This window comes from Apium graveolens, chromosome 10 (genome assembly GCF_009905375.1).
Source record: "Apium graveolens cultivar Ventura chromosome 10, ASM990537v1, whole genome shotgun sequence".
Lineage (NCBI taxonomy): Eukaryota > Viridiplantae > Streptophyta > Magnoliopsida > Apiales > Apiaceae > Apium > Apium graveolens.
The window spans coordinates 215,206,839-215,278,927 of NC_133656.1; the positions used below are offsets into that span (position 1 = coordinate 215,206,839).

At 35.5% G+C, this 72,089-nt stretch overlaps 3 protein-coding genes across 5 annotated transcripts; all 3 read left to right on the top strand.

The window, feature by feature from the left end:
• Positions 1–31,758: 31,758 nt before the first annotated feature.
• On the top strand, positions 31,759–47,197 carry LOC141689154 (uncharacterized). 3 transcript variants are annotated; one of them, XM_074493338.1, is made up of 28 exons: positions 31,759–32,072; positions 32,180–32,274; positions 33,107–33,206; positions 33,440–33,544; positions 33,804–33,966; positions 34,594–34,714; positions 34,803–34,865; positions 35,028–35,108; positions 35,193–35,287; positions 35,393–35,543; positions 37,025–37,111; positions 38,038–38,157; positions 38,240–38,368; positions 38,451–38,548; positions 38,641–38,764; positions 40,322–40,429; positions 40,639–40,783; positions 41,488–41,598; positions 42,026–42,086; positions 42,208–42,283; positions 42,660–42,845; positions 43,001–43,111; positions 43,346–43,507; positions 43,599–43,757; positions 44,018–44,251; positions 44,980–45,147; positions 46,147–46,265; positions 46,439–47,197. In XM_074493338.1, exons 1-28 carry the CDS (start codon positions 31,913–31,915, stop codon positions 46,983–46,985), a joined length of 3,879 nt encoding a protein of 1,292 aa, XP_074349439.1. In that variant the 5' UTR covers positions 31,759–31,912; the 3' UTR covers positions 46,986–47,197. The 3 variants fall into 3 exon arrangements, with proteins under 3 accessions (XP_074349439.1, XP_074349440.1, XP_074349441.1); XM_074493339.1 differs by having other exon boundaries at positions 31,760–32,072; positions 46,150–46,265; XM_074493340.1 differs by lacking the exon at positions 31,759–32,072 and adding an exon at positions 32,508–32,582 and having other exon boundaries at positions 32,192–32,274.
• Positions 47,198–49,484: 2,287 nt separating this feature from the next.
• Positions 49,485–51,064, top strand: LOC141691788 (protein FAR-RED IMPAIRED RESPONSE 1-like). The gene is made up of 5 exons (XM_074496543.1): positions 49,485–49,660; positions 49,863–49,980; positions 50,268–50,606; positions 50,718–50,831; positions 50,972–51,064. Exons 1-5 carry the CDS (start codon positions 49,485–49,487, stop codon positions 51,062–51,064), a joined length of 840 nt encoding a protein of 279 aa, XP_074352644.1.
• Positions 51,065–51,109: 45 nt separating this feature from the next.
• LOC141691789 (uncharacterized) lies at positions 51,110–51,562 on the top strand. The gene has a single exon (XM_074496544.1). The coding sequence runs from the start codon at positions 51,110–51,112 to the stop codon at positions 51,560–51,562; it is 453 nt and encodes a 150-aa protein (XP_074352645.1).
• The last annotated feature ends 20,527 nt before the right edge of the window (positions 51,563–72,089 follow it).

The window sequence follows — 72,089 nt, forward strand, 5'->3', positions numbered from 1 at the left end:
CTAGAGGTACAATTTTATTTCTAAGTGTCCTCTCTTTTTGGTCTAAGATTCGAACTGGTTGTTCCACATAAGACAAATCTGGTTGAATTTCCACTGGTTTCAATTCGATCACATGGCTCGCATCAGCATTATACTTCTTCAGAAGAGATACATGAAATATATTATGTAGATGTTGCATTTGCGGAGGTAGCGCTAATTCATATGACACCTTCCCAACTCGTCGCAGTACCTCGAATGGTACGATATACCTAGGACTCAACTTCCCTTTCTTTCCGAATCGGGTTAAACCTATCCAAGAAGATATCTTTAACAAGACTTTGTCTCCAGATTCGAATTGCACATCTTTTCGATCCCGATTTGCATACTTCATTTGTCGATCTTGAGCTGCAACTAATCTTTTCTGTATCATTTCTACCTTTTCCTTCGTTTATTGAACTAGCTCCGGGCCAATTAATTTGCGCTCGCCAACCTCGTCCCAATACGTAGGGGACCTATATTTTCTTCCATACAACGCTTCATAAGGCGACATGCCAATATTCGCGTGATAACTGTTATTGTAGGAAAACTCAATTAACGGCAAATGATCGTCCCAATTTCCTTTGAAATCTATTGCACAAGTTCTCAACATATCCTCAATTGTCTGAACTGTCCTTTCACTTTGTCCGTCCGTCTGCGGGTGATATGTCATACTCATTTTTAGCTTAGTTCCCAAATGATCATGGAATTGTTTCCAAAATCTCAAGTTAAACCTTGGATCTCTATCAGACACGATAGATACAGGAACTCCGTGACACATCACAATCTTATATAAATACAATTTGACCAACTTTTCCAACGAAAACCTTTCATTTATCGGCAAGAAATGTGCTGACTTCGTCAACCGATCGATTACTACCCAAATCGCATCATGATTAGACTTGGTTTTAGGTAACCCTACCACGAAATCCATCATAATATGTTCCCATTTCCATTCTGGTATGTCTAGTGGTTGAAGCAATCCACTTGGCCTTTGATGTTCCGCTTTGACTCTTTGACACATTTAACACTTACTTATCCATTCCGCAATTTCCTTTTTTATGATGGGCCACCAATAACTTTCTTTTAAATCCTGGTACATTTTCGTGCTTCCTGGGTGAATTGAAAATCTTGAGTTATGCTCTTCTTGCAAAATCTCGTGCTTTAGTTCCACAATATTAGGTATCCAAATAAGTGAATTGACGCGATATATCCCTTTCTCATCCTTTGAGCTTTAATTTCTTCTCCTGATAACTTATCCTTTTCGTGATTCATCACTTGCTCTTGACCACATCGAATCTTTTCCAAAATTTCGGGTTGAAATGACATCGCATATATAGCTTTACCTCCAAATTCTGGAGTCTGCACCTCTATTTCCATCTTTTCGAAATCCTTGATCAAATCTTCCGATGACGTTAACATATTCAACCTTTCCTTGCGACTTAGAGTGTGTGCTACCACATTTGCCTTTCCAGGATGATAGTTTATCGTACAATTATAATCTTTGATCAATTCTAACCATCTTCTTTGTCTCATATTCAACTCCTTTTGAGTGAAAATATACTTTAAACTCTTATGATCTGTATAAATCTCGCACTTTTCCCCGTATAAATAATGCCTCCAAATCTTAAGGGCAAACACAATTGCTGCCAATTCCAAATCATGCGTGGGATACTTTTGCTCGTGCGGCTTGAGTTGCCTAGACGCATATGCTATTACCTTTCCGTGTTGCATTAGCACCATCCAAGTCCTTTATATGAAGCATCACTAAATATTACAAATTCTCCTTTTTCATCAGGTAACACTAACACTGGGGCGGTTACCAACCTCTTCTTTAACTCTTGAAAGCTTTCTTCGCATTATTCCGTCCATACGAACTTCTCGTTCTTCCTTGTCAACTTCGTTAATGGAACAGCAATCTTAGAGAAGTCTTGCACAAACCTTCTATAGTATCCAGCCAATCCCAGAAAACTTCTGACTTCTGTAGGAGTCTTGGGTCTTTCCCAATTCATTACAGCTTCTATCTTGGCTGGGTCCACTTTGATTCTTTCTTTATTAACTACGTGACCAAGAAATTGCACTTTCTTTAGCCAAAATTCACACTTTGAAAACTTAGCGTACAGCCTTTCTTTTCTCAGAATTTCTAAAAAAAATCTCAAATGCTCCTTATGATCTTCTTCCGTCTTGGAATAAATTAGTATATCGTCAATAAACACAATAACGAACTTATCCAAATATTGCTTGAACACTTTGTTCATAAGATCCATAAATACGGCTGGCGCATTCGTCAAACCAAACGCCATTACCAAAAACTCGTAGTGTCCATATCTCGTTCGAAACACTGTCTTGGGTATATCTTCCGCTTTAATTTTTAATTGATGATACCCAGATCTTAAATCAATCTTGGAGAAACACGAAGCTCCTTTTAGTTGATCAAACAAGTCATCGATTCGCGGTAGATGGTACTTATTCTTAATCGTCAACTTGTTCAATTCGCGATAGTCAATGCACAACCTCAAACTTCCATCCTTTTTCTTTACAAACAATTCTTGCTACTGTGCTGCTTTATCCAACAATTCTTGCAATTGTGCTGCCAATTCCTTCATCTCTACTGACGCCATATGATAGGGAGCTTTCGATACTGGTTCCGTTCCAGGAGCCAAATAAATCGTAAACTCAATCTCTCTATCTGGAGGTAGTCCAGGTAATTCATCAGGAAATACATCAGGAAAATCTCTCACTATTGGAATATCTTCAATCCTTACGGATTCTTTTTCCATGTTTTTAAAATGAGCCAAATAAACTTCGCATCCTTGACGTATTAATCTTCTCGCCTCGACAGCCGTTAGGAATTTCTTCTCTTGCTTTTTCCCTTTAAATATCACTTCCTCACCATCCTTGGTTCTTAATTTCACCTTCTTACTTTTACATTTTATTCGCGCCTCATGGTTTGACAACCAATCCATTCCTAATATAACCTCAAATTCTCCTAACTTAAAGGGAATTAAGTTAGCAGAAAAGTGCCGACCTTCTATAATCACATCGCAATTGGGACACACTTTGTTAACAATAACTTTCTCTTGATTTGCTACCTTTATAATCAAATTAGGTTCCAGAGGATACACAACATAATTTAACTTATCAAGAATACTTTCAGAGATAAAAGATCTAGTTGCTCCAGAATCCATCAATACTTTTATTTCTACTGAGTTAATAACAAGCATACCTGCTACCACGTCCACATCTTGTACCGCATCTTTCATTGTCATATTAAAGGTCCTAGCTCTGGGTTGAGCTGATGGTGCTGGGAGAGACGACGGTCCAGCAATCCTAAGAACATTGGCCTTCTGAACAAGCTCCTTGCAATTTATGGCCATATGGCCCACCTTTCCACATTTGAAATAAGCCAAGTCAGGCTTTTTTGCTCCATTTGGACATTATGAAGAATAATGCCCTTTTTGGTTGCACTTGAAATAGGTCAAGTCTAACTTATTACACCTTCCCGGGTGTCTCTTTCCACAATTCTTACATTCTTGAATCCGAGGTCTATCATCCTTCCCCGGTTGTCCTGCTTTCTGGAAACGGTTCTTCTGAGCTCCGTTACCGGGTTTAAACTTCTGAAACTTTTGGTGTTGACCTCCACCATTCCTTCCAAACTTTCCTCTAAACTTTAAACTCCCTTGCTCTTGCTCCGAGCTTTCAAACTTTCTTTTCCTTCCTTCATTTTCTCTCTTCGCAGCTTCACGCTCTCCTTCTACTATCATTGCCTTCTGTACCAAGGCAGCATAATTCTTGATCTCCAATAATGCCACTTGACTCTGAATCCATGGCTTAAGTCCCAGTTGGAACCTCTTATCCTTCTTTGCCTCCGTATTTACATACTCAGGTACGAATCTAGACAGCTCCGAAAATTTCACTTCATACTCCGCTACCGACATATCTTCTTGTCTAAGGTCCAGAAATTTCATTTCCAACTGATCTTGCATATAACTCGGAAAATATTTCTCCAAAAACAATTTAGCAAACTTCTCCAATGTTAAGTCCTTTCCTTCCAACAATGCCTTTGAAGATTCCCACCAGACACTCGCTTCATCTTTAAGGTAATAACTCACATACTGGGCTTTCTTGTCGTCCTTAACTTCTGCCAATTCAAAGGCTTTTTCCATTTCTCTTAACCACGAATGTGCTTTTATCGAATCGAGTAATCCTAAGAATTCCGGGGGATGAACAGATTGAAAGTGTTTGAAGTTTCCAACTTTAGGGGCCACAGGTTGTTGCAAAAGCTGAGCAAGTTTGCTCATCATGGTGGTTTCTGGGTTTACTTCTGGGTCTTGGGTTGGAATTTCTTCTTCTTGGTGATCTGGTGAGTTGGCCATTTCTTACAAACCTGATTGAGCAATTATTTAGCAATACGATAGCATGGCATATATAACAATATTTTACTATAAAATCTCTTTTGTGGGTTTTAAGCTTTACCCAAATTTGCACATGCAATCCTATTACTACATAATTCTCATATCAGTGTTGTTTTCTCATGGCACAGGATATGGTATTACGAATTTTAAACATGGTTATACGAAAACAGTTTATGCAGATCTTTAGGGTGCATAATAGAAAACGAGATAATGGATTTATCAACACAGGGTTCATAAATAAAAGTTTGGTTACCAAAGTTCAGAAATAAGGTACAATAATATAGCAGGGTTAAACAGAGGAAAAACTGGAAAATATCCCCTATCTACCCCTAACTTCTAACAACTACCACTACCACAAAGTTCTGAAATACAATACAACAAATAAAAAAGGGATCCCGCCATCTGACCAAGTATCCCAAAGCCTACTGGCGCTGAAAAACAACAACTGCGGGTTCGATCAACAGTCCCGCCTAACAACTAATCATCCAAAATCTCTCTCAACAGAACCAACATCCAGCAAATGATCTTATGCAGCCTCCGGGCCTCAGCATCAGCATCACTAGTGGATGGTCCCTCATCCAATCTCCTCCGGGCAACCTGCTCCCCCAACTGAACCCTAGCTCTACACTCCTCATCCATAACTGAAGTGCTCTGCCTAGAGTCTCGAATCAACCTATACACCAAAGCTCCCAACTCAGGGATACGGGAGTAAATAAAGTCTCGGTCCTGGGCTAACTTGCCACCAACACTGACAGGTACAGTCTTAGGTATCTCAGACTCTGGCTCAGGGGCAGGGGTCTCTGAATCTGGCCTCAAGGGTGAAATCTGCATAGGGATCTCACTACTCTCAGAAGGATCCTCCTCTGGATCTGAACTAACATACACAGGCTCCTCTAGAGAGGGTTGAATGGGGTCCACTGGGGTACCAGTCAAACTAATCTCAGAATCTGAATCACTGCCACTACTGGGATCCTGAGAGAAAACATAAAATAGCAACCAAGAAACAGCGTTAGGGTTAAATAAAGCTTCCAGCTAACTCACACCCTAACTCTAATCACCATTTTAGCTTATACACACTTTCCTTAGACTATTCCTAATAGTCTAACTCAACTCTATATGAGTCGAACTCTCTCACGATATAAATATATACCAAAAATACCCTTTTTAATCCTAACTTGTCTCAGGGACTAGATCCTATAGCTCTGATACCAACTTGTGACGCCCTCAATCTCGGGGTTAGGAAATGAGGACCCACACACCTCTAATTTACTAATTAAATATGCATAAACCCCGATTAGCTACTGACAGGATCAAACAGGATAAAGTATGAGACAAGATTACAACTACCAATCATATATTATAACTTACAACCCCAAAATAAAATTTAATAATCATAATCGATCCCGGCATGGAACTGACAGATAACCCATTGTATCTTTACAACTCTCTGGCTAAGCGCTTGCTCACTCAAAAACTTTACTACCTGCTCTGGCAACCGGAAGCCCTCAACACGATAGGGACCACCAGGTACGCTCTTACGAGCAGTGCGCCTAAGCTTGGCCATCTTCTTGCTTAACTGCCATGGTTAGATTTAAACAAAACATATGAGTATAAAACTCAACAAGTAACTATAAAGCAGTTCTACGATATCAAAATCCATAATATACTTTACCAATCTCAGGGCATTCTACTTTATCAGATCTAGGTGGCAGATTTCTATCTTTCGGGTTAAGAAAGGGTTATGAAGGAAATATTTGGGGCTTTCAAGGAACAAGGCTCAAAGCAGGGTAAAAGCCGACATTCATCACAAATCATTAAGGGATCAAAACAGATCTTTCAAAAAGGAAAGCGACAATCTTTTCATTATATGGAATCAATTATATGATCAACAGAATAACAATCAGGGTTCACGAGTTATAAGCTTCACAATATCACAATCAACTCTTTTCAAAGCAATATAAACCATTTTCATTTTCAAAGAATCAATTACTGAGTAGGAAATTTCAATTCCTTTTAAAATAATCAATATGAAACCCTTGATTGGACCACTTTATCTTTCATTTCATTATAATACGGGTGATCAGCCCGTACCGATCTCCATCCGGTCTTTAAGGTACCAAATGGCATAATTTCAGCCTTAAACTAGACTAGCCCCGCTAGCCTCTTACTATGACTGGACTAGTCCCACTAGCCTCTTACGTCCCAATCCAATCCATCAGGAATTCGTTTGGAAAACCTTGAGTTGGAAAAAGTAGGTTTTCTAAATTCATTTTATCATTACCAAGAATATGAAATCATTCGAACTCTTTCAAGTCGAAATTCATTCTTAGATTCAATTTCAAGAAATCAAAGTTAAGGAAATGAATTAAGGATAGAAAGGTGCAATTCTAGGGATCTTGAATCAATGATAACAAAGTACTTAAGTTAGAAGAATCAAAATTGTTTCAAGGATCAATAGGGAATATGGTGATCTAGGATTGTAGCATCATTACAAGGGGTTCGTAAAGGTACTTATAGGGTTTATAACAGTTCATGGTATATCAAATAAGTAGAACAAGAAAAAGAGTTACCAAAGGGGGTTGGATCAATAAGCTTATCAATAACAGTTTTACAAGAGCAAAGACAGGGTATCTCAAATCAATAACAGGGGTTCATTATTTTAACAGTTCAATACTCTACATGGCATGAACAATATCCTCTTTATAACCATTTACACAAATAATTAGAGTTACTTGCCTGAATTCGCTTTCCTGAAGGTTGAACTACTGCCACCTAGTATACCCTTCCCTTTCCTAGCATGAATGCCCTCACGCTCCGAATCTACAATAAAAACCAAACCCTTAATCAGTTCTCAACTCTCGTTCCCGGAATGTTCACTCAATACGATAGCTCGGTTATACTCTTGACTCGAGCTATACGCGTATAGCTTATATACACACATGAACATAGCACATAACACATTCTTTTCTCGTAGCCTCTATATCTTTATATACTCAATAATCAACTTATACTCGCTTTAATCTCGACTATTCTTTAAATCAAATGATTATAACTCATACGAGTACACGATTCATACACAACTAAATCTTTACGATTATAACTATCACTTATAGCTTTTAAAATCAATCGTCTTAGTTCCCTTTTTCTTTTATTCCTTAATTCGAACCACATACTACAATCAAACAATCAAATCCATATACATTTACATATACGCACTCAATCATTCTTTCGATTATCAAAAACCAAGTTTCATTCTAAGTTTATATGGCCTATTTGGCCTTCTTGCAATTACCAATCACAAAATCAATCAAATACTCACTTAGTTCGTATAAACACATACTCATTCAAAAACCTTTAAAGAATCATTTTCCTTTCTTTCAATTTACAAAAATTCGAACCATAAATATATATATACAATCAAATTTCTCAAAAATTATACCATGCAACTTTAGTTCTAGCATAATCCAACATTTAAGCTATCACCCTTTTCTTTATTGATAAAAGTCGAACCAAATCATACATATATGCTCACATGCAAATCAAGTTCATCTCTTAATTAAATCAAACACTCATTTTTATCACAATTTTCAAATTACACATCAAAACATCACTTAGTGACTCAAGCTCTAATCAAATTTTCCAATTAAACATGCATGCATTCACTTAGCATTAAATCAATCTCTTTTGGACCCATTTTCCCATTCGGCTAAAATCATAAATCACAATTCGAGGACCAAACAATGACATGCATCACTAGTTCTTCTTTTAAACCAACATGCAATCATATTTCTCAATAATTAAGCTTAGTTTACACTAAGATCAAGTCAGAAAATCTAATTCCCCTTTTTATTAGTACAAATGCCGAACCAAAACCCCAACATGCAACCCTCAAATTTGATTTCTTAAGCATCCAATCAATTACACAATTCCAAATACTTTTAAAACAATTATAGCAATCACACTTATACAACTAACACATCATTTTTTAAAGTACCAAGACATGCAAAGGCTACATAAATTTTTTTAAGGGGCATAAAGCTCAAAAATCACACTAGTACAACTAACACATCATTTTCTTAAAATCCCACCGGCTCTCCTTGGATCATGGCCGGTGGTGGTCGAACTTAAGAGTGCCCATAACGGGTCTCCTCTTGAGTTTTAAACCACAAAATCTCTTGAATTCTCTCTTATGATCATATATCAAGAAATCGTATTTCCTTGAACACAACCATAGAGATGGAATCCCTGAAACTTACATAAACAATTACATGGAAGTGATGTTTGAGTAGTATATCGAAAATAGAAGCTATGGATGGTGAGACCTTTGAATTTGGGTGAGTATTTGGTGTTTCATGCAAGAGAGAGAAGAGAGATGGGGAGATAGCCGAGAGAGAGTGTTCGAGAGAGAGAGGAAGAAAGAAAGAGAGGGAGAAAGGGGTGCTCACAGAAAGAAAGAAGAAATAAGGGGGGTGAGTTTATATTTGTATTAGGGCCAAGGGTAGTTTAGTAATTTACTAATTTCCTTTTTGTTTGATTTATCCTTTCTTTTTACTCAAATAAGATAGAAATCTAATATTAAATATATCCCTCTCGGAAAGTCAAAAATTATTGCGAATTACAATTTTAAGACGTAGATCTCTAAATTAGCTTTCCAACCATTACTCATAATAAACTTTTGAGCGTACGGTTGATTTTATATGATTTTCACAAGTTTTTGCTAAATATAGCATTTTCTCACATAAAAATCAATTTAAAATGCAACGATCATCAAATAAATCCGTCCGTCATTTTTAGAAAGTCTCTAGGACTATTTCGAAGATAACAGAACAAATCTCATGCCTTTATCTGACTCAGATAATTTTATAAAAATGCGCGAAGGTTAAATAAACCTTATTTAAATCAAATAATTCCCTTAAATCCATAAAAATATTAAAAGATCATGTAATCATGCATACAGACAAGCAAGCACATATATGGACACATCACAACTCATGTCTGATCATAAAAATTTTTCTTCTTTAATATTATTCCTTTCTGCGGGTACCGGGTCACGTTCAGCCTGACGGCCCGACGCTTAGCGTTTCATTTACGCTTCACAATATCGTTATCGACCGACACGTCACTAGAACGCGTTACTTTACTCAAGCATTTCATTTCACATAATAACACATAATTCACACTTTAAATACTTTAATCCCCTTTTTAGGACGGGTTCCGTTCTTCCTGACGGCCCGACAACATAGCTTAACTCCTAAGCTGACTCTTTAAATTGGAACACTTCTAATTACGCTCCTAAATACTAATATACAATAAGGGCAATTAATCAACACTTAATCATATAATTCATATTTACAGCACATAAATCACACTTTATTGACTTAATTACGTCGCAAAATTCTCAGTCGTCGTAGTTGTAATAACAATGTCCTTTAGGTTGGACACTGTTAGGTCCTATATCCAAATACATAGGGGTGATTATATTTGTGTCTGTTTTTTATATAGCAAAATATTATAATTGAAAACTAAATCTAACATAATAAAGCATATAGCACGATATTCGAGGTAAATATATTTTATTGTAAACAAACTGGGTTGTTTATACCAAATAATATAAAAGATTCAATCCAACCTGCCACTCTAAAAAGCTATTTTTTTCAATTTATAATGAATACAAGCAACATATGCTATAATTATTGAGTGTTTACAAATATGTAAGATTTAATGTCGTGTAAAAAATTGAACATCACTTCTCCTTATAAACCTTAAAAGTTCGAACAATTGTCACTTAAAATAATTTCAGGAGAACTTAGTATATTATTCGAGAATAATTTCTCTTTCCAAATCAATCTGATGAATATATAGGATTGAATGTCTTATTTAAAAAGCTAAGGACATGGCTGATTGTAGTCCATGTAAAATAGATGTAATAGGCGATCTTTTATCCACTTGTAAGACTAAGACTCGACCAATTTTATTTCTTTTATTTTAAGGCTTGACCAAATAGTACTCGTAGCTTTGCTTGATCATTTAAGCAGGTATTAATCCAAAACTCGACTATACACATTATAGAAGGTCGGAGACTTGACTTTTGTGCATTGTCGAGCTAGGAGTCGACCATTCATTGCTATTATAGCCGTTTTGTAACTAGTTTGTTGACAAGCCATTCCAAAGCTCGACTTTTTCTGTAGAACAATTTTTTTAAAATATAAGGGATACACGTCTTCAGAATGCCTATCCGGTGATACACATTACATGAGTGCATATTTTTTATTAATTTTGGGGAAACAAATAACGTCGGATACACATTCTGGAAGTGATTATCACGAGATACGCATTTACAGAATGCGTGTCCTGTATAAATTTGGAGACTCCTTTCCCAAATGAATATTTAGTCGGTATTTTGAATCATGCACCCCGAATCTGGGTCTTTTGGGCGGTTGATGCTGAAATTTCGGTGTTTTTGACATTTTTTCTATTGCAAGGGGAGTATGAAGGACGAGGTTGGATTCAGGCGTAAGAAGAAACAATTTAAATAACATTGACTATGCTTATTTTGTCATGGACTACTACAAACAATATTGTCACTATCCGATTAGCATTGCAAAATGTATACATGTGTGTACTTTATCAGTTTAAAACATGTATATATTTATTGTGTTTATGTGTCTACTACTATAGCCTATATCCTATAAATATTTTTAATGATTTAATAAATATATCATTCCATTTTAGTTTATTGTAAAAATAGGTAATTTTGTCATACTCTTTTGAAAAATATTAGCTCAAGTATTTGTTCTGGACTTATTTATAACTAGCTCTATAGCCCGTGCGAGGCACGGGCATGATCTAATATAAACTATTATAAATTTTGTATACATGCTTGTGAAATGAAATATATTTCTTGTTACGAGAAGTTATTTTATATGTGTATAGTCTTTGTTGTAAGGATGAGCTTTTTCGACATGTATATTTATAGGCAAAACGAGACACACACAATTTCAAAACTCACATGTTAAAGAAATATGTACATGTTATATAATTGAAAAATATGGTATGGTGTGAATGTGAGATGCACTTTTTTTCAATATTGTATAAAATAATTAATAGATGATTTTTGTAAAATATGTACTTCAAAATGTTTAAAGTTTTGTTAAATTTCATAATTGTTCTTGTATAATATTGAAATTCATTATTTGACAAAATCATGTTATTCGATTACGAAAAAATTGAGTTCATTTGTGTTAGTTACCTCAATTTCTTATATCTTGTATGTATGTTTGTATGTGAATATGTATTGTATGTATGCATGCATGTATATATATGTATGTATGTATATATGTGTTAAGATATGTGTGAATAGTGTGTGTTACTGTAATTAGTAGGATATATTTAGTTTCCTTAATTATACCTGTAATATATTCTGTTTAGCTGTATCTGTTTAGATCCTGAATTATAGCCTTAATGTAGGCTATGTAGCTTGCATATATTCCATGGAATGAATGATAATCAGTGAGGAATTATTTCTATTATGGTATCAGAGCCTTAGGGCTATCTCACGATTCTTCTCCCCTTCTACAATTACCCTAGCAGTCATCTCTTCTTCTTCTCTGCTTTAATCTCTTCTTCTCACCAGTATGTCTACTATCTCTTCTTCTTCTTCTGATAACAAGAGCGCGTTTCATCCGGCTCTTGCAGTGTCGAATATACGCAATCATGTCTCCATAATCCTTGAAATGGAGAATGTTCAATACTCAACATGGGCAGAGCTTTTCAAGATTACCGCACGTTCTCACAAGGTCCTTCATCATATTATTCCTCCTGCCAAAGGCAAAGAGAAGGTTCCATCGACTGAGGATGAAAAGGAATTATGGTCGACGCTTGATGCTACGGTTCTTTCTTGGATTTATGCAACCATATCCAACGATCTCTTGCACACAATCATTGAACCAGATGCAACGGCCATGGAAGCGTGGGACAGGTTACGTGACATCTTCCAAGACAATAAGAATTCCCGTGTGGTAACTTTAGAGGCTGAATTCTCCAATACTAAAATGGAGAATTTTCCGAATGTTTCGGCTTATTGTCAGCGTCTCAAGTCTCTTGCTGATCAATTGAAGAATGTTGGGGCGCCTGTATCGAATAGTAGACTTGTTATTCAGTTGGTGTCGGGTCTCACAAGGGCATACCGTGGTGTTGGGACTTTGATCAGACAAAGTGATCCTCTCCCACAATTCTATCAAGCCCGATCCATGTTGACATTGGAAGAGGCTGGCTTGGCAAGGGAGGCTGCTACTGGGTCTGAATCTGCTATGATGGTTGCCTCGCAGATTGATTTTGAGGACTCAAGGTCGAATCAAAATTCTGCACCTCACCGTGGGAATAAGCAGAATGGAAACCGAAAAAACAACAAGAGGTCTGGGTCAGGTGGAGGTCGTGCTTTTGCTGGGGGACGTCAGGGCCAAGGTCGAGGCAGCAGTAGCCTTGGCGGACAGCAGCAGCAACAAAACCAGATGCAGTGGGGATCACAACAGTGGGCACCGAATTATTTTCCATCTTGGCCTTGGATGCCAACTTGCCCATATCCAACTCAAGGCTGGGCACAACAGCGTCCTATGGGTTTTAGGGGACAGCAGCCTGGAGTTCTTGGTCCAAGACCACAACAAGCCTTCACAAGTTCAACAGTTGGGCAGTCAGCTTCTTATACTCCAACGGATATCGAGTCTGTGATGCATACGATGACTCTTAATCCACCTGATCAGTCATGGTACATGGACACCGGAGCTACTTCTCAAATGACATCCTCAAATGGTAATTTCTCATCTTATTTTAATTTGAGCAATCATCATAATGGTATTGTTGTTGGTAATGGTCAAATTATTCCAATTAAGGGTTGCGGTCACACTTCATTTCCCTCTCCTAACCCTCCTCTATCTCTTAAAAATGTCCTCCATGCTCCAGAAATTGTTAAAAATTTAATTTCTGTTCGCAAATTTACTACTGATAATTCTGTGGCAGTAGAATTTGATCCTTTTGGGTTTTCTGTGAAGGATTTTCAGACGGGGGTGCCAATAATGAGGTGTGAGAGTCAGGGTGATCTTTATCCTCTTACCAACTCTATTAACAATCAAGCTCTTCATTCTACCTTTGCAGCCATATCTTCGTCACTTTGGCATGACCGGTTAGGCCATCCTGGTGCTCAAGTTTTGGATGCCCTTAGAATCAATAAAAGCATTGATTGTAATAAACTATCTACTTCTCGCATTTGTCGATCTTGTGTTTTTGGGAAACATATTAAGTTGCCATTTGTTTCTTCTAGTTCGAATACTCTAATGCCATTTGATATTATTCATAGTGATCTTTGGACATCTCCTATTTTAAGTACTATGGGACATAAGTATTATATGGTGTTATTGGATGATTTTTCTAATTTCCTATGGACTTTTCCAATTGCTAAGAAATCGGATGTTTTTGATACATTCTTGGTTTTTAAAGCTCATATTCTCACTCAATTCGAGCGTAACATTAAAAATGTGCAATGTGATAATGGGAGGGAGTTTGATAATAGTCTTTTCTGGGATTTTTGTAAGAAAAATGGCATGTCTTTTCGGTTGTCGTGTCCTTATACTTCACCTCAAAATGGGAAAGCCGAGAGAAAAATCCGAACTATTAATAATGTCATTAGAACTCTCTTAGCACATGCATCTCTCCCTCCGTCTTTTTGGCATCATGCATTACAAATGGCTACATATCTTCTAAATGTCCTTCCCAGCAAGATCTTAGGAGATCATTCTCCTCTTGAAATTCTATATCAACAGGTTCCCTCATATGCTCATATTCGGGTATTTGGTTGCTTGTGTTTTCCTCTCATTCCCTCTACCACAATTCATAAATTGCAACCTCGTTCCATACCTTGTGTATTTTTGGGATATCCCCCTAATAACCGTGGTTACAAATGTTATGATTTATCGTCAAATAAAATTATAATTTGTCGCCATGTGTTATTTGATGAGCTTGTGTTTCCTTTTGCTACGTTGAATACTCCATCTCCATCTACTTATGATTTTCTAGTTGATGGGTTGTCACCATATACAATGTATCATCTACAAAATCAAAGTACTCCTGTGTCTACTCAGCCACAAAATCACCAAACACAAAACTCATCTTCTGTCTCTGACACACATGGTCCAGATAATGGCAGTCCTTATCATTCCCCTCCAGCGAGTCCATTACTCTCAAGTCCAACCACCTCACCTTCTTCACTTGCGGATCAGTCCTCCACTACTGGATCTTCGCCTACTCCTAGCCCATCTCCCTCATCACCACCTATAGCTCCTATAGTCCAGACATCAACATCCGCTCCTTCTCTCATCAAACAGCCCACCATGATCACACGGAGTCAAATGGGTATTTTCAAACCGAATAAGAAATATTCTGATCATGCCTATACCACGAAAATTACTCGGTCCCCTTTGAATGTTAAGTGTGGGAAATTAAATTATACGATAATTGTAACGCCTCCGGGGTGTCAGAGTATTTGGTCGTCACGATGAAACCTCAATCCAGTTTAACCTGTTAAATCAATAATTAAATGCCAGCGGAAGATATTTATCATAAATGACCCCAAACTAATCCAAGATCTTTTAAGTTATAGTTCTAGAAATAAGAATCCAAATTCCATAAATAAATTTTCACTTTCTTTTAAAACTCTTTTCAACAAATACCAATCTCAAAGCTAAACCCCCTAGTATAACTTCGAAATGAAGTATACTAGGCCCAGATAAAATAACACAATTATAATATAATATAATATAAACAACATTACATAACAGAACTTACACTAGTTCGCAAACCCTGGACCAACCACCTTCCAAAAGCTTCTTCTTTGCTTCCTTGAATTACGCAGCTAAACATCAAGCTAATCCTCACTGGAGGTTAAATTTGAAAACAGGCAAGTATGAGTGAAATAAATGCTCAGCAAGATCATTATAGCGAATATAGGGTCGTTTTGATATAAAACCGACATCTGCATTAGAGCAGAACATTTTAAAATCATAATTGCTGAATCATAAAATTTTAGTTGAGGAACCCCAGAATTGATTCCTTGATTGTATTTAAAAACCATTTTGGTATTTTTGAGCGAAATGCTTCAGCAATACTTTGAATCTCAACGAGAATAAAACTCGTAAAACAGTGTTTACGGAAATATCGTAAACAACAACAACAAGAAGCAATGATTATGGAATGAATCATAAACTTTACTCAAAACCGAACTCTTGATATTAATACTTATTTTGTTGTCATATCAAATTAGATATCGATACGAACTTTGATGCTCACAACATTCCATATTGAAGTCAACATCAATCATCTATACTAATACCACCTTTGATATTTAACAACAAACTAAGTATCCACATGAATCATAACTAAATCAAAACCGTAATTCACTTTAATCCAAACAGAAACAGTTGATAAATCATTTATTCTATGATTATCAAAACAATTTAGAAAACCATATTTTAGATTGGCACCAATAACATTTCATGTTGTTCCCGATGATCAGTCGTGAAACAACACCGGTATCCCGCAGTCATACCGTAAATATAGGTACTACCCTTATCCCGCAGCCATACAGTACCTATAGGGCGCCAGAAAAGGCATAACTAGCCTTGAAAGATATTACAGCTGGACCGATATCTCGATCACCTACGCTGTAACCAGTAACCAGTAACCATTTCAATCTTAAAAACCTTTTTATTGAAAAAAGAGCCGAATCCTTCGACATCCTAAATAATTTTTATTCCCCCATTCACTTGGGCATAAATCCTCGCAACAAAATCATCTTTCTCAAATCCAAAACATTTATAAATCTGATAATTTGATAAGTAAAATCACTTAGCTATTCAGAACATAAAAAAATAGAAGAATACTTGCATAAACAGAAATATTTAATTCAGCGATATGTAAACATTTATCTATTTCGAACTGAATAGGGAAAACAATACTTGCATGATAAGATTTAAAATAAATATCACTTGAACAATAAGTGATGATAGGGATACTTGCATAATATGATTCAAAATAAACATCACTTGAACGATAAGTGAAGTCAGGGGTACTTGCCTTTGGGTTTCAGTAGTTAGTCACACTCGCAAAGACGCATCAATCCTGACATTCTGTCTTAAAATATCAACGTCTTTCTTTTCAACACTTCACCGATATGTTGCTCCTCCGATTGCTAGAAGATAGATATTCAATGTCATTCCATCTCATTCTTTATCCAACACCCTGTCCTGATCACTCGAACGATCCGTTTCGGAAAAAAAAGGGCCGAGAAACTGAAACCAACAGAGGAAGGCGGCGGGAACAGGAGGAGAGAGCGAGAGGTTTTAGAGAAATCGAAATAGAAGAGTAGGGAAGAGAATCGAGAGAGAGAGTAGGGATCGAAAGAGAGAGAGAGAGAACAGGGAGGAGAATGATAATTAGGGATTGAACTGAAACAGGAAGAAGAAAACGGGTTGAACCGATTAAATCTGGCCCCCCTTTTTCGTTTATTAATTAACAAATTACTGCGTAAACCCGAAACTAATGAACGTCTAACCCGCATTTTAATTTTTTTTAATGAACAACTCACGGGTAATTAAAACCCGGACATGAATAAAATATTTTGTAAAATATCACAAATAATTAAAAGTTAATAAAAATAGAATTTTCAAAATAATAAAAATAATTTTGAAACATAATTTATACCCGTTTTTAACGAATAACGAAACAACGCGCAGGTGAAATTTATCCCAAAAATTGCCAAAATAATTTTAAAATTCTCGAAATATTCCAAACTTAAATAAATGCGAGTTTCATAATTTTTGAAACTTTTCTGGATTTAATACGAATTTTACAAATAAATACAATCAAAAAAATTATTTAAGGGTAAATAATCAATAAAATATTGATTTCTCAATTTTAAAAACTCCGAAAAATAATTAATAAAATTATGAAGTCATAAAAATGATTTTAGAGATAATTCTCATATTTATGAAAATAAATCTTGAATAAAGTCACCTTTAAATACAAAAACAAAACAACCCAGCTTCACAACTAATTACACAATTATCCTCGAACACCAATAATCACATATGATTAGTGATAAAATAATATTCGGCTAATTGAACCCATACACATATTTTATTTAATAATTCAGAATCACATTTATACATTGGATCCGAAAATAGATTACTTAGCCGCTAAGTAACTATATAACGATACAATTTAAAACCCGATATGGATATTTATCAAAACTGGGCTTCCTATAAAATACTTTATACAGAACTAAAGTAATATTATCTCACCTTCCGAGAATTCGGATTTTATCGATCTATAAAATAATTAGCGTATCAAAAATTTTATGTCGGGATTCGTACAGGGCAAATCGTAATCCGGATCGAAAAAATTAAAATACGGAAAATGTCTGGAATTACCAGATTAGGTTAGAAAGGAGTTTTCGGAAGAGTTTCAGGTTGTAAAAATACAAAATAGTTGAAGTTGGGTGATTCCCGACTTTATAAAATAGTTTTGGTAATTATTCTAGAAAATACTTAATAATTCATAAATCATTAAAAAATCATATAACATTCCAAAAATTACCAGAAAAATATCACAATTATCTATATTTTATTCTGCACATATAAAATTAAAATACTCAAAGAATATCATATATAAATATTCAAAGCATCAACTCCACTTACCAGATAATTCACTAAAAATCACATAAAAATCACATAAACAAATACAAATAATAATAATAATAATATTTGAAAATATGGGATATTACAATAATTAATTTAACACAAGTACATGTGTATTTTAAACTTATAAGACAAGTGTTATACGTATCTAAATAGGAATACAATATTTATTTTTTCGTTTAAATTTAAGTTTTTTTACTGTAAATGAAATAATTAAAATGAGGCATACAACATTAAATGCGATAATAATAGATATATAAAATTATAATAATATTAGAATTTTAGTCTATACCTATAAAATACTTATGTAATTATAAGTATAAGTATAGGTTTTTATTATACAATAATGGAGTAGTAATAAATATATAAAATTATTAGTAATTAATGAGCTAGATGTAATTAATATATGTAATTATATTTGATATCTATTAGTACATATTTATGAGGGGTAACTGAGTAACTTGAGATGAATAAATTGTCTCAATAAACCCCCTAGTTGTTCTATTATATATATAATAGATTTGAGTTTATTTTACTATAAATGTAATCTTTATAACTGATAGGGAAGAAAACAAGGTCCGGGTATATAATTAATGTTGCATTAATCATATCAGGATTGGGCCAACAGCTAGCCCATTTCAGAAGGCCCAAAACCCTGAATATTAAATAATTTCGTAATTAATTAATAAGGGATAAGTCAACTGATAAGATTAGTCCTAGTGGAGAAATAAATCCTTATAGATTGGCCTCAAAGGAACATGGTGGGATAAGGAATCAGTTTCCTACCTCTGAGGACTCCAAAGTCCATTCTAATTCTGAGACTTGCCCACCAAGTCTCCTAACCCAAGTCCAATTCAAGGACTCCCAACATCTATATAAGGGGCCTCAACCCACAAATCAGAACTACATTGTTTGACTTCATCCTTGGAAATCAGCAAGGTACATAGGCATCTTGTTAAGGCAGGTCGAGTCACGAAATACAAGAGCAGTCAAATCAAGCCTCGAAGCTCACGTTCCCTAGTAATAAGCACAACAATTAATATACCTTAGTTTTTGATCCATAATATTTGGCGCCGTCTGTGGGAAAGCACAACAACTACAATGGCGAGAACACGGAGAACAAACAGCGTCCTTGAAAGAGGAACACCTGTGGGGACAACCCAAACGATTTCGTCAACCGTGGAGGTACCTCCGCATTCAACCTATGCCGTCACCCAAGGAGGAGCCCAGGTAGGGGCAACTGAACCTCAACCTCAAGGGACGATTCCCCCGGCTCCTCAAGGTACGAATCTCTAACTTCAACAACTACATATACCTGTGACTTCTCGACCCATTGGGTATGAGTATTCAACTGTTATGACCACTAACCCCCCTTATGTGATGCCCCTTTATCCCGAGGTTGGAGGAAGTGGACATGCTGGATGGAGTGAAGCATGGGGGCAAACACCCCCCTACATACAAGGTTTGTCTCCTATCCCGGAGGATCAGGAATTTTCCGGTCCTTATACTGAGAGAGACTCTGAATCTTCGGATGATGAAGTGGCCCCAAGAAGGAGACGTGCTGGAAAAGAGTCGATGGCTGATGGTAACCAACGTCCTAGGAGCACACGATGGGTGAATCTCCAAGAAGTACAAGAGAGAATCAAGGCCCATGAGGCTGAGATTCAAAGGCTGAAGCGTGACTTGGAGGCGCACTAGGTTCCCAGGCCCCCATTACCACCTAGAGAGAAAAATCCTCCTCCAATCATAGACCTGGATGGTCCGTTACAAAGAAGGGTTGTAGTCCCAAGAGCTTATCCAAGCAATCTTCTTCCCCTTGGAGATCCTGATGATCCTACTCCACCATTCACTAAATAGATAATGAATGCTCATATCTCAAGGAAGTTCAAGATGCCCACTATCAAAGCTTATGATGGACCGGGAGATCCCGCTAATTATGTCAGGACATTCTCCAATGCACTGTTGTTGCAGCCCGTGAATGACGCTATTAATTGTTGGGCCTTTCCTCAAACCCTGTCGGGTATGGCTCAAAGATGGTATAGTCATTTGCCCTCGAACTCTATTGGGTCCTTCAGAGAATTAAGTCAGGCTTTTATTAAGCAGTTCATCAGCGGGAGAGTGCATGAGAAAAGTTCAGCATCCCTCATGAGCATTGTGCAGGGAGTGAAGGAATCCTCGAGAGACTAGCTGAATCGTTTCACAAAGGAGGATTTAAAAGTCCCGGACCTTGATGACAAGGTAGCCATGATAGCACTGCAACAGGGAACTAGGGATGAATTCTTCATGATGTCCTTGGCCAAGCGCCCCCTTGAAAGCATGTTGCAGCTCCAAGATAGGGCCGAAAAGTACATAAAAGTGGAGGAGAGCATGAGGAAGACAATAGTGAGTAACGAGCCCACTGGGGGTAAGAAGCGAAAAACTGATCTGAAATATATTGCTAAGGACAAGTATCCTAGAACTGAGCAAAATCCTGATTCAATCCCTAAGAAGGGAGGGCCTGGGCAAAAGTTCGCTGAATACGCTAAGCTGAATGCCCCTAGAAGCCAGATTTTGATGGAAATCGAGAAAGATCAAGATATTTGTTGGCCTAAACCCTTGAAGGCTGATCCTGCCAAGCTAGATAAGAGCAAATATTATAGATTTCACAAAGATATTGGTCATAACACCGATGAGTGTAGGCAACTGAAAGATGAAATAGAGTTTCTCATTCGGAAGGGAAAATTGAACAAGTACACTAGGGAAGGAAGAGATAGGAATAACAATGGGAGAAAGAACTTTGAAGATCGTAGGAGGGACCAAGACGATCAGGGGCAAAATCCCCAGCCTAGGGGACCAGTCATAAATGCAATCTTTGGAGGACCACGACCCCGAGGACCTGTGATAAACACGATTTTTGGAGGACCAACTGCTGCTGGATTATCCAAGAACTCCAGGAAAGCATATGCCAGGGAGGTTATGCATATTATTGGAGAAGCCCCGGAGAGGGCCACGACAGGAGTAGCAATGGCTTTTGATGATTCTGACCTAGAGGATGTGAAATTTCCTCATGACGACCCGATGGTCATAACACCTATAATAGGAAACAACCCGATTAAGAGGGTCCTTCTGGATAATGGTGCTTTAGTGGATATCTTGCTCCATGACACCTTTTTAAGGATGAGTTATAATGACTCCCAATTGACCCCAACCGATATGCCGATATATGGATTTGCGGGAATGGAGTGCCCCGTGGAAGGGATAATCAAGTTGCCAACAACCATAGGACATGAACCAAGGCAAACAACACAGATGTTGGACTTTGTGGTGGTAAAGGCTAGTTCAACTTACAATGATATCATGGGGAGAAGATGGATACATGCCTTCAAGACAGTCCCTTCTTCTTACCATTCAGTTATGAAGTTTCCCACCCGGAATGGGATTGGAGAAGAGAGAGGGGATCAAAAAATGGCTAGAAGTTATTATGTAGCCTCTCTGAGGGCAGATAAAGTCGGGGGGCAGGTTCTGCCTATTGAAGATCTGGATATTCGAGAGAATGATGAGAAAAGAGGAAAGCCAGTAGAAGACTTGGTTTCGATTCCTCTAGCTCCCGAGGATCCTGAGAAGGTGACTTTTGTTGGAGCCACACTAGAGGAGCCCCTTAGAGGGAAATTGGTGAAATTCTTGCACGAAAATAGTGACATATTTGCATGGTCGGCAGCTGATATGCCAGGCATAAACCCGAAACTAATTACTCACAAGCTGAATGTGGATCCGAGTCGGAAGACGGTGAAGCAAAAGAAAAGAAGTTTTGCCCCAGAGAGGCAAGAAGCTATAAAATAAGAAGTAGAGAAGCTCTTAGAGGCTGGTTTCATTAAGGAGATACAATTTCCAGAATGGTTAGCAAACCCTGTAATGGTGAAGAAGGCCAATAGAAAATGGAGGATGTGTGTGGACTTCACTGATCTGAATGACGCATGCCCTAAGGACTATTTCCCGTTGCCAAGGATAGATACTTTGATAGATGTCACTACTGGACATGAGATGCCGAGCTTCATGGATGGATTTAGTGGATACAATCAGATCAAAATGTACAAGAACGACATCCCAAAGGTATCATTCATCACTGACTTTGGTGTTTATTGTTATCTTGTAATGATATTTGGTCTCAAGAATGCAGGAGCCACCTATCAAAGGTTGGTAAATAAATTTTTTAAGGATCTTATTGGCAAGACCATGGAAGTTTATGTTGATGACATGTTAGTCAAGAGTCTAGTGAAGACTGACCATATAACCCATTTCAGGGAAGCTTTCGAGGTCCTAAGGTACAACAAGATGATGTTAAATCCTACAAAGTGTGCTTTTGGAGTAGGATCTGGAAAGTTTTTGGGATTGATGGTCTCCAAGAGAGGAATCGAGGCCAATCCCGATAAAATAAAGGCAATCATGGACATGGAGCCCCCAAAAACTATCAAAGATGTTCAAAAGCTCACTGGAAGGGTTGCTGCATTGGGACAATTCATCTCAAAGTCTGGAGACAAGTGCTTGTCGTTCTTCAAGTCTTTAAATAAGGTTAAGGATTTTGTATGGAGTGGGGAAAGCCATAATGCATTCGAGGAATTAAAGAAATATATGGTTCAGGCACCGTTTTTGGCCAAGCCAGCTTTGAATGAAGTTTTGTACTTGTATTTGGCCGTTTCAGAGAGTGCCTTGAGCGCTGTATTGATTAAGGAGGAACTGAAAATCCAGAAACCCGTATACTATGTCAGCAAAATTCTGCATGGAGCTGAGTTGAATTATTCAACTATTGAGAAGTTCGCTTCAGCCTTGGTAATGGCTTCAAGAAAGTTGCGTCCTTACTTTCAGGCTCATAAAATTGAAGTACTAACAAATCAGCCCTTGAGAAATATTATTCATAATCCCAAGGCTAGTGGGAGGCTGATCAAGTGGGCAATAAAGTTGGAAGAATTTGACATTAAGTATAAGCCACGAACGGCAATAAAAGCCCAGTCATTGGCTGACTTCGTGGTGGAATGTACCATACCCAACCAAGAAGTCGGGGGGCAGGAAGATACCATACCTCAAGACAAGGAAGTTGATAAGGGGGACAAATAAATGGATGATAGGGAGAAGGAATATTGGATTCTCTATTTTGATGGAGCATCAAAATCAAATTCAAGTGGAGTAGGTTTAGTTTTACAAAGCCCCAGTGGGTTCTTAATTGAACATGCTATGAAGTTAGACTTCCCAACCACAAATAATGTGGCAGAATATGAAGCTTTGATAGCCGACCTTGGTTTAGCAGGGACACTTAGAGTCAAGAGCTTAAAGGTCTGTGGAGACTCGAAGCTAGTTATATCCCAGGTAAAGGGAGAGTTTGAGGCAAGGGATGATACGATGGCTAAGTATGTCCGCCTAGTAAGGGCTGCGATGGCCTAATTCGATGAATTCCATGTTGAGCACATTCCAAGGGAGGAAAATGCTAAGGCAGATGCATTATTAAAATTTGCTTCATCTGAGATAGAGAAAAGTTTAGGAAGTGTATACTTCTGCGTTCTGAAGACACGGAGCATTGATGTTAAGCTTGTAGCTCCTATAGGTCTGGAGATGTCATGGATAGATCTCATTAAGACCCATATTCAAACCGATTGATTGCCAAATGATGCTACTGAAGCACGGAAGTTGGCCGTTCGAGCACTAAGATACTCCTTGATAAAGGGGATTTTGTATAAAAGATCTTATGTAGTTCCTTACTTAAGATGTCTCAGGCCCGATGAGGCACGCTTGGCTCTTGAAGAAGTGCATGAAGGTATATGTGGGCAACACTTGGGGTCAGAACACTAGCTCATAAGATAACCCGTTTAGGTTTCTATTGGCCAGAAATTATGGCTGATGTCAAAGAGTATGTGAAGAAGTGTGATCGTTGTCAGAAGCATGCACCTGTTATTAGACAACCCCCCGAGATGCTGACCTCCATCAACTCACATATCCCCTTTGCTATGTGGGGAATGAATATACTTGGGTCTTTCCCCATGGCCACGACACAAAGGAAATTTCTGATTGTAGCCATTGATTATTTTACTAAGTGGATTGAAGCCAGGCCTTTGGCTAAAATCACAACTAAGCAGGTTGCACAATTTCTGTGGGAAAATATCATGTGCCGGTATGGAATTTCCCGCATCCTAGTCACTGACAACGGAACACAGTTCAACAATGAGGAATTCAAGAAGTATTGTGAGAATAATGAAATTGAATTATGATTCACCTCTGTGGCTCACCCACAAGCCAATGAGCAAGCAGAAGTGGCGAATCGAATAATCCTGGATGGACTAAAGAAGAGAATCGAGAAGTCGAGGAGTAACTGGGTGGATGAAATACTCCCAATACTATGGGCCTATAGGACTACCTGTAGAGTCACGACTGGAGAAACTCCCTTCATGTTAGCATATAGGGCAGAAGCGGTTGTTCCTGTAGAGATATCATATTCATCTCCCAGGATTCAAGCTTTCAATGTTGAGCAAAATGGGGAAGGGCAAAGATTAGCCCTGGATCTAATTGATGAAGTAAAAGATGAGGCACATGCGAAGATAGTGTAATATCAGAAAAAGGCTTCATTCTACTACAACCTAAGGGTTAAGGGAAAGTTTTTTAAGCAAGGTGACTTAGTCCTGAGGAAGGTGGAAGCTTCTGGTGTTGGGCAGAGAGGGACACTTGCCCCGAATTGGGAAGGGCCATATAAGGTCAAAAGTGTTCAAGGGAGAGGAACCTACAAGATGGAGACTATGAATGGTTTTAAAGTCCCAAGAACTTGGCATGCACAAAACCTGAAGATTTACTATGTGTAAAACAGTTAAAGCTCGATTCTCACTTGTCGGAATGATGAGTAGGTTTAAAAGCACCTTGAAGCTTTGTTTGCTTAGGATCTTTATATATTTGATAGAAGATATGTTTAGTTTTATCAGGGTTGAACCCATGTCGTGTAAGGTATCGAAAATACCAAGTTATAATGAAAAGCGTTCAACTTGATCTAGTCTATTAGATTGTTATATTGTGAAGGATAAAACCAAATTATAAACTTGAGTTTGGAAACTCGGAAAAACTACGATAATACTTAGATAAAACAAGTCAAAACATCCAAAGTCGATTACAAAGTTTAAGAATATCTGGAAAGAAGAAGAAGAGAGAAGTACATAATGTGAGAAAGTCTAGCCTTAGAAGGCTCGGATTCTTCACAACCGCTATCTGAAGTCTCCCCGGACGTCTCCTGAGTTGGCCCCTCGAAAGTTTCTTCAGAAGTCTCCGCAGAGGTCTCCTCGGAACTATCCTCGGGTGCCTTAGATGCCTTAGGGGATGCTGGTTTTGGAGGCTCTTCCACCCTCGCCTTCTTTGTAATAGGATCAGCCTCTTCCTCAGAAGAAGATTCCTCCTCTTCAGAGCTGGATTCGGGCTCCTTCCTTTTTTGGCCTTGGCCCTGGCTTCCTGATGGCGATCCGTCCGGGGACGCTGAAGTGCCTACCTTAATAAGATTAGTGAGCTTATCTGCAATGCCTCCAAGTGTTGGGACTTGCATAGGGAAAGGGAAGGAAGATTGTTCAAGAACCTCAGGAAACTCGTCCTGGATAGCCTCTACAGCAGTGTCCCAGCCTTCCTTATAGCTGACTGGATGAAGGAGGGCATCGTGCTCTACCATTAAGTCCTTGAATTCTTGAGTATCCATCCAGCCGTCAAAGGCCTTGGGGCCTTAAGAATAACAATCTCAGCCCGGTCCGTTTCAAGATCAGAAGTTGAGGAGGCAAGTTGGGCTTGGAGAGTCTCTATCCGCTGGTTAACCTCCTCCAGCTTCTTGTTTGTGTCTTCTAGGCCAACTTTCCAAGCCTTGGCTTGGTGAATTGCCCCTTGAAAATGGATATTCGCCTACAAGAGACAAAGAAAAAGTGAGAAACAAGAAAAAACACGATGTACAACTATAGATAACAAAAGAAAAAGACATACCGTCGCCAAGGCCTGAGCACAGAAAAGCTTGTTAGCCTCCAAGTCCTGTTGAAGGACGAGGTCATGATAGTCTACGGGGGAAATATATTGCATAGACCATTCTTTGGCAAGTGCTGTGTGGCCAACAATCGAATCATTTCCCCAGATTCCCAGGTAGGTTGGAAGAAAGCCCCTGGTTTCTGTTTTATACGCAAATGTTGGCTGGGGCCTTCCTCGTCTCCTTCCGTCTCCTGAAGAAGGAACTCCCAAGGTTCGGGTCCTTGAAGACCTTCCCGACGCGTTTCATCCTGATCGTTTCCAGGTCTTTAGGCTTGGTAGCCTCTTCAATTTTCTCAGCAACTACAATGAATAAGTGAAGTGGATTGAAAAAATAGTAAAGTAAAAAGTGGAAGCAACGAAGATAACTAGAAAAGTAAGAAAGCATACCTTTTTTAGGAACATAAAAAAGGCCTTGTTCCATAAGAACTGTCTCCTTGATAAGATCCCAAGAGTAGGAAGTCCCATTATCTTGGGTGAGGAGGTTGAAGACCCTAGTCTCCTCCTCGGTCAAAACTATGTCATTCGGGCTCCCATCCACAACTTGCCCAAAAGACGAGCGAAAGAGAGTCCCCCCAGTCGCCACCTTCCCAGAAGACGTAAAGAAACTCCTTTTTCCACCCCAAGTTGTTGCCGGGGATGGACTTCCCGTTCACTATGTTAGGAACAGTGGGGCGTTGGTTCGAAGAAACCCACCCCGGATTCTTGTCAGGGCTGTTCTTAAACTGAAATATTTTTCTGAACACGGCGACATAAGGAGTGACGTCGTGTTTGGCGCATTACGACAAGTAGAAAAGAATCAACCTCCAAGAGTTTGGAGGGAGTTGGCAAGGGCTGATGCCCACATCAGCTAGAAAAACAGGGATAAAAGGATGAAAGCTTTGAGACTCAAAAACTCCGACCTACAGTTATTTCTCCGAGATCTTTAAGAGAAGAAGAGAGAAAGAGTATTCAGAAAAGTGAGGAGTGATTGACTCTACTCACTCCTTTATATAAGGAAGGAAATGAAGATGAAGGGACAAAAAGCCCAGTAAGTTGGAAGCCCAAAGAAAAAAGCCCAGAATCTAGAACGTTCCGGAATATTCCTGGGCATTCTAAATAATTCTAAGGGATTTAGAAAAATAGAGGCCCAAATCAAGGCCCAAATCCAATTAGGATTTGGAAAAATAGAGGCCCAAATCAAGGCCCAAATCCAATTAGGATTCGAAAAAAAGAGAGGCCCAAATCAAAAGTCCAACTCCAAGTTGGATTAGGAAAAGCCCAGTAAAGCCAACCATCAAATAGACCAAGATCGAGATCGAGGTTGAGGTCGTAAATTCTGTTCGAAATCCTTCGAACATGAGCGAGGAAAACAACCATCAAATATACCAGGATCAAGATCGAGGTTGAGGTCGTGAATTCTGTTCGAAATCCTTCAAACAGGATCCAGAAAAACAACCATTAAATAGACCAGGATCAAGATCGAGGTTGAGATCGTGAATCCTAGTCGAAACATATCGAACTAGAGTCAAAAGGTGGCCAAAATTTCGACCAACATCCAGGTCGTAGATTCGACCAAAATTCAGGTCGTAGATTCGACTAGGATCCAGGTCGAAATCCTGGTCGTGAAACCTAGTCGAAATACATCGAACAGGAGTCAAAGGGTGGCCAAAATTTTGACCAAAATCCAGGTCGTAGATTCGACTAGGATCCGGGTTGAAATCCTGGTCGTGAATCCCAGTCGAAATATATCGAACAAGAGTCAAAAGATAATTCCTAAAAAATAGGGATAAAAGTAAATCATTGTAAATGTGTAGGTCGCTCCACACTTTACGCAAAAACTATACCCTGTAAGGGAACGAATGAACTTAACTTCTACGAAACCTAGTCACTGTTTCCCAAAAGTTGGGGGGCAAATGATAAAGAAGAAAATAAGGCCTAGGTATATAATTAATGTTGCATTAATCATATCAGGATTGGGCCAACAGCTAGGCTCATTTCAGAAGGCCCAAAACCCTGAATATTAATTAATTTTGTAATTAATTAATAAGGGATAAGTCAGCTGATAAGATGAGTCCTAGTGGAGAAATAAATCCTTGTAGATTGGCTTACAAGGAACCTGGTGGGATAATGAATCAGCTTCCTACCTCTTAGGACTCCAAAGTCCATTCTAATTCTGAGACTTGCCCACCAAGTCTCCTAACCCAAGTCCAATTCAAGGACTCCCAACATCTATATAAGGGGCCTCAACCCACAAATCAGAACTACGTTTTTTGACTTGATCCTTGGCAATCATCAAGGTACGTAGGCATCTTGTTAAGGAAGATCGAGTCACGAAACACAAGAGTAGTCAAATCGAGCCTCGAAGCTCACGTTCCCTAGTAATAAGCACAACAATTAATATACCTTAGTTTTTGATCCATAACAATAACACAGTTGCACATATATTAAATTAGATAATTATATTGTTGTAGATACGAGTATTCTTTAATGTGAACTATAATTGATATTTGAATTAATTTTAACGTGAACTATAATTTTCTCAGATGTATAATTGATAACTATATTCCTTATTGTGAACGATAATTTTCTCAAAAGTATAAATTAATAACTACATGATAGGTTAGTGACCTTATAAAACTGATATTTAAATATTTGAAAAACTCATTAAATTGATTCTTTTAGGAACAATTTTGGGAAAAAAATTTCGCATGAAATATTTTTATTGGGAAAATTTCTCTTGGAAAAAACTAATTGTGCAGGATTTCACCAAAAAATTTCTTAAAAACTTCATTTGAATAATTTTGTCAAGAAAAAATTACCGGGAAAAGTATATAAAAAAATCCCCGTTAAAAGTTTTATGAAGTTAGATATTAACCCCCTTAAAAATATTTTATTTTATTTTGCTTTTATTAAAAAATTATAAAAAACACATAAGCATTTATTTATTTTGGAAAATATTTTCGGGTTGAGGGGAAGTTATTTTCTAAATTAATCACTTTTCTCAAAGAGAATGTACTCTTTAAATAATATCATATTTAAGACCTAACACTTTTTTCTGATTAACATCAAGTTTTAACAGTAATATCAAAAAAATCTTAATTAAGAGCCAACATCCTAAATAACACCTTAATTAAGAAATAAACAACACGAAGAAATTGCAATATAACTTTTTCCCAAATAAACTACTATTAATTCATTCTAAAGTAATTGATACATGCCGGGATGACAATATCAGACAAGCCCCGAAACACGATACAAACCTAAACCTCAAAAGTACGAATTATGACTGGGTTTTTGACTTTCGGATATGGTTCATATTAAATAAAAATTTACCCGAAAAATGAATCATTTTCAGGTTGACCCGAAATACCCGAAACCAACTTGTTTAATTATATAGTTAACACACACACACACTCGAATTGGATAAAAATTTACTCGACAAAATCAGGTCATTTTCGTGTTAATTCGAAATACCCGAAACCGACATGTTTATATATTAGAATAGAAATTAGAAATCAAATATTTTATTTTAAATTACTTTAAAATTACACATATGATATGTAAATTGATCGTTGAGATATGGAAAAAAATACAGTGAAGTCGGATTAAAAAAAATAATTATCGTTTGACGGAAAAAATCAAATTAAAAACAAAGGGGAAAAGCTGAAATTATGTGTGGGAGGGTGTAAATTAATTGGGTATGGTGCTTGTAGGGGACCATTAGAGAGATTGATCTAATGACTTAGATTAATTTTTAGTTTCTATTTTAATTTTAGTTTATATTTGATTATTCCCCTATATACACACACATGGCTGGTTATTATATAATAAGAGTCAAGTTTTATGAAGACCACGTTTTTATTGGAGACCAAGGAGTCCACTTTTGTTCTGCATATAAAATCTTGTATAAAAACATTTCAAATGTATTATTTTGTGCATTATGTTCTACAATGATCATTATTTTATTCAAAATTTTGAATATCGTACATGTACTGCATGTAGAACATTACAAAATATTTTATTCTACGAAACATATTTAATTTGCAGAACATTTGTTCACATTGCAAAACATACACATTATACTTATTAAACTTATATGATGTTCAACATTTTTAATGAATTAGTGATATTCGTGAAACATACTTTACAAAATAATATACTTCATAGTATTTTGATTGCAGAACATATGTGGATTCCGAGGTCTCCGATAAAAATGTGGTCTACATAGAACTTTTATATATGTATATATATATATATTTGTAATATAGTATTTTATTACATTTCAATTTATTAAGTTAATTTAGTAACTATTTATTTTTATAATGTTACAAATTAAAACTTGTTAATTTTAATTTTATTGGCTTTTTCTAAATTTCGGGTCAAATGAGTTAGTTTTTGGTTACTCGAATATTTACCAGGTCAGATTTGTGTCATAATTTTTGAAATATTTCAGATCGGGTCTGTAACACCCCAATCCCACATCGAGGAGATTTGGGGTTTAGTTTATAAGGCAAAGTACTACTATTTTGTGCACCAACAAATCATGATCTTTTGGGGGCCTGTGGTGGGCTTGTCGTAACCCAGGTTGGCTGCACTCGGAACAGTATGCTTTGGCTTATTTCAGACTCGTAATCGGGACTTGACCCGGTTTTCGAAAAAGGCTCGGGATTTGACCCAGGTTGTCACATATGGTATCAGAGCTCTGCCTGGCCGGAAGTGCAGAGGCACTGTCCGAGTTCCGTATGTGTGTTTGTGAGATCGACGTTTGTAACATCCCACATCGATAAGAATAAGAGTGTTTGGGACCTTTATAGATACAAGTCAACAACTAATGTGTACCAAATTGCTAGTTTTTTCGGACTGACTTGTGGTGGGTTGTTGGGTCCGGTACACATTCGGTTGTGGGATTGGGTGTTATAAATGGTATCAGAGCTCTGCCCGGCCGGGAGTGCAGAGACACTACCCGGGTTCCGTATGTGTGTTTGTGAGATCGACGTTTGTAACATCCCACATCGATAAGAATAAGAGTGTTTAGGACATTTATAGATACAAGTCAACAACTAATGTGTACCAAATTGCTAACTTTTTCGGACTGACCTGTGGTGGGTTGTTGGGTCCGGTACACATTCGATTGCGGGCTTGGGTGTTATAAATGGTATCATAGCCGACTCTCAAAAGCTTGATGCGTCAAGTTGTCGGAGGTGGGAACACGAAGGCTGGTGGTATTATCCCACAATGACAGGAGGTCCGGAGGTGGGAACACGAAACCAGCTGGTAAGGCAAATTACTACTATTTTGTGTAACAACAAATCATGATCTTTTGGGGGCCTGTGGTGGACTTGTCGTAACCAGGTTGGCTGCACTCGGGACAGTATGCTTCAGCTTATTTCAGACTCGTAATCGGGACTTAATCCGGTTTTCAAAAAAGGCTCGAGATTTGATCCGGGTTGTCACAAGTCGAATTCGATTTAGACTAAAAAAAATTCAGATACATTTAAATCGACACAAGAACCCGAAATTGACACCGCGATGTACATGAATTAAAAAAGTAATTCATATATGATTAAACACGGCCCGACCCGTACCCTGATAAAAATTCAACCCGCATATATTTCACAGCTACACCTCTGCCTTTACAGCGCCCTTTCAATTGAAAGCATACCACAGATCTAACCACCGTATATCTGACGGGAACCGAGTTGACCCGTCCGAGTTAAACAACTCAGTGTCTCCGGCGAATCTGACCATAGAATGGATCCGGCGAACTCGCCACTTGGCCGAATGTTACTGGACGAGATAGCTCCAGTGCTGATGATTCTCACCACTCCACTCGTCGAAGAGATTTGTCAAAAGAATAGCCTCAATTTTCTCCAGATGCTCAGTCCTTTCTGTTCATTCAACAATATCGACGGTATCGTTTCTCACTCATCTACTTGTACATTTACTTCACATTATACGCAATTCATGTAGAGTTTTTTACTTTTATTTTTTAATTAGGATTGAATTTGTTTTTTGTAGTACCTGTGAGGACGGCGAGTGATCAGCCGTACAGATTGCGGAAGTTCAAGCTGAGGATTGTGTATGCATCGGACGTTCAACAACCTGATATAGAGGTGCTTGGTCTAGTAATTGTTTTTGTATTTATTCGAGATTGTAGAATTAGTGGAAATGTAGTTTAGTATTAAGGCTGTATAATTAGGAATTCTATTTTGAGCCGAGGCTGAAGCTAATCTACTTCAAATTGTTGGCGAAATTTGGAATGTTTACAGTAGAAATGTAATTTGATGATAACTTTTCGTAGATTAGCTGTGTATGTAATGCATCTAATTAACATTGAACTTGATAGGTTACGATGTATATAATGTGTGCAAATTGGTCACACCGGCGACTTCGAGCAAGTCATTGTTTGTGAATGAGCAAAGTAAGTAGTAGTAATGTAAGAACTACTTAAGAACCGGCAGGCAGTAGGTAAGTCAAGAAGATAGTTGTAATTCAAATAAGTAGAGAAGAATTTTGCCTTCACGAAGTTTATCGTAATCCTAATGTTATGGATGCTAGATTTTGTGACCTCTGGTTTATGTCTTTTTTAATTAGAGGTTTTATGACGACATGGAAGATATTCTGATATAATTTAGCAAAATAAACAACATAGTTTTGCTAATTGCTGTATCAAAAATGTTAACGCCAACCATTATTACTTATTGATCAATCCCCTATAGATACACATCTTTACATATCTGTTACGTGTTTTATTTCAATAATATGTCAATCTAAAGTATTGGCATGAAATTTCATCATGTTCTCATGAAGTTGAGGACATGGATGGATGCAAATAAAAGAGAAGTCAGATTATCTTCTCTTGTGTGTATATTAAGTCATTCTATATAGTTACTCACTCTAGAGCTACCAGTTGGTTTATCTAAGAGATTTTATTTACTTAACTAGGTTGCAAGGAAGCGGTTAAAACAAGTTATTACCTCTGCAGGGGAGGAGGAACAGTCAGACTTGTTCTCAGATCCGCCGTCTATTGAAAGTGTGCTAAATAGTGAGTTGTACTACCTTAAATAACTCTTAATTTGAATGGGTGATGTCATCTACACTTTCAGATACTTTAATTTCTCTCTTTACAGTGCAACATGATTTTAATGTTTGGTTAGGTTTGTTCTTTCAGATAGCAGGTTTTAATGTTTGGATGTTATGTTTGTTTGGTTCTTATGTTTAATTTCTGGAGTAAGCATTGACTTGTATTATGCTGATGCTTTTGTCTTTTCTTTGCAGCCTCTGAACCTGAATGTATGCCGACATGGTTTCAATATTTCAATAAAGAGCTTGTACGAACTGTTTCGTTTTCGGACCATGAAGCTTTTGACCACCCAGTTGCATGTGAGTCTGTTCTTATCTGTGATGATTGCAGCTTAATAGGACATGTTAATGTCTGACTACTTCATATAAACTTGAGAGCATACCTATAAACTTGAGAGCATACCTATAAACTTGAGAGCATACCTGCAAATATTTGAATCAAAATTAGTTTAACATGATTACATGATCTTGATGTTGAATATTTTAATACAAGGCTAAGAGTTAGTATGCGAAACATAACTTTAAAGAGTATAACTGAATGATGTATCTTGTTCTGCAGGTCTTCTGGTTGTTTCGTCAAGAGATGAAGAACCTCTGAACAAATTTGTTGAGATGTATAACACCAACCAATTGCCCCCGATGTTTAATGACGGGACTATGGACCCTAAGATTTTGAAGCATTTTTTGTTACTCCATGATAACCAAGATGGACCGGCGGGGAAGTATGCTTGGATTTAAAATTACACACACACACACACACATATATATAAATTCAATGTCAGATCTCACAATGAGAAAAAAACTTAGCAAATTTATATTCATTATTCAACTACCGTCAAGTGTTGGCATGTCTCTTTCACAACCGTTTCTATTATTTATTTGTGATTTTTTTATAATTAAAGACGCGGCACAATAAAATTCACCAAGGAGTCCATGATTCCCTGTGAAATTTGAGTAGAGAAAAACTTGGTTGGAAAGTTCAAAGAGTATGGACAAAAAGAAGAATAGAAGTTAGTTTAGAGAGAGAAATAGAACTCTACAAATGTTTATCATTTTATTTGAAATTAGTTAATAAAGCTAAGGAAGATAATGACTGACTTATTGCTCTTAACCGGACTGAATAGTGACAATATATTACTAATGCCCAATAATTAAAAGAATAAACCAACCTATAACAAGATGCCCTACTGTAGTCATGTAGTGCCAGAAGTCGCGCGTCCATTAGATCTTAATCCATCGTAAAATGTTATTTTTTTGCTCTCTGTTCTGTTATATGACCATCTCTGGCAGGTGCAAATGGTTATTGAAGTTTAGCTGATCCTTGTTATTCATGTTTGTTTAATTTCCAGAGCAACTAAAGTGCTAACAGAAATGAGGAGTACGTTTGGATTGCATGATTGTCGATTGCTGTGCATTAACTCCTCTCAAGATGGGTTAGCGAATCATCAAGAAAACTTATGGGCACCATATGTAAGCAAATTTATTTCTTGGGTTCTAGCTCAATTAAGCAAATTTTTTATTTAAGTATCTAATTTTTTTTTGCTATGTCGTCTGACAGAAATCTGATGCTTCATCGAGCCAGCATCTTGGTGGCTTTCTCAGCATTGATGATCTGGATGAGGTATAAAGCTTCTGCTACTTTTTCCTTTTCTCAGCATGCAAATGTTCATGTGTTTATTAATTGAAGTATTATGTGGTGTTTGTGTGTGTGTATCAACTAACTTATAATGATCATTGGTTATACCTTTCTGACAAGTAAAACTTTCTTTTTACATCGGAACAGTTAAGAAATGCTATGCAAGATTTGTCATCCAATTTTATCATACCTCAAATGGAGCAAAGAATACGTGTTTTAAATCAGCAGGTATTATTTTAGTTTCAGATTCATAATTTTACTACATAGTTGGTTCGCTTTTTTTTTTTTTTCCTTATCATTTATGTGATTTAGGTTTCTGCTACAAGGAAAGGTTTTAGGAACCAAATAAAAAATTTATGGTGGAGAAAAGGAAAAGATGATGCAACGGATAGCTCCAGTGGTTCTATGTAATTTCTGCACCTCCATTGTAACTATATTCAGTAAAATTGTTTATATCTAATTATGTTGTTTTTTATGCGACATGCTAACATTACCATTTTCAACCTTTGGAGGTATACTTTTAACTCCATTGAATCACAAATAAGAGTTTTGGGGGACTTTGCTTTTATGTTAAGAGATTATGAGCTGGCTTTGTCAAATTATAGACTACTTTCTACCGACTACAAGCTTGACAAAGCTTGGAAACAGTATGCTGGTGTACAGGTACCTCTTTTTATGTCTTCACACCATCTTTGCTAATGTTGTATGCACGCATAGCAAGCCTTACGCAAAAGGTCTTTTACTAGTATAACAAGGTTAAACCAGTTTTTACCTTCAACCTTGCAATTTAAGTGCTTGATGAGATACGGTCCTTGCATGATTATCAGTAACTTTGTTGCTAAGTGCAGTGTATTCCTCTCATTTTCCATATTTGGTACTCAATAGGTATCAAGAAGATACTTTAATTTTAAACACTCATTTGTGGATTCTCGTAAAGCGCGCAAGGATACTTATATGATTCTTTTAATGCTCTATGATCATGTGTTATACAAGTTCTGTCTGAAATGATCACTGCTTTGTTCATTTACTTAATATGTTGACTTTCCTTTTTCATAAATATCCTAAAACTGTGAGTATATAGTTGTCCATGCTGATTTTGTGTACAGAAATTATAAGTCCTCAAAGGAACCAATTTGGGTGTACATATGTATATTCAAAAATCAGTTCACGAATCTCAATGCTTAGATTCGGGTTTGCTGAAGAATTTGTGTGCCTACTACATATCCTGGACTTTCCATGTTTTTACAAATATCCTGTACTCATTATATTGATGTGTCCATGCTTAAATAATTTACAGAACCTATTACTCTTAAAACAAAAGACTGATTAGTTGTTTGTCATATCTCAAAGCCCCATTCTACTTTTTTTGTTTATATATTTTTTAAGATGACAATCATAAGATGTAGGTTTCTTGAAGATGCATAGACGAAGAAATACTAATGTACTAGAATTTGCTAGGTGGAAAAAATTGGGTGCTTATATGACAATGAAAACTCAGTGATCTTAATGTACTGAACATTACCCGAGATTTGAGAATCTGAATCCCCTAACTATGAGAAAATAAATTAGAATTTCTATGCCTGGAATAAGCCATTCGAAACTTTGAAGGATCTAGTTCTTTTTCTAGTCATTACAACCTAGCAGCTACTATTCACTTAATAACTTTCTCCAGCAATTATTGTAATATGTTACTGGTATACATTAACATAATACTATGTAACAATAATTGGGTCCCCCCCCTCATTTTTTGAAGAAGGAAGTGAACTTAGTTTATGAATACCAGAGACCAGATTCGAACAGTTGTTTAAACAGATATTCCTTCTGTATCACTTCCATTCGTCATGCTTCTTTGCTACCTTACCATGACGATTATTCTTTTATGTAAATGTAAAAAGAGGCACTTGCATTTTATTGAGTTCTATTTGATGCGAGTACCTGAAGCGCTATAACATAGATACTTATTCATATCCTGGCTGCACAACATGAAAGTTATGGACAATTATCTGAATAATATGCAGTCAACAGATTTAACATAATTATTTTGTATCTGTGTACATCTTACGTTGGTGTGTTGCTGTTTTTCTGCATACATCTTAAAGAACTTAAAGATGCCTTGCATTTACTATGATTGATTTCTTTTGCAGGAAATGATGGGGCTGACATACTTTATGTTGGATCAGTCCAGAAAGGATGCCGAGTATTGTATGGAAAATGCATTTCACACTTATTTAGTAAGTATCACGAGTTATCTTTTTAATATTTATCTGGAACCATCTAAATTGTAGTTTTTAGGTTTATTGCAACATTTTTCTCTTTGTCAAGAAACGAGAAATAAATAGCTACTTAGCTTTTAACTGTTATCTAAAAATTGTTATTATTATTAATTTTTGTTTTGAGTTTTTTTAATGAAACAAAACAGAGGTCAATGGTTTCTTGTGTATATAAGCACCGGATTTGATTTTAGGCCAGTGTGCATTTTCTATCATAGGATGTATGAGGCGAGAACTATAATTACTATGGCTTCCATAGTTAAGTTTAAAAAGTTGAAATTAACTGTGACAAGTTTTACATATGATTGGTTCTGTATTATATTTTGCATAGGGGGCTCTCATATTGTCAACACTTTACGGCTATGTGAGTAAGCTCTTGGCCATTCTTCTCTAATTCCTATATTATGAAACTTATGAGTTAATTGGTCACGTGGTGAATGATATACTTTATTCGGAAGACTTTCTTGCCTGTCCAGTTCCTTGTGGATAACCCACAAGGTTTGTGGATGCTGTCCTCCAGCCCAGCTCCATGTAAGAGGCTGAGGAGGATGTGTCTGCAATTTCCATTAGAACACTTTTTTATGTGATATATATTACATTTAACAACAAAAATCATTGACCAATGCAGTGACACTCTTTCTATTATTCCGTGACTTTTGTGCATATGCCAGTTGCAAATTAAGGACCTCATTTTTGAGTAGATACAATTTGTCGTGCATGTGTCCTAATTACTGAGCTTAATACTATATATGATATGGTTTGCTAGGTTCAGATGCACTTAATAGAAGGAAAAAAAAGATGCTTTAGTTTGGCAAAGATGTTTCTATCCGACTTGATACTGTTGCTAAATTTACATTACTTTTTTATACTTTTTGGATGCATCTCAGAGAATCGGGTCATCTGGCATGCGTAATGCTACACGGTGTGGCCTCTGGTGGGCAGAAATGCTGAAGACAAGGGACCAGTGTAAAGAAGCTGCCACTGTGTACTTTCGTATCTCTGGTGAGGTAATGCCCAAGTTTGTGATAACGAATCTCAATAGTGTTGCATATCATAGGGCACTAATATATTTATCTATATTTTGCACAGGAGCCTCTCCATTCAGCTGTGATGCTAGAGCAAGCATCTTATTGTTACCTGTTAGCCGACCCACCCATGTTACGGAAGTATGGATTTCATCTTATACTTTCTGGTGATTTATACCAGAAGTGTGATCAGGTAGATAATGTATGTTGCAATAGTTTACGTGATATATTATTTTTTTTGTAAATGCTTATGATCATGCCAAAACCAATATTAGATTAAACATGCAATCCGAACATATCGAGGAGCTCTTTCAGTGTTTAAAGGAACCAAGTGGAGCCATATTCGAGATCATGTCCATTTTCATATTGGAAAGTAAGTGTGAGGGTTTGTAGTTGGTTCATTTTTAAATATGTATTCCCTGACAACGACCCTAAATTGTTTAAAGTAACCTGGTGATGTTGCAGGTGGTATGCCTTTCTTGATACATTTGATGTGGCAATTAAAAATATGTTGGAAATATTAGCTTGTGGTCATCAATCGAAGGCAACCCAGGAGTTGTTTCTCACGGACTTTTTCAATACAGTGCAGGTCAATATACTTATTAGTATAAAGTTTTTTCCTTTCGGGTCAGTCAGTGATTTGATCTGTAATCCTTGCTTCATGTTTTACTTGTGTTGATGAACATTGATGTCACCAATATATCCCTCATAATATTAGTGTTGTGAGAAATATATTGGGCGTGATCTCGGAAGTGGTTTCATGAATTTGCTTTGTTCATCAGACTTGGCACATCTTTATGGCATGTCATATATAAATTAACGTGTATGTTATAGTTAAGTCATTATGAAGTGCCAACATTTTAGCGTTATGTGACTTTTTGAGTTTGATTGTAACTGAATATATTAGTTAATGTGTATAATATAGTAAATAAAATTTCATGTGGCTTAGGCTCTTTTAAAATTATGCGAGAGTAATTGCAAACCAATAAATATGAGATTTTTATCAGTTTTAACTTATAATAATTTTTTTTAAGTGAGGTGGTTGAAACTGTTAAGAAATACCTTACATGCTTATTTCAGGTATTCATCAAACGATGAAAGCATTGTTTGGTAAATGCTCTGATCTTACCTTACCAGTTATGTAAGGAATATATGATAGTGGTTGGGATAGTTTAGAAGTACTTAATGATTTGAATTAGAAGCACGTGTCTAACTTCAATTTGAAACGTCGGATCAGAGTAGTTGATCATATTTTTAATAGATCCCTTGGGGCTTAGCATGTGGTGCAAGGTGTGGGTAGGATAGAGTTTGGAGTTTCTAATGTTTGATAATCTCCATATAGTACTATTCCCATTTTTATATTACTATAGAATTGCATTGCATGCTTGACAATTTTTATTTGTGCACCCACACTATTATTGTTTTAGATTTCTCCTCTTGTTTCTTGTTTAGAATCCTTAGACGAATTATTCTTTGCTATCTACTTTAATTCTTATAGTACACTGTCTAAGCCGGGAGTCGTTTTGGAAACAGCCTCTTCATTCATTAGAATCATTCATTAGAATGGAGGTAAGGTCTTTGTATATCTTACCCTCCCAGATATTCTGTAAGAGTGGGATATACTGGGTCTTTTTGGTTGGTTGGTTTTCTTTTTTATTCCTCTCTTCCATGTCTACCAATAATAGAGGGTTTCTCGGTGTCAATCTTTTATGACCTGATACAGACATGCATTAACCGTATCTTTCTTTCAACATTAAGGCTAAATTGATAATCAAGAGTTCAACACGTCTTTTGTGTGTTACATTTATTAATGTTTGGAATGTTTGCTCAATCCTGTCCGTGCTCCATATAGGTTCAATAATCCTGTGTAAGCATGAAGATGGCCTTATTTTGGTTTAGGGGAGAAAATAAATCTAGGCAAAATTTTGTACTGGCTTTATCTGTTCTCTGCTTGTACCTGATGTTTATTTTTATTTTTTTGCGTGTGGATTGAAACTTTTGATCTTTTATAAATTGGTCTCCATCCTACGTTGTACCCAGTTTTACGATTCTCCTAATACAGCTAAACTAGTTGATCTGAATGTCCATAGTTTTCATCCTTCTACTTTTTACCTAAAGTCTTTTATGCTTGTTTATGATTGTATAGAAAACGGGGAGGACTTTTGAGGTCTTGAAGCTTCAGTTACCAGTCATTGACCTACCTTCACTAAAGGTTGTTTTTGAAGATCGTCGTACCTATGCATCTCCTACAGCTGTAAGTAGAACTATATAAATATTTCATCTGTCAAAGTGTTTGATAAAATTGATTAATGTGCAAAGTCAAATCTTACATAAAAGTTTGTGTTATTTTTTGTCAGAACGGACTCCTATAAATATTCTATTGTATTTAATATTTTGCTGCAAGTTTTTCTTTTTAGTAATGCTATAAAAATTGTCTTATAAAGTGTTTTTTTTTAAATTTAGGTTAGTGTTAAAGAAAATTTGTGGCAATCTTTGGAAGAGGACATGTTACCATCATTATTAACTAGTGTCAGATCAAGTTGGCTGCATGTACAATCAACGCTGCTGCCAACAAAAGCCAAGGATTCAAATGTTTGTGTATCAGGAGGTATGAAGGTTATCATGTTTTATGTATAAATCTCTGTTCATGTTGCTTTTGTAATGCTAATACCTGTGTTTCATATTACTCGTGGTATATCATACTCCTACTCTTTTACCTATAAAACCGAAAAGGTTGAGACAATTCTCACAATATTAACCTTTAAAGTGAAGTTTAACTTATTATATTAATAGGCAAAATTTTGGTTACTTCTTTGTTTGTGCATTGTAAATTGTTGTGTTCTATAGTCCTCTATAGCTTTACTAATATTGTTGTTGTTCTGTGATTCCCATATAGTGCTGATATTAAATAACTTATGGACTCCGTACAATTTACTATCATTATTTGTCCCTTAGACCAGAATATTATACTACATGTGATCACAAAACTAATATTTTTTGTGCAACTTCTATTACTGCTATATAAGACGGCTAACAATCTGCTTAGTTCCAAACTAATCCATATGGATCAAACTGCTGAGGTCATAAATATCTGTTTCAATCTTTAGTGTTTTATTTGTAGACACCACAAATCAATATTGGGTATGATTTTTTTTTTTATAGAGAACATATCGTGAATATCTATAAAAAATACGACCTATGTTTTCCAGCAAAGCATGGTTTAGTTGGAATTACTAAAGAGATATAGTTGATAAATTAACAATGCTATTTAACTACATATTTTTCTAACTGTCCTACTTTTTACACTTGCAGAGGCAATTTCTGTTGATATTGGATTTAGAAATCCTCTCCAAATATCTCTTTCCATTTCTTCCATTTCACTTGTATGCGAGCATTCATCAGGTTCTGAAGAAGGGGAAATGGGTTAGTTTCTTAGAATTTGCATGCTCTTTGGTGTCTGTTCTATTTTCCTCGTCTATTCTTCTGTAATATTCTCTGTGACCTGAGCTGAGATTACATCTAATACACAATTCATTTTACATATCCATTGGCCAATTCTTTGCTGTTGTATTTTAACGAAAATACCGATTTTAACACCTTCTGGAACGTAGTATCATTTTGCTACTTAAGGTGATCCCCACTTTTTTTGGGTAATGGTCAAGTACAGAAGTGTAATTAAATGCTCATGCACCCTTGCCTCTACTGAGGCTTGAACCCTCCACATCCCTAGGCTATAGCCTGGAAAATAACATGATTCTCACGTGGGTCCAGAATGCATCTCTTGATAATTCTTAATCTTTCTGTGCTTGCATAATTTAAGAATAAAATATAGCTCAACTGAATGTTGCAGATGCTAAAAGCTCAACTTCGGAAATTTACAAAGATGAGGATCACAAGATTTCTGTCATTAGGTAGTATGAATATACTTTGTTCTCCAAATTTGAAACTAAATCATTCTAGTTGGTGAACTTATATCTATAGGAACTCATATTTGCCTAAGATTGTTTAAGAATCAACTTATTTAATGTTCAGGGAGCTGAATTCGGATACAACTTTATTTACAGCAAATGAGGTTGATGTTTCACTAGGTGGAGGGGAAACAATTATGGTGAGTTTAAATGTTAAGTTTATCAACTTTTAATATATTTAAATGCTACGTGTCATTACCTTTTATTTTAAAATGTTTAATTTTCTAATAAAATCATGGGGTGTGGGTGGTTGGTTCCTGGTGATGGTTCAGGGACACTACAAATTGACAATATGTAGGGTAGACCATAGAAGAGAGAATATTAATTTAGTCGGATATTAGAAGGTGCCATTGTATTGCATGTCCTAGCAGTTCTGGAAGTGTTTTTTTCTGAGCGTAATGTAATCTTTAATCATTAGTACTCTTGAATTTTAGCACATGCTTGTGCTGTTGTGCACGAATAATTTGACTAGTAAGAAGGCTAACGATTTCCTTTCTGTTTGTCTCTATCTTTCAGGTGCAGCTCAAGGTTACTCCCAAAGTAGAAGGCGCCCTGAAAATTGTTGGCGTTAGATGGAAACTATCAGGTTCAGTTGTTGGTTTTCATAAATTTCAGTCTGACATGCTCGAAAAGAAAACTGCAAAGGGAAGGAGGAAAGTTAGGCAATCTCCTCTCGACAACCTTAGTTTTCTAGTAATCAAGGTGCATGCTGTTTCTCTTTGTGCACAATTTTATGTGCCTTTAAATCCATTTACTGATTTTTTTATTTCCTTGGTGAAATTCTGTGCACTAAGCTCCTGTTTGTTTCACGCTCTAGATATTTTATTGTGTTTCTTTCTGTTAATTTAAACTTCCAGAGCTTACCAAAACTTGAAAGCTTCGTTCATCATCTACCTAAAACAGTCCGTGCTGGAGATTTACAACGGCTAACACTGGAATTGAGAAATCCTTCAGAAATACCGGTGAAGGTAAGATGCACATTTCGGTTTGGTATACTATAAATCCGATACTTGTGTTCATGTAATATTTAACTACAGGAAAGCATATATCTGTATCTCTTTCATTACTGATGAGGTGTTTTCTAACCTATTCAAATTTCTACTCAGGGGGAAAAAATAATTTATATTCATTAAGTAGGCTTAAATTTTTTATTCAGGAATGTCAAATTTAGTCAATTTATATATCCTGATGTCTCTTCGCAGAATATGAAGATGAAGATTAGTCATCCAAGATTTTTAAGTGTTGGGAACCCAGAAATTTTGAGTATGGAATTTCCTACTTGTCTAGAGAAAAAGGCGAGTTTTGCAAAACATGACAAAGATGTCAAAAGTAAAGCTCCAGGCAAACTATTTCTTTTTCCTGAGGTCAGTTTTGGCTGTCTTTTTGGTTGGTTAACATTCGGGATTCTAGTTCATCCTGTGCTTGTCTTGATTTTTTTTTTTTTTAAAATTCTAGAACACGGAAATACACTGCGAGAACCCCTTATTGTGGCCACTTTGGCTCTGGGCTGCTACTCCTGGAAAGTTTTCATTTCTTATGTCAATATACTATGAGATGGGAGATATATCAAGCATCATTAGATATCGCACCTTACGAATCCAACACACTTTAGAGGTAACTGTTATAAAAGATTGTTGGGAATATTTTATTTAATAAAAATTCCCCAGTGGGGATGTATATTCTTAGAGAAGTAATTAGTCCTCTTTTTAGTCCTCTCTCTCTCTCTATTCTCTCTCTATTCTCTCTCCTCTCTCTCTGACACACACACACAGGTAAATTTCCTTGATTACATGAACTTCTACTGTCCTGCTTTAACTATATGCATGATTAATGGTTCTCAATTTCATACTGTTACTTGTCCCTGTATATGATAGGTGTTACCGTCATTGGACATCTCATTCCAAATCAGCCCCTGTCCTTTAAAGTTGCAAGAGTACCTTGTAAGGATGAGTATTGTCAACCAAACAAGATTAGAGAGCTTTAAGCTTCATCAGTTGTCTGCTGTTGGCAAGGAATGGGAGATATCGTTGTTGCAACCTATTGATGCATTATTTCCTTCGGAAGTTCTAACGGCGGGTCAAGCATTATCATGTTTTTTCAAGTTAAAGGTTGGCATGAGCACAAAGATATTTTACTTTTAAGTTTTCACTCAGTGATGGTACTGCTTGAGGAAGTAACTTGAACTATATCTCTTCTCTTTCATATCGTAATTTTGAATGGCTCTATTTCTGATTTATTTTTTGATTAATATAAGGTAATATTGCTTTGTATTTAGAATTAGGACTTGCTGGCACTACATTGTCCTAGGGCCTTAATATGTGCCTACCTTGCCTATAACCACTGCCCCAGGCCAGCAGTTTAAGATCGTCAGATTCATTTCCCAGATTGTTGCATTTTTCTAGTATAGGTTTATGTACTTTAAATTTATAATTCTGATTTATGTTTTCTATGCTGGAACACAGGTAGCTACTTACTTTTTTTTTAGCGATTTTCATCCTGTGTACTTTTTCCTTTTCAAATAATTAAATGATGTTTTTAGCCTGCAGCTATGCTTTTTTCTTTTATCCTCTAGGTATTTTCAACACGTGTATCACAAGATTTCGACTGGAAATGTTCAGGTGTTAAAAATATGGGGAAATCTGTATCCGGTTACTTTGTTAAATTAAATTTGTGTTTACAGCAAAACTTGATTTCAACTTGAAATGTTCATGTGTTAAAAAAATGGGGAAAATTGTATCCGGTTGCATTATAAAATTAAATTTATGCTTGTAGCAAAATTTCGTTTTGTAAAATAACTTCCCTGTTTAATTCTAATGGTTGAATCTTATTGTTTCAGAACAAGAAATCAGAAACTGCTGAAAACGAGGTCTCATCTCCGACGACTTCAGAAGGAGCTACTTTGAGATTGAGCCATGGCAGCAGTGAAGCATTAATTGACACACGCTGTTCACCGTTAGTTGAATTTCATCATCATGAGAGAGTGTACCAGAAAGCCTATCAGCAGGTGCATATTATTTCCTGCAAATTTATCTTGCATGCTGTCAATGTAGAGTGTAAGCCTATTATACTATTTTTAACTTGATATCATTGAATCAGTATCAAATTAGAACTTTGTTCATTATTATATCTTAGAACCAACAGGAGCCTTAGATTTTTGTATAATCAGCAACTCATGTTTATTTGTTGTGTTACAGAATACATGTGTTTTGTTCAGCTGCAGCATACAATTTTTGTTATAAAATATAAACATGGTGTTCTGCAAACAATTTTTAAGGAAATTGCTTAATAATTTTTAAAATTAAATTGTATTTTTGCATAACACAATATTTTTCTGAATTTTATAAAAAAATTAATTTAAGTAATATTTAAAAAATATTTATAAATGAAATAAAATAGGACAACCCTGACAAAAAATATAATACAATAGGACAACCTATAGAATTATAAAAATTAGTTTTAAGGCACCAAGAATAAGTTGGTTCTAAGAGCAAGTCTAACAGGCTCCTAATTCATTCTTTATTTATAATATAAAAAATAAGCTCTTAGTAGTTTAGGACGTAGATACGTTATATGAGAAAGATGGCAGGTTCATATTATATTCTAAAATATTAGTTAGGACATCCATTTAAAGAGGGGTTGGTTGCTTAAAAATAAGTAGTGGAATCATATTATCGGTGGTTCGAGGAACCACTATGACATTGTTAGAACACTTTTTTTTGCTTTAATTCCTTAAATTTCAATTTAAGAGGAAGAATAGCTAGTCTGTTGGACTTGCTCTAAGGGAACCTGACCCTCATATTATACATCCATCTTCTGTATATATATTAAAATTGAAATTTAGCATATAGCTATGACCTCCCAAATTGTAAATTTAAATTATAATTAGTTAAACGAGATTTTATCCATCAGATTTAGAAGAGACTAGAGTTTTGCTTGCTTTTCTTCTTTGTGGTTCTGTTATAGAAAAAAACCAATGCTAATATTTGTCCGTGTGTTGCTGAAGCAGGAACGACAAACAGTTGACTTCATGTTGATTTCACGGCCACAGAGGAGTAATAACAATCCAGGGAAACCGCAAAAGGATTCATTCGACATAGCTGCGCACTTTGCATGTCACTGCAGGCAAGAATTGTGCAATGAGTTCATGTACTTGAATATCTTTAATATGTTTATGGCTTAATATCCTTTTTTCCCCTTGTATCTTGATATTTAAGGTGTTCTATTAGATGTTTTAATCATGTGTTGTAAGCTATTATATGTGTTTTTAACTCCCTCTACCTTATTCATGTTTACAGTACTGCTAATGCAAGCCCAGTATGTTGGCTCATGGATGGACCGCGGATCATACATCACAATTTTTTGTCATCTCTCTGTGAGATAAAGCTAAAACTTACCATTTACAATTCATCAGATGTTAGTGTGTCGGTTCACATTAGTACATTTGATTCTATTCCGCCTGGCTCATCAAGCACATCAAGTTCGGTTCTTCCTGCTAATGAAGCAGGATGGCATGATATATCATCGACAAATGAATCAAAAGTTACTACTAGCATTGCTGGTTCTGGATCTGGAATTCGCAGGTCGACTTCACCAGAATGCGTTCCTCCTTTCATTTGGTCAGGGGCAAGTTCCACTTGTGTAAAGCTTGAGCCTAAGTCCACAACTGAAGTTCCACTCTTAATATGTGTATTTTCTCCTGGAATACATGATCTATCAAATTATGCTTTGCACTGGAATATTCAATCTTCTGCAGACTATAAAGCCGCTGAAGATGGAGAGGGAGTATTCTCAGGAACATGTGATGGGCATCCTTACTATCTAACAGTGTTGCAACACGAGTAGGATATAGGCGTTACATTTTGGTGTATAATTTTGGTCTAATATCATTTTTTGGTTCGAAATTAGCCATCTTAGTTGTGTAGTTTTCTTTTTGTATGGCAGCTTGTAAACTATGGTCGGTTCCATAATTTCATGTATTTATATAACAATAGCATATTAGATACCAAAAAGAAAAATTAGAATAAAGCTACAGGGAAATAGTTTGGAATTTGAAATTTCACCGTAAAATCCCGATTCTCAAATGAGCAATGTGTCAATTAATTGGCGACGAAGTGACTGATTTTTATTACTGATCATCTTTTATCATATAGCATATGATATTAATTTTTTAGATTGGTGATGGTGATTGCCGATTGGTCTGGTCACCTTTATACATGCTTCAACGAATGTGGGCGTGTTGCCGCTCCATAGATTTTTTGCTGATTGAATTTGGTAAACCATACAAGTTAAATAGGAATTGTACTCCTACATTCAGCTTATATCATACTCCCTCTATCCCAATATACGTTTCCGCTTTTGACTTTCGGTACTGTTCACGGTAAGCGATTGACTACTAATTTATGTCTAATCTATAATATCAAACATAATCATGAGTGATCTCGTTGGATTCGTATTTATCAGTACTTTAATATAGTAAAATTTTTATATTTAATACTAATACGAATTTAAAGATATTAACAATCAAAAGTGTGCATTGGCAAACGTGTTCAACACAAAAAGGAAACGTTTTTAGGGACAGAGGGAGTACTATTTTAAAGTCAGGAGTAATATACAGGGGAATTTAGTTTTGGAGGTATAGATAATATATTAATATAGGATAAACTAGTCCTAAAATAAAAACTAGAAATCCATCCTAGCCATCCATTACTTTCTTATAACTTCAAATCTTAGCCACTCATTTAATTTTAATTAAATTCAGTTCACTAAAATTCATAACCGATTTTTACTCTCTCTCACTCTTCCATTTCTTTCTCCATCTCTCTCCAGTTTTTTAGTTTTAATCCATTAAATATTGTTCATCTAGTTTCGGAAAAGAAATAACTTCGAAAACTTTGTTGAAAACACAGATTTAGTGATTATTAATTTGTAAAGAGATCATCTGCCTGTCAATTGGTTGTTTAAAGACGATTATAGCTGATTTGGATAAAATTAGAGTTAATCAATGTAAATTATCTTGTTTTATATGTTTTGATATGTTGAAAAGTTCATTTTTTGATTTATTTAGGTTTTTTGTATCTTTCTGTGATTTTAAGTTGTATAACGAATAGTTTGAGCTTAATTTTTTAATTATATATATGATTAATGTTAGTTGTGATTTGTTTATGTGATTATATGCTCATCTATTAGTGATTATATATGTTATCTATTAGTGATTATTTATGTGTTACATATTTCAGTATTAGTTAATTATGTATTAGTGATTGTTTGTGTCTGATATACAGAGAAATAGACAAATAGAGATTGATATAATTCTTGAATAGAGAAAAGAACTATAGATATAATCAGTTAGCGAGATAAAAAGAATAACGGAATTTTAGAGATAGAAATAAATTTGTTAGTTTGTTGTAATCGTATTCGTAATATTTTATTTATTATTAAATTGCATTATAAATATGTATCTGTGATTTTTTATTATTACATTATAATAATTGCATTGATTATACAATTTTTCAGTTATTTTGTTATATGTATTCGGTTATTGTTTTATATTTTTTAGATTCGTTTTGCGGAGATTCTTCTAGGAGTGGCAGTGATGTTGGTATCGGTGTTGTTACCTATCTTTCTTCAACATAAAGTGAAAATAGTTCGAGAAATTATACTATATCTCCTAGTGGTATTAGGTATTATATACCTAGTTGTGTTGTTGAGAATGACGTGCCTTACACTAATCAGGTTTTTGAGAGTGTAGATCAAGGTTATCAGTTTTATAATACTTATGCTCGTTCAGATGGTTTTAGCGTTCGCAAAATAACTGAAAAGCTAGATGATGCCGGTACTGTTTTGTTGAAACATTTTGTTTGTAGTTGTGAAGGGTTCAATAATCCTAAGGATGATCCAAAAGTTTTGAAGAAGAGACGTTATGTTACTCTTAGGTGTGGATGTAAAGCAAAGATGGTTTTGAAGTATATGGTTCCGAATCCTAAGGATGATCCAAAAGTTTTGAAGAAAAAAAGTTTTGTTACTCGTAGGTGTGGATGTAAAGTAAAGATGGTTTTGAAGAATATGGCTCCGAATAAATATTTTGTGTACTGCTTTGTTGCGCATCACAATCATCCCTTGACATGTGAAAAATGTCATCATTTTTTGCGGTTTAGTCGTGAGATGACTACTAGTTTGAGGAATATCTGTTATAATGGTGCAAAGGTGAATATTGGTGTTAGTAAGTCATTTAGTTTTGCCAAGGAAATGTATGGTGGATATGCTAATGTTGGTGCTTCGCTGCAAGATTTTCGGAACTTCAATAGGGATTTGAAATTGTTTATTGGTGATAAGGATGCATAAATGATAATTGACAAATTTAAACGTACCCCGGATAAATCTAAATCCTTCTTTTATGCTTATGATGTTGATTCTTATAGTCGTCTCACAAAACTATTTTGGGCTGATTCTATTGGTCGTAGAAATTTTGAATTGTATGGTGATGCAATATCATTTGATGCAACATTTGATACAAATAGGTACTTGACATCTATTTACTCTAATTGTACACTGAGTTTTTGTTTTGTTTTTTCTATTTAGTTTTTAACTCTATTCTGTTTTTTAATATTTATTTTTCCACGTATAATTTGATTTTTGCACCATTTACTGGCGTTGACAAACACGACAGATGTGTAACTTTTGCATCCCGTCTTCTTTCACATGAGAGTGTTGCTATTACAGTTGGGCTTTTGGCCATCTTGTAAAAGCAATGGGAAGGAATCATGTTTTGATTATTACTGATCAGTGTCTTGCTATGAAGGTGTTTGTGCGTGATGTATTTTCTGATGTTAATGGTCTTGTTGGTAGTAAGCATCGTTTATGCATGTGGCATATAATGGAGAAATTCTCAGTTAAGATATTATAATGATATTTATAAATGATTAGGAAAATAATGTTTAGTTATTAATTTGATATTTATTAGTGATTAAAATTAATGTTTTAGTGAATTTTTATATTCCCTTTTGTTTTTCCATCTATCATTGTTCTTCCTTGTTATTAATAAATGAGACATTTATTAATGATTAAAATAATTGTTTCTTGTATTTTTTATTTTGTTTTGTTATTTTGTTTTGTTTTTTTAAACAGCTTGGTAATCGATTATACAAGGAGACAGACTTCATGGAGAAAATGAAAACTTATATATGGTCATCTATTATTGAAACTGAAGAGTTTGAGAGCGGATGGGAGACAATTATAAAGGAATTTAATTTAGAAAATAATAAGTTATTGCAAGATATGTATGCTCTAAAGGCTTCATGGAATCCTGCATTTTTTAGAAATGAGCCAATGTTTGGGTTGCTAAGAACTACTTCAAGATCTGAGAGTGAAAACTCATTTTTTGGGCAGTTTCATAAACAAGAAGATACGTTATGTGAATTTTGGTTGCGTTTTGAGAGAGCAATGGACAAGCAAATGAATGAGACAGTTAGACTGGATCATGAGTCAAAGTCAAGTCTTCCTACGACATTGTCAAAGTGGTTTATAGAAGATGATGCAACCACTTTGTATACATGTACTATTTTTTATAAAATTCAGGAAGAAATCCTCGCTTCTTGTTTGAAAATGCAAATTAAGCGTATGAGTGAAGAAGTTAACGGTGTTACTCATTTTGAAATCAGGGATGTGAGGGTAAAAGATAAACTTTTTAAGGTTAATCTCTTTTACTATTCTGTTTCTTTTCATCTTTTATTAGTGATTATTTTTTATTTTTTAATGATTGGATGTGTTTGTTTTAGTGATTTAGAGTTGTATAATTAGTGATTATAATGTGTTCATTATATTTTATGCAGGTTTCCGTTAGTATGAACCATGCTGTATGTTCTTGCAAGAAATTTGTGATGTGTGGTATTGTTTGCAGACATGCATTTTGTGGTTTGAAATAAATTGGGGTTACCAAATTTCCAAGAAGCCTTGTTTTTAATCGTTGGATGCAAACTGCTGATAGTGGAACTTCATCGAATTTAGATGTGGTAACCAGTGATTATTTTAAGATGGAACAAGTATCTTTAAAACTGACCATAATTTGGTTTGATTTTCGCCAAGCAGTTGACAAGGATGGGGTAGAAATGGATAGACTTGAGCATGTACATAGCACTATAAAGAAGTTAAATACAAAGTTGGATGCTTATGATGGATCTATTGTCAGTTTTACGAAAAAGGATCATATTGTTGCAATGGTCGGTCAGCAACCTGAAGGAGAAGTGAACATTCTTCCACCTAATGTTTGTAAGAACAAAGGAAACTACTTTAAGAGGCTGATGAGTGATAGGGAAAAAGCAATTAACAAATCGAAGAAAAGAAGTCGGAAGTGTGCACTATGTCACGTAACAACTCATGATGCAAGAAGATGTGTAAAAAGGAAGAAATCCAGTGTTGAATAAAATTGATCGTGAACTTCTGTTTAGGCAATTTAAAATTTTGATATATAGATTGTTGAACTTTTTACGGGACGAGTTTAAATTTTGATATATAGACCGTGTACTTGTATATGTTTGTGACTTTCATTATGATATGATATGCTGCATATCGTTATAAAATTTTTAGTATTAGAAGAATGGAAAAAGACAAACTTTTTAAGATTAATCTATTATACTAGGCTGTTACTTTTCACTTTTTATAAGTGATTAATTGTAATGTTTTAGTGATCGGGTTTGTTTTGTTTAGTGATTTTTTGTTTAATAATTAGTGATTATAGTGTGTTTCACTATATTTTGTGCAGGTTTATGATGGAAAACATACTTTATGTTCTTGCAAGAGATTTGTGAGTACTATTTAGATAATTTAAATTTTTTACTTATATAGATTGTTTAATTTTTACTAAACAAGCTTATATTTTTTATTGTTATAAAATATGTTTGAGACTTTTATTATGATATGATATATTTTTATATTATTTTTATCATTATATTTAGAGGAATACCTTGACTTTATATTAATATAAAATTTATGTCATTTTTATTTGTTATAAAATTTATGTCTTATACAGATAAATGTTATACCATGACTTTATATTAATATTTAATCAAAACATTATCCAACAACTCTTTTTCAAAAAAAAAATATTATTGAGCAACTAAAACAAACATAACATATAAATTTTAAATTGTAACAATGTATTTTCAGAAACATTCATAATATTTGAAATTTGAATCACATCGTCATTCTTCAATTTCCGAAACGGAAAGTACTAAAACATTAACACTGCTTCTACTTAAACGTTAATATCACACAGAGTTTCCAACTATTTAAATTAGTATTTTCCAAAGATAGAACATAATAGAACTAGTCTCTTACAAATTTGTTCTTTGCAGCTTCATCAAATGTACTTGTCAAGTTTTTTGCAAAAGTTACATTTTTTATTTTTGTAGACTGCTCTTCTCTGTCTTCTTGATTATTGGTCATTCTTTGCTCCTGAGACTGTTGAGAGGATTCAATCACCAAGTTCATTAGCTTATTTGAGGCAACTTTAATATAAAGTTCCTTTCATTCCTTGATGATTTCCTGCCTTGTAGAATTGAGCTGTGATGATAGTATAGCACTGTTATACTTGATTCGAAGCCTGTTGAGCTAATTTTCCTGCCCATTCTGCAATTAAAAAAATTATAAGACTACAATGATTAGGTGTTCAAAATTTTTTATGATTATTTTTGTATTTTTAGTGAGTATTTTGGAAGTTTTTGTATACCGGTTCTTCTTTCAACCCTGTTTGTCAGTTCTTTGCATCTCCTTTATAAATCTCCATGTGTCTGATTAGGAATATGCCACAATCAATTAAATTGTTTGATGTCTGCCATAACATTTTCAAAAAATTTAGCTTCAAGCTTTTGATCCTATTCGCCGCCATGACATGTCCCTTTGCTTTCATGTACTTGACAAAGTGTGAATGCTGAAATAAATTAAAAAAAATTTAGTTACATGAATTTACTGAATAAATTGAAAAAATTAAGTGTTGATATTTTTATACTAGAGTTTTTGGTTTTTGTCCATAGCAGATTTTTGGATCATCATTCCTTCTTATATAGTCAATTATTTCCCATGCTGGATTCTTGATATTGTAGTAAATCAAATAGAAATGCTCATATGCAATAATTGGGAAAAACACCTGTAATAAATTTGGTATCAGATTTGTAAATATGGCAATAATATCGTAGCAAATTGAATAGAAATGCTCATACAATAATTTTGAATTTTACCTTATCCATACTATCAAACCTTGTCCTCTTGAATTTTTGAAGCTTCCTATCCATATTCTCAGCAAATATCGGATATGTTGCAGTAACGCTCTTGTCAGTATCCAAACTTGGATGCTGTTAAATATGTATGTTTTGAAATTAGAACTGGACATTTGATAAATAAGTTTATAATCTTTATGAATATTAGTGGATAGATTAATTACCACACAATCAATAGTACATAATATACGCAATGGAGACTCCTCTGCCTTGTACTTTTTATTATCATTCTGAATAATTGCGTATGTGTCGATTACTGCACTTGCTCAATTATTGTTGATTTTCAGAGTTTGCATATCTTCCTTTATGCAAAAGAAATCATCCATGCTAAACATCATCTCCTTGCCAATAGTTAATTGGTTATTATACTGCTTTACTTATATACTGCAGTGTATAATTGAATACAACAAATATGTAGTACTTACATTAAATCTCTTTTTTGTAGTGTAAATCTCCATAATCCAACCTCTTGACTTATAAAATTTGATTCAATATTTATCATTCTCTCAACATATGGTGATTTTCCAAATCTACCTAACTTTCGGAGACGTGTGCTTTTCTCTCTGATTGTTGGTTTAGCAGTAATGCAATCAGTATGTTAGGCCACACACACTGTAGAAGGGGGTTGAATACATTGTTTAGCACAATCAAATCAAATATAAGAACTCAAGTAACAGAAAATAGATTTTATTCAACACAATAAATTCTGTTACAATATGGAACTGTCCTCTCTCAGTGATGAACAAATTATCACGAGAGCTGCTAGAGTTACAAAGAATAATAACTTCGATAATCGTAACACTTATAGTGTAAACTCTATGCCTGTGTTTATATATTACACATTTATAAGATAATCTTCTAATTGATATGGAATATAATTCTCCTTCCTAAAATATATCAACTAGTTATTTTTCTTCAAGTTTTCTATTCTTCATATAATTCCTTCTTCATGCACAATTCTTTCTATCTTAGTCTCGATCTTCTTTCCTTTCAATCAGCCACCTGCCTTATCTGAAAGTCATCTTAAGTCCTGATATTATCTCCTGATAAATATCTTCTGAACCTTAAGTTCTGATAACTTATGTTTTGATATCTTAAGTTCTGTCTTCAGTTTAAGTGCTGATTTCCAGTTAAGTACTGATCTGTCCTGTTATGTAAGATCTGAAAACTAAACACAAATCATATTACACATGACATTATCAAATATATCTAACAATCTCCCCCAACTTGTAAATTAGCATAATATACAAGTTCAACAGATATTTGATGATGTCAAAAACATTCAGTACAAATGCATGAGAATTTGACTAGATAACTACAACTTACAATCCTTTCAGCTTTACCAACTTTAACTTTTGATAACCGCTTCAGTCTGTATAAACTTTAGAATTTAAGTAGTTGTAGATCTTTGACTTGGCTTCAATTTTCAATTTCTTCTGATCTCTTTGATATCAGGAGTTGTCCTGAGATAGTTCTTCAACAAACATCTCTCTGCATATTCAAGTTCATTGACCATCCTCCTTTTAGCATTTATCAATTCAGCCGTATCTTCTCCAGTTTGAAAAATAGCTGCTCTGAGATCATTTATCTTAGCTTTTCTTATCTCCTGATCTAGTCTAATCAGATATGCCTTGTCAGACTCTAGATTAAATTCCACAACCTTATAACCCAAAAAAGTAGTTATAATCCTAGTAGAGTTAGGCTTCATATCGACAATATCACCCTTGTGATCTCTGTACTTGGGACAATATGTGTTGTCAGACTTTACAAAATAAAGCTTCTTCTGTCTTTGAATTTGAGACTTTAAATATCCTGCAACACTATCTGTTAATCTGTCTTTCACTTGAAGTAGGAATAGAACATGTTCCAGTTCTTCAAAATACTTCAGTGGTATATCATTTTTCTTAATCTGGTATACCCTTCCATCTGTCATAAAATATAACAAGATATGTTCTTTCAAGAAGGTATGGTAAACCATTTATACAGATTCAAGTCGATTCAATCTTTCAGGAGTTGCTCCAACACCTGGTTCACTTAAGGAAGTTGGATCATTGGTAGTGTTATGTACTCTTCTTTCATCAGAACTACCCAACCCAGATTTATCTCTTGCTTCCTAACCTGTAACAACTCTTGCTTCAAAACCACCTATTGCAGTCTTCAAAGATTGAGTCTTTTTAGCTTTGGTGAATCCTGGTAGGAGTATCTTTGAAAGTTTAACATGAGCAATGTTAGAGGTTTCCTTTTCCTTATCTTCTGATATCAAGCCAACTTGAGCTATGTCAGAGGTTGCTTGCTTCACTGTCATATCAGAACTTACTAAATCTTGACTCTGAACAACATGAGACATGTCAGAGGTTGTTTAAAAAATCTTCTTTAAAATCAGAGTAAGATTAGCATCTGCTTCTTCATCAATTATTTCTTCATCCATAACTGGCATATAAACCTTTACAGCTTCATCAACTTTTTCTTTGCCCATGGACCTTGGATCAATTTCCATTTGTGATTTGGCCTTGGTTGCCTCAGAACTTGTTCTTTCCTTTATCACAATACCCTTAGGCTTTGGAAATTTCTTTTCAACAACAGAAGCTTCAGATTTTGTCTTGACACCTTCTGCTTTGAGTCTAGCTTCTTTTTCCTTTAGACTCTCAAAGTCCATTCCTGGATTTTCTTTAAGAAATAACTGCTTTGAAATTTCTTCATCAAGTTCTAGATATCCACCAGAACTTATCCTTTTACCAGTATCAGAACTTATTCTTCTCCCAGTATCAGAACTTGTTCCTTGACTTGTAATTCTAGATTTACTTGACAAAATTCCTTTTCCTTGACCTTGACCTCTACCCTTATTAGAGTTTCCCTGGTCATCATTTCCATCATCCTTTCCTTTCAGTGTATGAATAGATTTGCATTTGGACTTAATCACTTTCTCCCCTTTTTTGGCATCAGCAGGTAATAGAAGAGAGACAAGTAATTCCACTGAGGATTGGATCTCATTGAGTTGACTTTGGTGAGAAGCCTGATTCTGCAGAATTTCTTCAATTTGAGCTTGTTGCTTCTCCTGAGTTTTCTCAATGTAGGCAATTCTGTTAAAGGCTGGCTTGAAAAATCTGTTCTTTTTAAGTTTCATATTCATATCTTGCTGGATTTGAGCTTCCTGAATTTTGTTCACCTTGTCATGAGTTATTGAGTGTTGATCTTGAAGGTGCCTTGTACTCAATGCAGTAACTCTCAGCTGTGCCTTGAAATCATCATTTCATCAGCTTTTGCAAGATGCTCAGCAAGAATCTTTTCAGAAGGAACAAAACTAACTGACTTCCATTATTTAATCCACTCCTTTCCTCTAGGAGTTTCACTCCAAGGTACCGGTGCTTCCCCTGTAACAAACTTCTTGACTAAATCAGCTTTAAAAAACAATTTGTTGAGGTGCATGTCCTGATGGACCAGCTGCATCAGCATCTAAATTACCAGCAGCTTCACCAGTAGTTTCTTCATTAGCAGCATCAAAACTTGTAAATCCTGCAGTATCAGCATCCTCTGATAAAATAGCAGTATGTGAGGCTATAGAGGCTTCAACATTTTCCTATAAATTCTGATCTGCAGCCAGGTTCTAATCAACATTCAAAAGTGATGTTGTTGGTGGAGTGAGTTGAATTGGTGGAGCTTCCAAGTACAAAACCTCAGGCACAATCAGGTTATGAATATCAATTTCAGCACTTGTACTTGGTTCTTCAGTATGTACTGGATCAACTATAGGTGACATAGAAGGTGTAGGTATTTTAGCTTGAGCACTTTCATGTTGTGCAGAAGGAAGTAATTCAATAACAACTGGTTCTGTTGAGATCAGAGATTCCTGATCCCCTTCCTTAGCTGCTTCCACTACATCTGAATCTGACTCAACTATGTCCCTGTGAGCTCTCTGTTTCTTTAATTTCCTCAAAAGTGGAGACACTGTAGGAGCTTTATCATCAGAATTTAATTTTCTAAGCCTTTTGAGGGGCCTAGAACTCTCAGTTACAGTATCTTTCTGAGAAGAAACCTTCTCAGCTTCTACAATAACAGGTTCTGATATAGGAACATGTTCCTCAGCATCTGATTCATCTCGCAGAATAATTCTCCTTCTCTTCTATTGAGTCTGAGGTACTTTCTTAGTCCTCTTGGGTTTGGAAGATGAAGGATACACTGTAGGATCTGAAGGTTGAGAAGTTTGAGGTGTTTGTGTAGAGGTGGTAGGTGCTGATGGATGAGGTTCTGATGGTTGGACATCAGGATATAATTCAGTATATTTAACTGGATCGTAGGTTATTAAGGCTTGTTTGACAAATAAAGGAACTAGGAGGGGTCTTAACACAGCCTTCTTATTATCAGTAGATAATAAGTCATTAAAACTATTTTAGCTAGTCTGAATGATGAAATTAATTCACTAGCAGATTGGGGCTTATTATCACAACAAAAACTATAGATAAGCTGACATAATCTAGCAAAATAAACAGTATTTCTATCTTCTATCATTCTATCCCCAATAAAACCTAAGACAACACTTGCATAATCAAAATCAGTTTGATTTATGAGAGCATACCCGATTTGTTGGCTGAATACGGGGATTGCATCAAAATTAGAGCATTTATTTGCAAAAGCCTTGGTTATGCAGTCAAAGAGGAAACTCCATTCCCTCCTTATGAAAGATCTCTTTAACTAACCCAGCTTTGCCAATGCCCTCTCATACCCCAGACTAGCCATCATGTTTTGAAGAACTGGCTCTTCAACAGTAGAATAAAAACAGTACTCAAGCAGCTGCAGTGTTTGTCGGACCGTAGCCAATGTCACAACATACTTATCCTCCCCTGATGAAAAAATAATACTTGGGGACCCTTGAGCACCACCATCATCATATACTCCGCTTCTCCAGAACTCCAGTACTTGAGTACCAGAGACTGCTTCAGGTGCGGTCAGAGCGTACCCAATATCAGAACTAGCAAGAAAGTCCTGAATGAAATGAAGTTCTGATGGGGATTCTGACTTGCTAAGAATAGCGGAGAAGTTATTAGGAACAAACTTAGCTCCATCAAAAATTATGTCTTTTGGTGCCATCTCTGTAAGAAATTAAGTGAATAAGAGAATGTTTGCAAAGTGTTTGTAAAAAGTCCTGAGAGAAAGACAGCTTCAGAAAATAAAAGAGAGAGAGAGAAAGTAAAAGAGATTTAGAATAGAAAAGTAAGGAAAAGATTAGAAAATCTTTTATCTCTCATATATATACTCTCTCCACTCAATAGTCATATTTTTGAAGCATGGGATACACTTTACACCTGACACCATTTGAACAGTCAGTAAACGGTTAGAATGAGAGTTAATGGGCACGTAAAATAAGCAATAATTACCGTGCACATGCAGTTTTTCAGGACATACACGTTAACCACTAACCCACAATGATGATGACTGTTTTCTCTCACATTAACCAATATTCTGTAAAAATATTATCGTTCAAGTAATGACAAAAAAAAAATAAACCAAGTAAATAAATACTGTCACGACAACATCAAAACTTGATTATTATCATATTTTAAAAGTCATCAGATTATGGCTCCTTAACTCGAAAAGTGAATGTGTATTCCTGTAATTCTTCACACAAATACTGATATGGTTTCATCAAAACTTAATCATCAGAACTTATCCTCAGAACTTATGCAATATGACACATAAACTGTGTTGGATTTTTAAACGCAGCGGGGCGTGGCAAAACACTTTTACACATACAAAATTCAAATAAAAGCATATAAATCGTGAATAAAAATTCGAGGGATCGAATCTAACCTTTTAAAAATAATTCGGAGACAACGATCAGAGATCCTTAGCAGTTGCTCCTCAAGTTTGAAGCACTCCACCGGTATCCACCAAGAAAATGACTTTTAGGAGGAGGAGGAGGTGGAGAGAATTTGGTTTTCTGAAACTTTTGGGTTTCTGGGGTTTCAAGGTTGGAATAAAATTAGGGTCTATAATAGTGTATTTATAGGCAAAATTTTCAGCTGAAATTTTCCCATAAATATTATTATTATTATCCCATTTATTATTCTCATTAATAATTAAAACACCTTTTAATCATTAATCCTTTTTCTAAACACTTCAGAAATAATTCTCTCTCTTGATTTAATTTCCAAAAATTAAATCCTTAATTAATAATATTAAGAACTTTTCTTAATTAATTTATAATCAATTAAATATCATTTAATCAATTATTAAATTTGCCAAATAATTATTTATTTCACAAATAAATAATTATTAGCCATTATTAATTAATTCCTCCACCAATAAATCATTCTCTTTTTATGGTGTGACCCTGTAGGTTCAATATTAAGCCGGTAGTAGAAATAAATAATAATAAAACTATTTTATCATTATTTATATAAATTCTCTAATTTATTAAATATGATTAATTAATTAATCACATTTATTCTACATCGTGAGTGATGCTTCTCAACATATCGCGACTATCCGGATAATATGAATTCACTGCTTAGAATACCAAGAACCTGTCAGTGAATAGTTACCGTACAATAAACTCCTTCTACCCTACAATGTCCCGATTAAATACAAGGCATGGATCTCGTGTCAAGCCTATCTAATTCAATCACTTGCTTACCATTTACTATGCGTAGTTCTATGCAAATTAGAAACTCCTTTCTAATTTCATTCACTCTGGCCAGAGATTCCTGAACTAGCATAAGTGGATCAGCCTTGAACATTCGCTTCCTTCACTGGAAGGGGTAGATCCTTTATTGATCATACACTATCTTCGTGTATAAATTCCTATACCCAGAAGAGCCCTAATAATTGTCCCTGGAGACTAAGAACTAAACCAAAGCATAGTTCAGTGTACACAAGATGACTATGATGACCTCAAGTCTAAGGATACTTGTACAACTATCACTAGGTGAACAACTGCTGACACGTGAGTGAACTTCATCAGTTGTTCAGCTGTGCGAGTCATGTTCAGTGAACTTATTCCATAATAAGCACCTACATACTAGCTATAGTGTCACCACACAAATGTCTATGAGAACAGACATCCTTCATAATGAAGCAAACTTAGTATATACCGATCTTTGCGGATTATTAATTACCAGTTAGTAATCCTATGACCAGGAACTATTTAAGCTTAGAGTTATCATCTTTTTAGGTCTCACTATTATGATCTCATCATAATCCATAAAAAGCTTTACTCTAAACTATGGCATATCTTATTTAAACACTTAAATAGATAAAGCCCGTAATAAAAACAAAACAAGTCTTTATTAATATCAATGAAATCAAAACATATTACATAAAAGTTATTCCTAAATCCTAATACACGATTGGACTTAGGACATATTCCTTTCAATCTCCCACTTGTACTAAAGCCAATCACTCTGGTATCTAATACCCATCTTGATGATCAAAATGACTTTCATAAAGTAGCTTTGTGAGTGGGTCTGCTATGTTGTTATGTGTGTCAACTCTAATTCAATACAATACAAGAAATGTTATCGCGCTCCCACTAACCCTTTTGTAGACACATGGTTCATCTACGTTTTTGATAAAATCAAACTCTTTGATTGTCTCATCAAAACGAATGTTCCATCTTTCGAGAAGCTTGCTTTAAACCACATATGGTTCGCAGCAGCTTATACACTAGGTTTTCATTTCCCTTGGAAAGAAAACCATCTGGCTATTTGCCAGATCTCATAGTCGTAGTAAGCAGCATTCGCAAGCAAAATCCGAACTGATTATAACAGGGCTACAGGTAAAAGGCTTCATCAAAGTCAATCCATTGCCTTTGTTTGAATTCTTTTGCCACAAGCCTGGCCTTATAGGTCTCCACCTGGCCGTCTGCTATAATCTATCTTTTGTATACCGTATACATAGATTCCATTCTGGATTTCATGGCACTATGCCATTTCTCTTAGTCAACACTACTCATAGCCTCATTATAGGTCACAGGGTCGTCATCATCAAATGATTGACAACTCATTGTCATTCTCAATGACAAGGCCATATTACCTCTCAGGTTGGCGAGACACTCTCCCTGACCTACGAATGGGCTGTTCCACAAAAGGTTGTTCGGTCAGAACAGGTGTTTCCACTTGATCCGTAGTAGTTTGTGCTTCTTGAACTTTATCAAGTTCAATTTTGCTCCCACTGTTTCCTTCAAGGATAAACTCCTTTTCCAAGAAGGTAGCATGTCTGGAGACAAACACCCGATGATCGGTGTAAAAGTAATACCCTAAAGTCTCTTTAGGATATCCCACAAAACTACATTTTACGGATCGATATTCCAGCTTATCTGGGTCAACATTCTTGACATAAGCTAGACATCCCCAAATCTTAACGTGTTTAAGACTCGGTTTCCTTACTTTCCATATCTCATACGGAGTTTGAGGAACATATTTGGAAGGCACCTTATTCAGTAAATATGCTGAAGTTTCCAATGCATAACCCCATAGGAATACTGGAAGATTTGCATAGCTCATCATGGACCGAACTATGTCTAACAAAGTTCGATTTCTCCTTTCAGATACCAATCTGGAGGAGTCCACTGGGAGACTATACCATTTATTTTGAGATAATCTAGAAACACTCCATTAAAGTATTCACCACCTCGATCTGATCGAAGAGTTATAATACAATGTTTGGTTGTTTCTCCACTTCATACTTATATTCTTTGAACTTTTCAAAGGTCTCAGACTTGTGTTTCATCAAACACATATCCGAATCCAGATCTATCATCTATGAAAGTAATGAAGTATGAAAATCCACCCATGGCTTGCGTAGACATTGGTCCACATACATCTGTGTGTACCATTCCTAGCAAATTTGCAGCCCTCTCTCCATGTCTACTAAATGGAGACTGCAATGCCACTATAAAGTGAGATTTTCATCATCCCTTTTCTTTTATTAGTTTGTTCAATCTGAAGTAAATTATGTCACATATATACAGACTATTATTTAAAGTACCACGTCCATAAAGAATATTATCTCTAAGAATAGAACATTCATTATTCTCAATAATAAATGAAAATCCATCCAAGTCTAACATGGGAATAATATTCCTCACAATCGAGGGAACAAAATAACAATTATTTCAAACAATAGTCTTGCCCGTAGGCCTATGTAAATGAAATGATTCTACATCTTCAGCAGCAACTCTTGCTCCATTTCCCATCAGTAGAATCACCTCCTCTTCCTCAAGAGTCCTACTTCTCCTTGGTCCCTGCAACAAATTGCAGATATGAGAACCACAGGCGGTATCTAATACCCAAGTAGAAATGACATATTCACTTCTATCATGAACATACCTGAATCAGAAGCGGTAGTCTCACTACCCTTCTTCTTCTTCAATTCTGCAAGGTAAACCTTGCAGTTCCTCTTCCAGTGCCCCACCTTGTTACAGTGAAAGCAAACAACTTTGCTCTTGGGGTCTTCAACTTTTGGTGGAACCGGCATTTTCTCACCTACTTTCTTCTTCTTGGAAGAGTTCCTCTTCCCTTTCTTAGGATTGGAACCTTCACCAATTAGAAGAACAGAACTCTTCTTAGGGGGAAAATTCGATTCCGCAGTCTTCAACATGTTATGGAGTTCAGGCAGGCTGACATCCAACTTATTCATGTGAAAGTTCATAACAAACTGCGAGAACGAACTCGGAAGCGATTGCAAGACCAAGTCTTGGCTCAGCTCCCCATCCATGGCAAAACCAAGTTGTCCAAGACGTTCAATCAAATTGATCATCTTAAGTACATGGTCATTCACAGATGATCCCTCAGACATCCTACAACCGAACAACTCCTTCGATATCTCATATCGAGCTGTCCTCCCCGCCACATCATACAACTCTTGTAGATGCATGAGGATAGTGCGAGCATCCATATGCTCATGTTGCTTCTGTAGCTCAATGTTCATGGAAGCTAGCATGATGCATTGAGCAACATTTGTATCATCTATCCACTTACGATACACAACATGTTCATCATTATGTGCATCACTAGCAGGTTCAGTAGGCTTAGGTGAGTCAATCACGTATTCCAGCTTCTCAATCCTGAGAACAATTCTCAAGTTTCGAAGCCAGTCAGCATAATTAGGACCAGTCAATTTGTGAGCATCCAGTATGCTCCTTAGTGATAGTGCAGAAGACATAACGTACAAAGTAAATCTGTAAATGATAAACACATAACAACACTTAGCAAATATTCGATTTCATTTCAAAACACTATATGAATCGGGTCTTTATTCATAAGTGGCTTCCACTAGTTTTCCTAATTTATTCAACCCCCTACATGAAAAATTAAGCATTCATAATGCTAGTGGGAATAGGGATCCTACATTCCATTACACAACCCCGGCTGTGGCACGAAACGCCATGTAATGTTCAATAGGCAGACAACTCTTGTCAATTACATCTCATGTTATTCCCTAATCAAACTTTAGCCTCTTGAATAATTGAGTTACGGCTGTGGCACGACAAACTCAATATTCTAAGTCAAGTCTAACCCAACATTCCGTACAATTGAATCAGTCCCCAAAAGCCCACGGCTGTGGCACGTAACGACCTTTAGATTCTTATTCAATGTACACATCTCTATGTAATAGACAAGTATTTCTTATTTCGAAATCAAAGCTCTCGGCTGTGGCACGAAACGACAATGATTCAAAAATAAGAACTACTTTCTACCATGTTGGAAGACTATGACCGACACAAGCCCGTTGTATCATTGGCCAATTACTACTTGATATTATTTAATTTTAGAGGGATTATATTACGTTACAATCATAATCATATTATAAAGAAATTCTTCCTTTTAAATTAAATATTTCAAATCAATAATCAATAATCAGATGATTCCCAGATCGGGTGGAGCATTGTCAAGAGGCGTCACTTAATAACCCTTTCTTACAGATAGAAATCTGTTGTTGACAGAATCATCCTTTCTCTAATATCAAAAATTCATATTCAATTACGTGTTTCATAAACACAAGAATCTCATGATTGTATTCATAATATTATTATTAAGGTTATGAAACAATTTCACTATACTAGGTTGTCTAACAAACGCCCTATGTTTATTTAAGTTCACATAAATCTATCATCGCATGATAAACTAAGCATATATCACATATATCAACATGAATAAACATCAAGGTAGGCATGTTACATTATCTAGCACATTAGTCTAAGCATTATACATCTCTATGTATCACATGAAGCATTTAAAATCAATTCAAACGATCAAAAACAGCTTTAAAACACTTCATGGAATATAAATAATTCAAAACTTTTATATAAACTAAAATTGATCACTCCATTAGATCCGTCTCGAAAAAACGAATCCAACGGTATATTGCACGCCTAAAACGGAGTTACGAAACTCCCAGAAAATCAATTTTAAAATCAACAGAAGGACTGTAACGCATTCCGGTGATGCGTTACACACCTTTTAAGCCATTTAAGGGTGTAACACATTCCCTGAATGCGTCACAGGTGTGTAACGCATTCCCAGAATGCGTTACACCCCTATTATTTTTTTTTCTTTTTCAGCAGCCGTTTTCTTTTTCTTGCCTCGAACGCCGTGCCTGTCCTATACTTCTCCTGACATGTCTGTCTTGTTTGCCTTTACTTTCCGTGCAACACAGAATTTCACAGCAACAATACAGATGATACAAACATGCAGATGCAATATATATATACATACAATAATTATATACCATTGTTGGATTTTTAAACGCAGCGGGGCATGGCAAAACACTTTTACACATACAAAATCCAAATAAAAGCATATAAATCGTGAATAAAAATTCGAGGGATCGAATCTAACCTTTTAAAAATAATTCGGAGACAACGATCAGAGATCCTTAGCAGTTGCTCCTCAAGTGTGAAGCACTCCACCGGTATCCACCAAGAAAACGACTTTTAGGAGGAGGAGGAGGTGGAGAGAATTTGGTTTTCTGAAACTTTTGGGTTTCTGGGGTTTCAAGGTTGGAATAAAATTAGGGTCTATAATAGTGTATTTATAGGCAAAATTTTTAGCTGAAATTTTCCCATAAATATTATTATTATTATCCCATTTATTATTCTCATTAATAATTAAAACACCTTTTAATCATTAATCCTTTTTCTAAACACTTTAGAAATAATTCTCTCTCTTGATTTAATTTCCAAAAATTAAATCCTTAATTAATAATATTAAGAACTTTTCTTAATTAATTTATAATCAATTAAATCTCATTTAATCAATTATTAAATTTGCCAAATAATTATTTATTTCACAAATAAATAATTATTAACCATTATTAATTAATTCCTCCACCAATAAATCATTCTCTTTTTATGGTGTGACCCTGTAGGTTCAATATTAAGCCGGTAGTAGAAATAAATAATAATAAAACTATTTTATCATTATTTATATAAATTCTCTAATTTATTAAATATGATTAATTAATTAATTACATTTATTCTACATCGTGAGTGATGCTTCTCAACATATCGCGACTATCCGGATAATATGAATTCACTGCTTAGAATACCAAGAACCTGTCAGTGAATAGTTACCGTACAATAAACTCCTTCTACCCTACAATGTCCCGATTAAATACAAGGCATGGATCTCGTGTCAAGCCTATCTAATTCAATCACTTGCTTACCATTTACTATGCGTAGTTCTATGCAAATTAGAAACTCCTTTCTAATTTCATTCACTCTGGCCAGAGATTCCTGAACTAGCATAAGTGGATCAGCCTTGAACATTCGCTTCCTTCACTGGAAGGGGTAGATCCTTTATTGATCATACACTATCTTCGTGTACAAATTCCTATACCCAGAAGAGCCCTAATAATTGTCCCTGGAGACTAAGAACTAAACCAAAGCATAGTTCAGTGTACACAAGATGACTATGATGACCTCAAGTCTAAGGATACTTGTACAACTATCACTAGGTGAACAACTGCTGACACGTGAGTGAACTCCATCAGTTGTTCAGCTGTGCGAGTCATGTTCAGTGAACTTATTCCATAATAAGCACCTACATACTAGCTATAGTGTCACCACACAAATGTCTATGAGAACAGACATCCTTCATAATGAAGCAAGCTTAGTATGTACCGATCTTTGCGGATTATTAATTACCAGTTAGTAATCCTATGACCAGGAACTATTTAAGCTTAGAGTTATCATCTTTTTAGGTCTCACTATTATGATCTCATCATAATCCATAAAAAGCTTTACTCTAAACTATGGCATATCTTATTTAAACACTTAAATAGATAAAGCCCGTAATAAAAATAAAACAAGTCTTTATTAATATCAATGAAATCAAAACAGATTACATAAAAGTTATTCCTAAATCCTAATACACGATTGGACTTAGGACATATTCCTTTCAAACTGTTCATCTAAAATAACATTGATCACCATAATAATTTTTATTATTCATATGGAGTGTAAGTGTGTGCATTAAGCTAAATATCAGACAAAGAGTAAAGTCTTATTCACTTCAGTACATCTTAGAAATAAGGCATAACTAAGAACTTTACTTAAAATCTGTCATTATTCTGAAGTCTACATTAGAATGAGTTCATGCATGAGTCCACCTCAACAATTTTGTGCTCATTTTATGCATCTTTTGAAATTCTATTTTATAGTGGCTTCTCAGTGCAAGTGAGTCACGACTGCTTATCAGAATTTATGCTGTTATCAGAGTATTTCTCTAGTAATCATAGAGTGTGAAAAGTCACCAAGAAAATTTTATTTTGCTTTTCTAATGCATATTACTTAATACCAGCAATGCACTTGGGTCTTCCCTTCCACGTTTTTACTCTAGATCTCAAAGGAGTACCTGATTTTTATTTCTTTTCTTTTCTTTTTCTTTTGATAAGTGAGGCTTATCAGCACTTAGTACATTCACCAGATTTACTAACATCAGAATTTAACAAATAAGAAACACTATTCTTGTTTTTGACTTAGTAATATGATACACAAAGTAAACTTAACTAAGCTCAATATCAGAATTTGCTTGTGTTAATAGATTTTCACATAAATAATTACTTCAGATATGGGATCTTTAGTATATTAAAGATTACTAGGTCAGCATCTAGCACAGTTATCCTCATCGGATTGATTAGTCACAGAAATATTCATATCACTATCAGAGTTTAGAAATTCACATCAGACAACAATCAGTACTTAAGTAATTTTCAATTTAAGCACAGAATACACAAAGATAGTAATATCTATAAATGCTGATCATAAAGTCTGATGTATCAGAACATAAACTAAGCAAATTTAGAGAAAGAACCTGAAACCATTCCAAGTTCATTTACCAATCTTGTAAAAGTAGCTTCACACAGTGGTTTTGTGAAGATATCTGCTAGTTGTTGATCTGTGGGAACAAAATGCAATTCCACTGTACCTTCATCCACATGTTCCCTTATGAAGTGGTACCTAATGCTGATGTGCTTTGTCATTGAGTGCTGAACTGGATTACCTGTCATAGCAATAGCACTTTGATTATCATAGTAAATAGGGATTTTAGAAAATTCTAACCCATAATCCAGTAACTGATTCTTCATCCAAAAAATCTGTGCACAACAGCTTTCTGCAATAATGTATTCTGCTTCTGCAGTTGATGTGGAAATTAACGTCTGTTTCTTGCTGAACCAAGAAACCAATCTGCCTCCAAAAAATTGGCAGCTTCCACTTGTGCTTTTCCTGTCAATTTTGTATCCTGCAAAATCTGCATCTGAGTAACCTATTAGCTTAAAGTCTGATTCTCTAGGATACCACAATCCCAGATCAGCTGTACCCTTAAGGTACTTGAAAATTCTTTTCACAGCTGTTAAGTGAGGTTCTCTTGGATCTGCTTGAAATCTTGCACAAAGACAGGTAGCATACATGATATCAGGTCTACTTGCAGTTAGATAGAGTAGAGAGCCAATCATACCTCTATAATCAGTAATATCTACTGATTTACCAGTATCCTTATCCAACTTAGTTGTAGTGGCCATAAGAGTGGATGCACTTGAACAATCCTGCATTCCAAATTTCTTCAACAAATTTCTGGTGTACTTAGATTGACAAATAAAAGTTCCTTCTTTATTCTGCTTGACTTGAAGGCCCATAAAATAGTTAAATTCTCCCATCATACTCATTTGATATCTTGACTGCATCAGTTTGGCAAACGTCTTACAAAGTCTGTCATTTGTAGAACTAAAAATGATATCATCAACATATATTTGCACCAAAAGTAAGTCATTTCCATGGTTGAGGTAGAACAGTGTTTTGTCAATAGTTCCTCTGTTAAATCCACTTTTCAGAAGAAACTGAGCTAATGTCTCATACCATGCTCTTGGAGCTTGCTTAAGGCCATAAAGTGCTTTATCAAGCCTGTAGACATGATTGGGAAATTTGGGATCTACAAAGCCTGGAGATTGTTCAAATATACTTCCTCTTCCAATTCTTCATTAAGAAAAGCACTTTTCACATCCATTTGAAAGACTTTAAACTTCTTGTGAGCAACATAAGCCAACAATATTCTTATGGCTTCCAATCTAGCAACTGGTGCAAATGTTTCATCATAATCAATTCCCTCCTGTTGAGAGTATCCTTTTGCAACCAGCCTTGCTTTGTTCCTTGTAATTATGCCATCACTATCAGTTTTGTTTCTGAACACCCATTTTGTACCAACAACTGATCTGTTCCTTGGTCTTGGAACTAGGGTCCAGACTTTATTTCTTTCAAATTCATTTAACTCTTCTTGCATTGCTTGCACCCAATCAGCATCTTGAAGAGCTTCTTCCACTTTCTTTGGTTCAGTCTGAGAAAGAAAAGAATGATAAAGACATTCATTTTATGTAGATATTCTAGTTCTGACACCTGCATCAGGATTTCCAATAATTAAGTCAGGTGTATGTGCTTTAGTCCACTTCCTTGCAGATGAAAGGTTTTCTCTAGAACTGGATGCTCCCCCATGATCCATGTTGTCTCCATCAACATTTTCTGATGCTCCCCATGAAATTATGCTCTTTGAGTTGGATCCTTCATTATTTGAGTTTCTAGAAATATCAGAACATGAGTTTCCAGAATTATCAGAACTTGGCCCATCATAACTTGAAGAGCCTGTTGTAGGTTCTGATGCTTCTTAAGATGTGGCTGGTTCTTCAGTATGCTCCCCCTGCACATGTGCATTTTCCTTAGGCTTAGTCACCACAGTTTCAATAACATCAGAGTTTAATCCATCAGAGTTTGCAGTATCAGGATTTACAGAATCAAAATTTAAAACTTTATTTTCGAATCTCAGCTGATCATGATCATTGAAATCTTCAAGTCCAGTAATCTTCTTATCATCAAAAGAGACATTGATAGATTCCATGACAACCCTTGTTCTTAAATTGTAGACTCTGAAGGCTTTTGTAGAAAGTGGATATCCAACAAAAATTCCTTCATCAGCTTTTAGATCAAATTTGGATAGATGTTCGGGATGAGTCTTAAGAACAAAACACTTGCATCCAAATACATGAAAATACTTCAGATTTGGCTTCTTTTTCTTCACCATTTCATATGTTGTTTTTTCATGCTTGTTAATGAGTGTTGCATTCTGAGTAAAACAAGCAGTCTGCACAGCTTCAGTCCAAAAGTAGGTTGACAACTTTGCTTCATCAAGCATAGTTCGTGCAGCTTCAATAAGAGTTCTATTCTTTCTTTCAACAACTCCATTTTGTTGTGGAGTTCGAGGAGCAGAAAATTCCTGCTTTATTCCATGGTCTTTGCAGAACTCTTCCATAATCAAATTCTTGAACTCAGTGCCATTATCACTTCTTATGATCTTCACAGAATCTTTGACCAATTTATCCAGTTACTTGACATGATCAATCAAGATAGATGCAATTTCACTTTTTGTGTGCAAGAAATACACCCATGTGTATCTGGTGAACTCATCCACTATGACCATAGCATATTTCTTCTTTGCAATAGACATGACATTAACTGGACCAAATAGATCAACATGTAGTAGGTGATAAGGCTCAAGAATTGATGATTCAGTCTTGCTCTTGAATGAAGATTTTCTTTGTTTTGCCTTCTCACATGAATCACAAAGGCCATCAGGAGCAAATACTGATTTTGGCAATCCTCTCACAAGATCTTTCTTGACTAGTTCATTTATATTATTGAAATTTAAATGAGAGAGTTTCTTGTGCCAATCCCAGCTTTCTTCAATTGATGCTCTACTCAATAGACAGATTGCAGAACCATCAGTACTTGTTAAAAGCTTGGCTTCATAAATGTTACCATGCATGTATCCTTTTAGAACAACTTTGCCTGTAGATTTGCTTACAACTTCACAGTGTTCTTTAAAGAAATCCACATGATAACCTCTGTCACAGATTTGACTTACACTTAGCAGATTGTGTTTAAGTACTGAGACCAGAGCTACTTTTTTAATGATGACATTCCCAAGATTGATATTGCCATATCCCAGAGTTTTTCCAATGTTTCCATCTCCATAAGAAACACCTGGGCCATCTTTCTCCATAAAGTCTGATAGCAGGGCTTTATTTCCAGTCATATGTCATGAACATCCACTGTCCAGAACTAGGATGTTCTTCATGTTGCCCTACAATCACAAAGACCACTAATGATTAGTTTTAAGGACCCAGACTTGCTTGGATCCTTTGGCCTTTTTAAGTTTATTAACATTTGCAGTGGATTTAGCATCAGAGTTTATGTTAATAATTTTATTATCAGAATTTGGAATATCATACTTTGCATCAGAATTTACACTAGAAGGAATAATGCTAACTTTCTTTACATAAAGTTTTATTTGATAATAATCATAGTACAAACTATGATATTCCTTACAAGTATAAATAGAATACCATAAACTACCACAATGAAAACAAGGATTTTGTGGCTTATATCTAACAGACTGACTCTTAACTCCTGATTTTGAAGGTAAGGAGTTTATATTCTTATTCTTCCTGCAAAAAGAAGCCAGATGGTTAGAATTTCCACAGTTATGACATGTTTTTCTAGGAGCATTAGGAATAGGCTTATAATTGTTACTTTTGTTCACACCTTCCTTTTCATTCCTGTTCTTCCTAGGTGGCTTTACCTTGTTTATATTCTTAACGTCTTTCAACTTATGCTTAAGCTGCTTCTTAGTCATTAAGTCTATGTTAACTTCGGTTGGCTTATCCTGTTTAGGTTTGTCAGAAGTTATTTTCTCCTTAACTTCTGATTTATCAATATCAGACTTTGCAGTTACAAACTTAACAGGATTTACCTTTGGTTTTTGTTTAACAACTATAGGCTCAGTTTCTACAGTTCCCTTACTGTTCTTATCATCTCCATAACCTAAGCCCTCTTTCCAGTTTCCACTACTAAGAATATCCTGAGTTGCTTTACCAGAGTTAGTCCAAGTCCTGATAACCTCTCTTTCCTTTTCTAACTCAGTTTTTAGAGATTTATTCATTTTTAACACTTTATCCCTAACATAAAAGGCATCATCTCTATCTTTCTGAGTTTGATGGAACATGACTAACTCCTTTTCTAAATAATCATTCCTCTTTTTATAAGCAAGATTTTCAGAAGTTAATATTTCACATGTTAAAGTTTGATCTTTATAACTAATGAACATGGTTTTAAGATATCTTCTCAACTCGGTAA

Excerpts from the sequence above, each read along its gene's own strand:
- LOC141689154 (XM_074493338.1), top strand. The coding sequence starts at position 31,913 with ATGGATCCGGCGAACTCGCCACTTGGCCGAATGTTACTGGACGAGATA. Across the intron at positions 34,715-34,802 it reads AAAACTTATGGGCACCATAT|AAATCTGATGCTTCATCGAG; the intron begins GTAAGCAAATTT and ends GTCGTCTGACAG. Across the intron at positions 40,430-40,638 it reads CCTATGCATCTCCTACAGCT|GTTAGTGTTAAAGAAAATTT; the intron begins GTAAGTAGAACT and ends TTTTAAATTTAG.
- LOC141691788 (XM_074496543.1), top strand. The coding sequence starts at position 49,485 with ATGATAATTGACAAATTTAAACGTACCCCGGATAAATCTAAATCCTTC. Across the intron at positions 49,661-49,862 it reads GCAACATTTGATACAAATAG|TTGGGCTTTTGGCCATCTTG; the intron begins GTACTTGACATC and ends TTGCTATTACAG. Across the intron at positions 49,981-50,267 it reads TTTCTGATGTTAATGGTCTT|CTTGGTAATCGATTATACAA; the intron begins GTTGGTAGTAAG and ends TTTTTTAAACAG.
- LOC141691789 (XM_074496544.1), top strand. The coding sequence starts at position 51,110 with ATGCAAACTGCTGATAGTGGAACTTCATCGAATTTAGATGTGGTAACC.